The 71730-nt window shown below is 36.8% G+C and overlaps 1 long non-coding RNA gene and 1 other non-coding gene across 2 annotated transcripts; one reads left to right on the top strand and one right to left on the bottom strand.

Annotated features, from left to right (window-relative positions):
- Positions 1-32866: 32866 nt before the first annotated feature.
- Positions 32867-35317, top strand: LOC113470465. The gene is made up of 2 exons (XR_003393510.1): positions 32867-32936; positions 35153-35317. It is a non-coding gene; the product is annotated as an uncharacterized LOC113470465 (long non-coding RNA).
- A 3235-nt stretch (positions 35318-38552) lies between these two features.
- Trnak-uuu lies at positions 38553-38625 on the bottom strand. Its single transcript has one exon. It is a non-coding gene; the product is annotated as a tRNA-Lys (tRNA).
- Positions 38626-71730: the final 33105 nt, after the last annotated feature.

The following is a 71730-nucleotide window of genomic DNA, read 5'->3' on the forward strand; positions in this document are numbered from 1 at the left end:
CAAAGGAGAAATTCTGTTTGCTTAGCGAGCATTTCGTTCAGGTTGATGTATGGTAATAATGTGTAGGTAAGTAGGTATGTGTGTGGCTTTTATGTATGCGTACAGGGTGTTTGGAGCCTGTGTAAGATTATGTTACTTATAGTAGGTAGTTACATAGGTCGGTAGAGATTCTTATAAGCATAACCCAAACTTTAGGCTGTTTTCCCTTACATCTAAGCCTCAGGGTGGGCTTTACCTGTACTTGAAGGTGAAAACATTGCGAAATATTTTCTCGTTTAATACATAAAGGAACAATGGTATTATATTGATCCCTAAATAGATAGGTACCTACCTACTGAAATAATGTTTTTGGTAAAAATTAACTTAGTAGGTACCTACCTACCTTGGTGGTGGATGTGCCAAATTTTCCATGTGAATCGAGCACGCACATACTTACATTGCACATTGCATAACTAGAAAGTTTCCAGGCGACTATAGGAATCTTGGTGTGATCGTAAGGAAAATCTTTGAATTAATTTGGAATGAATCCTGACCAAAAAACGAAATTTGCCTTCAGTAACGCCTTAACCATTAAAGCCTTTGAGTTTGTGGCCATACTGAGGTCCGTGTGACTAAGTAGGAATCTTGGTGTGATCGTAGGGAAAATCTTTGAATTTGGAATGAATCCACCTGACCAAAAAACGAAATTTGCCTTCAGTAACGCCTTAACCATTAAAGCCTTTGAGTTTGTGGCCATACTGAGGTCCGTGTGACTAACAAAAACAAAGGTCCCATCAGCGCATGCATCCAGCTATACGTATGTACCTATTATTTATTTAGCCGTCAGAATTTTGGTCCTGAGTCCATCCTGATTCTTACACGAGGAATTCACATTTATAGGAAAAAAGATAGGATTCCTATACAGGAAACAACAAACTCTAGATTCTGATACTCTTTATGTGTACAAAAAGACAGCTAGATCCTGTTTCTTTCTACGTATAGTAAATAAATAGTTAGATCTATATAAATAGATACTCGGATAGATTCCACATCTCCTCCCTATAGCATATCTTTGTTTATCTTTGCTCAACCTCCTTGCGGAAGTTTGCATTAGAACTTTTTCAATTTATACTTTTGTTATTATTTTTAATGTAAACCTTATGCGAGTTTATTTCATTATTTGCTTTAGCGTTCTGTATATCAAGCGTGCCGGGAGGCGCGTGAACGTCAAGAGGTCGAATTGGAAGTCTTTAGATAAAGAACCGCTAAGTTGCGCATTCGATTCCCGCTTGGGGCGAACTTTGACGGAAATGGATAAGGTTCGTTCTCTAAACTGCTGGCTTTCTTTTCGATTTCAGGACGATAATACTAACTTCTTCTCTTCTTTATAAAAGACTCTTCATAAAAAAGTCGTTGTCTGAAATACATAATAGAAATAAGAGTATCTACATTTATACAGCTGTACTGATACGTATTATGTGACTGTTTATGCTTATATGTACGAGTACATACCGATAAAAGAATACCTTCTCCAAAAGCTTTTGTTAGACAGATATATCTAGGTAGTAAAAAATCTCTTTACATTTTAAACTTCAAGCTCCACTGTTTCTTCGTCATTTGGAAAAATATCTCCGAGCTTCAGTTCTGTTATTATTCCAGCTTTTTTTTTCAGGGACCTACTCCCGTTTTTTCGACATTTTTTGCTCCAGACAGAGCAAGAAGCTTTTATAGTTGTAAATAATTTAGCTGATAAGAGAAACTTTATGGGCTTGAACGTGACCGCTTACGTGAATTGAAACAGATAAACATTGGACAGATAATCGAGTAAAAGTTACAGAGTGTTGGAGATGGTTCTGTTTCACCAACTTCAGTGGTGCAGTTATTAGCGTAGTGGACTTCGGACCTGGAGGTTGGTGGTTCAAGTCCAAGTCAAGACATAATATATAGTTTAGCGTAGTGCATTAAGCAGGGAACGACATTTGTGATAAGCATTTATGCTCAACCCAATTAAAATTCCTTACTGTTGGAATTTCAGTTAAAAGCTTTTATTTACTCATACCTATATGTACTTACCAACAAATTTTTGATGATAATAATATAATCATTGACGAGTGTGCTCCTTGGGTTACGTATGTAGAAAAAGAGATCTAGGTATCTCCGGTGACTTATTCTTTTGACACGTCAAAAAATTACCATGATGTACTTGAAAATGACCGTTGTGGTTTGCTGACACACATGCCACATTTTGCTGAAACATTACTGTAAGAATAACTGCAATGTTTCAAGTACAACCCACCATTATTATTGTGTTGGAAGTGCACTTTTGCAAATTGAAACAAGAAATGATACCAGTTTGTCACAGTTAATACAAAGTCATCTTTTATTTTCATTTTTTATTACTCGATGGAGCATTGACTAATACAAAGAACAAGACAATAAATTTCACTATGGAGATATGAATTGCGAAATAAACTAAGCATGAACAAACTATAACTTTACTTACATGGTTTTACTTAAATTGAGATCTCCGTTGTTTGTTGTTTTTTCTTATGAAGTAGGTATCCGTTGTGCAGTTGCTAAGGTAGTAGATTCATAGCGGAGGGGACTACAGTTCGAATCCCATGAACGACATAAAAAATCTAGTCAAATTTTTTAAAAAAGTTCATTTTGTAGAAGATAAAATTCAAATTAAATTCTTATAGGCACCTACATTACATAAATTGTGAAGGTAATATTTGGGTAATACACCCTAACTTTTATGAGATAAGGGTGAAATATAATTATTTTCCTGGTGATAAAGACGTTTCTTCATTAGAGTTTGGTTGAGGTTAACAAAACAATGACAACAAAAAAGACTCCGTGAACTTTGTACTAAAAAAACTTTGCAAAATAACAATAGGAGCCGAGTTTGAAATTTTAATACCTGTTGAAACCACATTGGGAAGAGTGGTGGGTGAAAATTTCGCAGGGGTTTTTTAGACGAATCGAAGGGGCTATTTAACTCATTTATTACTTCCTTGGCTTAGGGTTTCTGTTGCGGTTACTAGGAACAATGGAACTAGGTAGGTACAAATTTGTTACTTTGAAGGGATCAATTTTGTAGTTATGTTAGGTATGAAATTTATTGCCTTCTATAAAAACTAAAAAGTCCTCATCAGCTGACCACGGAAACTTTTAGTACTTTTCCCTCAAAGCTTTAATTTCTTCAATGTACATTTCTGAAACAAGTTACCTATCAGAGGTACTTAATACTCGTACTTGAAAGTTGGCACAAATGTTTACGGAACTTCTACGAGTTACTCATAATTATTTATGATTCTTTGTTCATGTGTCTTCTTACACGTTCTTTTCTTCTTCTGTTTCAGGTATTGACGGTGGAGATTCTCACCAACAATAGCGTTCAGGTTTATTTCAAGCAATGTTTTCGACCTCTGCACTAGACATTTGTTAGAACGGTAGTGATTTTTTTATTTGCTTTTTACAAAGTTATCATGCCAAATGTAGAATCCCGTATCCGTTTAATGTTCATCACGATTTTAGATAATAAAACCAACAAACAATGTCCTCAAGGTCAAATTGTAATGGAAACAACTAATTTATATGCTAAAAAAATCTTTAATATCAACAATTACGAGGTAGTTTGGACCAGGTAGAAAACAGAATTTAATTAAGCATTCTATTTTATTACCTCAGTAAAGTTTTTATTGAATCCATAAAACCTGGAGTGCAACAGTTAAATTTTTAGCATAACTTGAAGCAATCAGAAATGAAATAAAAAGTGTCCCTACCGTTATTTTGACAATATAGGTAGATTTACTAGAGGGATTTTCTGGTTAACCTTTAGAATAGGTACTCCAAAACAAGACCATGTACTGTGGTGGCTGATAGAGGTGGCTATAAAATAAAACGATTTTTATTCAGGGTAGCTATGCTTCTATGCCAAATATTTTTTATTTCTGTACCTTTCAATATTCATATTTTCAGATGCTTATCGCATTGTAAAAACTTCCACATTGTTTATTTTCCAATAAATCAAAACGTTATTGTGTTGCATACATAGGTTACAGGTAGATATTATTATTACATCTTTTTGTACTTTGATAAAGGAAGAAACTGCTGAACAAAAGATGCACCAGATAACATTGGAAAAGGTTTTATAAAACTGACAAGACATGAAGTCTGCCAAACAAAATGATGGAATGAGAATAGGAAAAACAGGAAAAAAAACTTCGATTTTAAAAGCATACGAAAAATATTTCAGTGAAAATTTGTTGTTTTTTCAACAGCTATTATACCTACTTGAAATATTGAAAGTTTTTATGAACTGTAGGATTGTAACAATACGAGTATGTATATATGTAGCCTATTTACTTTTTCATTAGCAGATTTTATGTAAATGGTATGTATTCAATAATAATAGGTTGACCCAGATCTAAACAAAAAAAAAAAAAAAAAAAAAAAAAAAAAAACGAACGAAGTATCTTGAAGTCTTCGCCTCTTCGCCATTAGAATTGAATTACTATGCCCATCTGATGGCGTCCCCAACTCCCAAGTGTTGGGATTTGAGATTGTTGAAAACAATAACTTTGAGAGCGTGAAATTTGAAAAGTTCTCCCCCTTTCTTGTTTGCGTGTTGTAGAACTTGGAAAAACTTACGTTAATATTGTTGTCACAAGATATTAAATGTGAAGCTACACATTGTCCAAAGAGTTTTGGCAAACTTTTCACCGGTCATAAATCATACGAGATATAAATTTTGTTTGTTTGAAAGTGAAAGTACAAAATATAGTACACTGTATGCAATGGAAGGTGAATATTGTTCAGTGCTGAGGTTTCTGCAGTAGGTAGCTTCAAAAGTTAGTAAACAATTATTGTCCAAGAGGAAAAATAATATGAAAAGATTGTTAGTATAGGTAGGAAGGTAGGAACCTACCACAGTTAATGGACTTCAATAGCTTCAATAATAGAATATTATGATAGGTACGTAAAAACAAACCCAGTAATCATACTGATTAGATAAATATTAAATAGGGGAAGATTTTATCCTGAACAGATAATGTTTGTTCTGAGAACAGCTGGCTTTTTCCTATGCTGTCTTCCTTCTCTCTTCAATTACGGGACGATAAGACCTTAGTAGTTACAGTTCTCTCTATCAAACCTCTAAAAAAATATGTACCTACATAAAAATAAATATAAAATCCTGCGGCACAGAAGAGTGTTTCTTACGTGTACAACAACGATTATCAGTTTCATGCTCCCATGAGGAAATACAAATACCTACCTACACAGTACCAAGCTAAAGTTCTGGCAAACTTCCAAAGCTTTCAAATAGGAGGAGATTTCAATTAGATCTTGCATCATAATTATGCAGTTGGTGTAATTAGGTATCTACCTGGTCAAATAATGTGGTGCTTCATGCAAAGTTTATTCGCCTAGCATGGATCATGCGTTGCATTAGGTAAATCAGACACCTCCACTATTCCTTTTTTCATTGCACATTGCATACTTAGATTGTTACACGGCGTTCATACAAAATGTACGATCATAAAACCTGATTTTATTCGAATAGAACCTACTACCACAGTAACGGTTATCTTTTTAAAAGATCATTGATGTTAAGCAACGTTGTGAGTGGATGCCATCTGGACGAGTGACCTTCTAACATTGCCAAATTATTACCTCCTTTGTTAGTTAGTTACCTAATCTAGGTATTTTATTATAGGTTTTCTTGTTTGCGTGTTGTAGAACTTGGAAAAACTTACGTTAATATTGTTGTCACAAGATATTAAATGTGAAGCTACACATTGTGAACGAAGTAAACTCCAAGATTTATCATGAAGTCTTCGCCTCTTCGCCATTAGAATTTAATTACTATGCCCATCTGATGGCGTCCCCAACTCCCAAGTGTTGGGATTTGAGATTGTTGAAAACAATAACTTTGAGAGCGTGAAATTTGAAAAGTTCTCCCCCTTTCTTGTTTGCGTGTTGTAGAACTTGGAAAAACTTACGTTAATATTGTTGTCACAAGATATTAAATGTGAAGCTACACATTGTACGACACAGTGTTGTGTTAGTACTAGAAATGGAGTTTCTAATAGTAATCTGGAAACTAACAAGCCCCTTAGACCTCTCCTTTATAAAGAAAGTAAGCGTTGTACTAGAAACAGTGCTTCAATGATTATACTAAAACTCGCAAGACAACTTAAATGTAGCAAACTTGATCAAATTGAAATGTTTTCCAAGTTTCATTTCATGACATTCCTTTAGTTTATCCAGTTTGTCTGTATATCTTTTTGTTTTCCAAACTTCTGTACAGTATATCAGATTTTGATGAGATGTGGTTGGTACATATACTCATCTTCAGCTGATTAGTTTTTGTATCCCTTTCAGCAATCACCACGATAATAGTGAATATATGTCAGAAACGAATAAGAAATCCACAATTTTATGCTTTCAATAAATATTTCATGCTCTTTCGAAGAAAACAGCATGAAAATTTCATGCTCTACTGGTAAAAACCAGCATAAAATCTCATGCTCTACCAACAATAACCAGCATAAACCTCACGTGCCAGCTACATTGACGAACGTCCTATTTATACACTAACATAATTATGTCAACTGTCCTGGAGACTGGACAAGTAATGAAGTGACCCGAAAACTCAATAATTAATTTATACTATGTATCCCTTTCAGCAATCACCATGATAATAGTGAATATGTCAAAAACGAATAAGAAATCCTCAATTTTATGCTTTCAATATATTCCATGCTCTTTTGAATAAAACAGCATAAAAAGTTTCATACTCTACTGATAATAACCAGCATAAAACCACACGTGCCAGCCACATTGACGGACGTTCTATTTATACACTAACATAATTATGTCAACTGTCCTGGAGACTGGACAAGTAATGAAGTGACCCGAAAACTCAATAATTAATTTTGGGCATACTCATCTTCAGCTATTAGTTTTTGTATCCCTTTCAGCAATCACCACGATAATAGTGAATATGTCAGAAACGAATAAGAAATCCACAATTTTATGCTTTCAATATATTCCATGCTCTTTCGAAGAAAACAGCATAAAAATTTCATGCTCTACTGATAATAACCAGCATAAAACCACACGTGCCAGCTACATTGACGGACGTCCTATTTATACACTAACATAATTATGTCAACTGTCCTGGAGACTGGACAAGTAATGAAGTGACCCGAAAACTCAATAATTAATTTTGGGTTTCGGTACCTCGACAGGAATAATTTATTCAGCTAACCAAACTATGGGTAAAGTATCCATTGTCTCTCGTAATTTATTTTTGAAAATAACTATAAATAAAGTAGGTACGAGGTGTGGGAGCGAGGGAGACATTTGAAAGGGTGAAGGTATATTTTTAGGACCTTTGGATGAGAAATTTGTAAGTGAATGGAGGAGTTGCTATTGGGAAAATATTATTAATAAAAGGTCGATTCCTACGTAAAAAGTTGTGAAAAATCCAAATCTGAGGTTAAAACTTCGAAATAGTAACTTTAAAAGGTCGAAAATTCAATTTTTAATTGCCGTTCTAATGAAAAAGTTCAAAGAGTTGTGACGTCAGATTTCACGTCAAATTTTATGTCCAGATATTATACAGGAGCATTGTGATTTTTCAACTTTTTCGACAAGCCTAGTGTGGGAAAAAAAGGAATTTTGATGGTGAGGTCTAATAATATTCTTCAATTTTGGTTTGATCATTTGGACAAGATTTTTATTGAGAACCGATTGTATCCATTGTCTCTCGTAATTTATTTTTGAAAACAACTATAAATAAAGTATGGATGTGGGGGTGAAGGAGACAATTGGAGGGGTGAGAGTATATTTTTGGGAGCATTGGATGAGAAATTTGGAGGTGTATTCAGGAAGGAGGGTGAAATATGTCGAAGGGATGTGGTAGAGATATAAAGGGATGATTAAGGGTGGAAAAATCTATGGAGAAGTAGAATGACAGAGTGTTTCAAGGAATGAAATCTTAGCTGATGAGGGTTAGTAGGGATTAGATCATTTCTTTTTGTTATGTAAGTAGGTACATAGGTATCCTATATTAACCTTATACGGTAAGCGCTTTAGAACTGCATTACGGGAGATAATCGGATAAATGCTTAACTCTTTGGTCTGTATGAATAAATTAAAAAGCACCTATAAACTTTGTTAAAGTAAAAACAAAGTAATCACCTGTGAACTTTGATAAAGTAAATTCAAAGTAAGCACCTCTGAACTTTGGTAAAGTAAATTCAAAGTGAGCACCTCTGAACTTTGGTAAAGTAAATTCAAAGTGAGAAGAGCACTTTTTATTTCGCATTAGCCACACATGACTTTTATAATCTTCAAAAACTAATTAAAAACTAGTCTGAATTTTTAAAATCCATTCCAGTTGCCTTTCCCACCTTGTGGGCTCACAGCTGAATTAATTGAAGTACACTAGCTACTTCACAGTTATTTTGAAGTGGATCCACTTCAGACAGTGGAAGTGTGACAATGAAGTGCACAGAGAAAAAAACAGCATAATTCTGTCGCTATTTTCATAAATAATGTTTTCAATGTCATGTTTCGTTGTTTATAGGTATTGAGGTTCGTGCAAGTATGGTTTAATTAAAATAAATTAATTTCCTACTGATGGAGGTTCTGATAGTGCACTTTTTAATAATAAAGTTGTTCGTTTATTAAAGGTACACGCTTTATTTTATTGTTGTGGTTTGTGCAAGTTTGATTAAGATCAAAGAAACAATAAGTACTGTGCAATTTTCCTGTGCAATTTTCTAGTTATTATAAATAATAATATTCAGTCAGAACACCATTATTAAATAATTAATTAGATTGAGTTTTATACATTATATGTAGGTTTTTTATCGATGTTGATACAAAAGGATTGAATGTTACAGATAAAGTGTAAGATTGGAGTAGAATATTAGAAATGATACTAAGGAGATATTAGTTGACCTGGAAAAAAGGAGTCCAGAATTTCTAGATGGCAAATCACAGGAGATTCTGGGCACAAGCTGTTGAGCGGGTCGTTAAACGCCGAAGTCAAGGATAGGTAAAAGTAAGATACAAGAGAGAAACCCGGAAAACTTATAGACGTTCAGGTTTCGAACTATCCTATAGAGCGCAGGGGTTTTCTGTTACTGATGCCAATGTCAAGAAGACGTCCCAGCTCAACACAAAGACACAATATTTGCATTTCCATTACAGATTCATCATTTTCATCAGACAAAAGGGTTGCGTTCCATTTTGTGCGATACCCTGAGGCCCATTTCTCCCCGCTTCCACCCAGCGCTTCCTTTGTCAAAATATTCTCCAACATCTCCTATTTCTGAATCCAGCAAAAGCTTTTCTTCTCGTTTTTCTCTCTTTTCTCAGAGCTTGCCTCGTCTAGTGTATTTTCAATTTGTGTTCCCACATTACACACAACATACCAGTGGGGAAAAAACTCAAAATAAATACAAGTTTCATGTCTTCACTTTTCTTTTTTTCAAAGGAAATAACCGTTGAGTATGATGGCGGAAGAATATGGGAAATAAGGGGGTGCAGAGGGGAGGAAGGAAGTATAGAAGGGAGGGTAAGGATAGGAGATATAGAGGGAGAAAAAAGGGAAGAGTAGTATAGGTGAAGTACTTTTGATGTGTTTTCCCTTTCATACTCACATGTTCTAGAATAGATTATTAAAATCATATCTCTTACATACTTAGGTATACATATTTATGTCTGTAGAACCATTGGAATTCTATTCACTTTCCATTTTCACCTTTTGTTTATAGTGAAAATACTTGGAGATCAGTCTCAAAGTCTGAAGTAAACCAAAACCCTGCAGATACCTACGTATAAAGAGGAGGAAAACGAAATTTCGGGTTTTGTAGTTATACCTATGGTGTTTTTTCTTCACTGTGCGTACATGTACATATTGTACATTATATTAGGTTCATGATGGAAGTTATACCTGTTATACATACCTGGCCGAATTTCATTGAAAAAAAAAAGAATTGAAGTTAATAATTGGCTCCAAAATTAGGTAAGTAGGTATAGGTAGGTACTTATAGTCTTATACTTACCTACTTATCCTTACAATGGAAATCCTCTGGAAGCTCAAAGTTCAGATCTTACCCAGATAATTGTGGGGCTAATACAAAAATCCTGTAAAACTTTTGAAAAGACCTACCCAGGCATACGTAAAAAGGCCGAAGAAGAAACACATTTACAACTTACTTTATACCTACACGGATATAAAAAAAGTAATCAAACTCTCTCCAATTAAAAAGTTTCCTGGTCTGCTTCGAATTTCTACATGAGGGGAATTCAAAATTAATTGTACACTTCGGAAGAAAAAGTTTTTGTATCGTATTAAATTTTCTCCCTAGGTAAGATGTAAAAAAAAAATAATAATAATAATGTGTAGCAAAAAGCCTACTACATTATGTAGAGTTCAATGGCGGAAGAATATGGGAAATAAGGGGGTGCAGAGGGGAGGAAGGAAGTATAGAAGGGAGGAAACAAGGTAAGGATAGGAGATATAGAGGGAGAAAAAAGGGAAGAGTAGTATAGGTGAAGTACTTTTGATGTGTTTTCCCTTTCATACTCACATATAGGAAATATAGAGGGGAGGAAGGAAGTATAGAAGGGAGGAAACAAGGTAAGGATAGGAGGTATAGAGGAGGAATAAGGGAAGAGTAGAATAGGTGAAGTACTTTTGATGTGTTTTCCCTTTCATACTCACATGTTCTAGCATATATTATTAAAATTATATCTCTTACTTACATACTATAAATGTCTGTAGAAACATTGGAATTCTTTTCACTTTCCATTTTTACATTTTGTTTATGGTGAAAATACTTGGAGATCAGTCTTGAAGTCTGAGGTAAATCAAAACCCTTACAGACTACAGATTTCGAGTTTTGTGGTTGCATGTGTTTTTTCTTCAATGTACATACATGTACATTATATTATTATTGTTCATGAAGGTTATACCTACCTGTTATACATACCTGGCCGAATTTCATTGAAAAAAAAAAGAATTAAAGTTAATAATTGGCTCCAAAATTAGGTAAATAGGTATAGATAGGTACCTACTTATAGTCTTATACTTACCTACTTATCCTTACAATGGAAATCCTCTGGAAGCTCAAAGTTCAGATCTTACCCAGATAATTGTGGGGCTAATCCAAAAATCCTGTAAAACTTTTGAAAAGACCTACCCAGGCATACGTAAAAAGGCCGAAGAAGAAACAGATTTAAACTTACTTTATACCTACACGGATATAAAAAAAGTAATCAAACTCTCTCGAATTAAAAAGTTTCCTGGTCTGCTTCGAATTTCAACATGAGGGGAATTCAAAATTAATTGTACACTTCGGAAGAAAAAGTTTTTGTATGTACACGGATATAAAAAAAGTAATCAAACTCTCTCCAATTAAAAAGTTTCCTGGTCTGCTTCGAATTTCAACATGAGGGGAATTCAAAATTAATTGTACACTTCGGAAGAAAAAGTTTTTGTATCGACTTGAATTTTCTCCCTAGGTAAGATGTAAAAAAATAATGTATAGCAAAAAGCCTACTACATTATGTAGAGTTCCATTATTTCTTTTTTATGTCTACTGGAAAATACGTGACCGGCCTGAATGAAATATCGGTCAAGGAATGAAGTTTTCAGACTTTAGTTCTAAGCTTTCTGAAATTGGCGAGACTACAACATAATCTGCTTCATCAAAGGCAGTTCATTAGCCAGCCCTGTCACCTTGGAAATTATCTGCCTTGTAAACTCCAGGCCGCGGGTTCGATTCCAGCTCACGACGAACTTTATCCTGAAAAGATAAAGTTTGTTCTAGGAACAGGAATATTAGACCTTAGTTGTTACAGTTTCCTCTATTGAACCTGTTAGAAAAGAAAAAAAAAATATATTGGGAATTTTTTCGTAAATACCTACCTACAAACCTTTATTTTACACATCATTCCTTCCTGTAACATTTTATTTTTCTCACCCTACCCGAACCTCTTAGAAAAGAAAAAAAAATAACATTGGGAATTTTTTCGTAAATACCTACCTACAAACCTTTATTTTACACATCATTCCTTCCTGTAACATTTTATTTTTCTCACCCTACCTTTTTCTTTCTACTTTTGAGGATCGTAATATCCGATACCCTTTTACAAAGAGTTTTGGCAAACTTTTCACCGGTCATAAATCATAGGAGATATAAATTTTGTTTGTTTGAAAGTGAAAGTACAAATATAGTACACTGTATGCAATGGAAGGTGAATATTGTTCAGTGCTGAGGTTTCTGCAGTAGGTAGCTTCAAAAGTTAGTAAACAATTAATGTCCAAGAGAAAAAATAATATGAAAAGATTGTTATTGGTTAGGTACCACATTTAATGGACTTAGATACCTTCTTTATACCTTCAATAATAAATAAATTATAATAGGACGGTACCTATTTAAATAAAAACAAACCTAGTAATCACACTGATTGGATAATAAATAGGGGCGGATTTTATCCTGAACAGGTAATGTTCTTTCTCGGAACGGCTGCCTCTCTAAACATCCTGTCTTCCTTCTCTCTTCGATTTCGGGACGATAAGACCTTAGCAGTTACAGTTCCCTCTATGCAAAAAAACCTCTTGCAAAAAAGTCTGGGAACCAAAAAAAAATATTTAACGACGTAAATTTTGGTTTCCATAAGATTTGCTCTCAACTTGTGCTACTGTCCGCAAGCTGCGAGTTACCAGAAAACCTGTGCGATCGAGGGGTTTGCGATCTCTGCTGTAGATAATCATGGTCCCTATTTTCGCACACTACAAGTACTTAACCTCTGTCTTATGCGTTGCCAGCCTAGTTAGCTTAGTTGGTAGTGCGTCTGCCTTGTAAGCGCTAGGCCGCGGGCTCGATTCCCGCCCGGGGCGGATTTTATCCTGCTGGGATAATGTTCGTTCTCGGAACGGCTGGCTTTCTCCTATCCTGTATTCCTTCTCTCTTGATTTTGGGACGATAAGACCATAGCAGTTACAGTTCCCTCTGTCAAACCTCTTAACAAAAAAATACATGTGTTTTTTTTTTTTATCCTGATGGGATAATGTTCGTTCTCGGAACGGCTGGCTTTCTCCTATCCTGTCTTCCTTCTCTCTTCGATTTCTCTAGCAGTCACAGTTCCCTCTGTCAAACCTCTTTAAAAAAAAACTTGATATTTGCATTCGCTTAAAAAAGTACAGTTACGGAACGGCTGGCTTTCTCCTATCCTGTCTTCCTTCTCTCTTCGATTTCGGGACGATAAGACCATAGCAGTTACAGTTCCCCCTGGCTTTCTCCTATCCTGTCTTCCTTCTCTCTTCGATTTCGGGACGATAAGACCATAGCAGTTACAGTTCCCTCTGTGTTCCTATCCTGTCTTCCTTCTCTCTTCGATTTCGGGACGATAAGACCATAGCAGTTACAGTTCCCTCTGTCGGCAGGCTTTCTCCTATCCTGTCTTCCTTCTCTCTTCGATTTCGGGACGATAATCGCTTTCTCCTATCCTGTCTTCCTTCTCTCTTCGATTTCGGGACGATAAGACCATAGCAGTTACAGTTCCCTCTGTCAACTTTCTTCCACCTGGCTTCCTTCTCTCTTCGATTTCGGGACGATAAGACCATAGCAGTTACAGTTCCCTCTGTCAAACCTCTTTAAAATGGTTCGATTCCCGCCCGGGGCGGATTTTATCCTGATGGGATAATGTTCGTTCTCGGAACGGCTGGCTTTCTCCTATCCCTCTCTTCCTTCTCTCTTCGATTTCGGGACGATAAGACCATAGCAGTTACAGTTCCCTCTGTTAAACCTCTTTAAAAAAATTCCTTCTCTCTTGATTTTGGGACGATAAGACCATAGCAGTTACAGTTCCCTCTGTCAAACCTCTTAACAAAAAAATACATGTGTTTTTTTTTTTTATCCTGATGGGATAATGTTCGTTCTCGGAACGGCTGGCTTTCTCCTATCCTGTCTTCCTTCTCTCTTCGATTTCTCTAGCAGTCACAGTTCCCTCTGTCAAACCTCTTTAAAAAAAAACTTGATATTTGCATTCGCTTAAAAAAGTACAGTTACGGAACGGCTGGCTTTCTCCTATCCTGTCTTCCTTCTCTCTTCGATTTCGGGACGATAAGACCATAGCAGTTACAGTTCCCCCTGGCTTTCTCCTATCCTGTCTTCCTTCTCTCTTCGATTTCGGGACGATAAGACCATAGCAGTTACAGTTCCCTCTGTGTTCCTATCCTGTCTTCCTTCTCTCTTCGATTTCGGGACGATAAGACCATAGCAGTTACAGTTCCCTCTGTCGGCAGGCTTTCTCCTATCCTGTCTTCCTTCTCTCTTCGATTTCGGGACGATAATCGCTTTCTCCTATCCTGTCTTCCTTCTCTCTTCGATTTCGGGACGATAAGACCATAGCAGTTACAGTTCCCTCTGTCAACTTTCTTCCATCCTGTCTTCCTTCTCTCTTCGATTTCGGGACGATAAGACCATAGCAGTTACAGTTCCCTCTGTCAACTTAAAAAAAAAAAAAATCTGTCTTGTGCCGGCCACTCGGGGTCAGACCGTCTGAGCGTGATTGGTCGGTATTACACACTGAAAAATAACGTTGTTTCTATCTTCCACACAGTACAAATCTTTTTTTTTTAATTAAGCAAGGTCTATAGTAATAACTAAGCATTGTACAATATTAAACCCATAAAATAAACGAGACCTTGTTTAGACTGCTAGGGTAAAGGGACTTTTTAGTCTCATTCGAGCAGGATAAACAAGGTATATTCTATTAACTCTCGAGCTCATGGTCCCTGTTTTCGCACACTACAAGTACTTAACCTCTGTCTTTTGCCGGCCACTCGGGGTCAGACCGTCTGAGCGTGATTGGTCGGTATTACACACTGAAAAATAACGTTGTTTCTATCTTCCACACACTACAAATAACGTGTTGCTAGCTTTTCACACACCAACAACACTTCGCAAAGTAGAAATAATTTGAATTTTCTGTATGTTCACACAGGTTTGGTTCCTGTGGTTTCTACAAATAACGTGTTTGCTAGCTTTTCACACACCAACAACACTTCGCAAAGTAGAAATAATTTGAATTTTCTGTATGTTCACACAGGTTTGGTTCCTGTGGTTTATTTTAGGAATGACCTGTGCCCTTATGATATAAATAGGAAAACTTTCAGAGTAGTAGAATAGGATAGGAAAGGAGAGAAGGGGAAGATATATAAAAGGAGAAGAGGAGGGAGCATGGGGAAGGAATATCGAATAAAGGAATAGGAGAGTAGGGTAAGAAGGAGAAAAGGGGAAGATATAAAGGAGAAGAGGAGGGAGTTTGGACTTTCGGAGTAGGAGAATAAGAAGAAGAGATAGAGGAGGGAGTTTGGGGAGGGAAGAAGTTGGGAATTATCATCCTAATGGACCCTATCTCCTACGTACCTTTACACGTGTGTGAGACTAGCTTTGATTTCGCCTCTCTCCCAATCTTTACTCCTATTATTCCCCTCTTTCTTAGCCTCTTTTCCCTTTTCTTCAAGTTTATCTTATTCCCTCTTCTTTCTCTTGATCCCTATTCCCCTCTTATATTTATCTCCCAATCTTTACTCCTGTTACTCCCCTCTTTCTTAGCCTCTTTTCCCTTTTCTTCAAGTTTATCTTATTCCCTCTTCTTTCTCTTGATCCCTATTCCCCTCTTATATTTTCTTCCGATTTCTTTTCTGTCCTCTCCCACTCTCCTCTTCTCTTGCCCTCCTGATCTTCTTCCTCTCCTTACTTTTTCTTTCCTATTATTTCCTTTTCTTTTCTCCTTTTACTTTTTCAATTCAACTGTGTTTCTTTTTCCAACCTTTCTTTCTTTATTATTTTTCCTTCCTTCTTAGCTCTTCATTCCTCCTACTTCCCTGGTCTCTTCCACTTTTTCTTTTCTTCCTTCGTCTCCTTTCTTCATCTCCCCTCTAATAATGAGCCTTCCAAGTAACACTGAGTGCCCTATTTTAATTTCTCACTCTCCATCTCCCCCTTTTCTATGTTTCTTAGAGCCTTGTATAATATGCACACGTCAGGGCTTGCTTCAACGACAGCCATAGAGGGAACAGTAACTGCTAAGGTCTTATCGTCTAGAAAGCGAAGGGAGAAGAAAGACAGGGTATGAGAAAGTCAGCCGTTCCGTGAACGAACCTTATCAAGATGAAATCCGCCCCGGGCGAGAAGTAACCAGATTGGTGACCATTTGGGCACTACATTCTCCTGGCCTTTCTCGGCCTCCCACACACACAGAGTAAGGTGTAATGAGACGGGCACACTACGTTAAATTTTATTTCTTGACTTGGACTCGAACCACCAACCTTCAGAAGTCCACCGTGCTAACCACTACACCACTGAGGTTTATAGGGACAGGAACGTAATAACTCGGATTATTTTGGGTTTGAAACCAACCTCAATGGTGTAGTGGTTAGCACGGTGGACTTTGAAACTGGAGGTTGGTGGTTCGAGCTCAAGTCAAGTCGTAATATTCAGCGTGTATTAGACGGGAAACGACATTTGTGACAAGCCGTTATACACACAATCAAAATCCCTCATATTTAGAGATTGAGATTAATCCTGCATTTCCCTGTCCATTATTAAAGATACCTAAATTATTCAGGATTGCACTCAATCCTAGGATAATCCTCACTGGTAATCGCCATCCTTAATTTCTCCCCTGAGGGAAGCCGTGAACATATTCAAATGCTAATAGGTCTGACTTAACACGGTTTCGTGGCTTAGGTATTTACGCTGTGTTGTGGAATGATATACATAAATTATCTCTCCCTCCCTTATCATTATCACTCCTTTCTCTAACCCTACGATCCCTAACTCTCTAACCCTCCCCTACAATCCCTAGCACTCTCTCCCTTACCATTGGCTCTCCCCTTCCTTGTCATCATCCCCCCTCCTTAAATCCCTAACCCTCCCTCTCTTATCAACTTCCCTCCCTTTTCGTTATCACTCCTTTCCCTAACAACCATACTGCTCCCTCCCTTATTGTTACCTCCCCTATATCCCTAGCACTTTCTCCCTTATCTCCCCTTCCTTGAAGTTAACCCCCCCTTAAATCCCTAACCCTCCCTTAGGTACTTCTCCCTCCCTTATCGTTAACATTCCCTCCTTTATTTTCCCCTCTCCCCCTACAATCCCTGGAACTCTCTCCCATTTCACTATCGTTAACACCCCTCTCTCTCTCCCCTAAATCCCTCCCTTATCGTTATTTCCCCTCCCTTATCCTTACATCCCCTCCCTTATCGTTAACACTCCCTCCTTTATTACTTTCTATTACTACAGTATAGCGGAGCTATACTAGTAATGAAAGTATTGCAATCGGTCCAAATTTTCAAAATCGGGAAATGGTTGGAAATATCCGTTTTGGGATCCCCTGATGTCAAAAAAGTGATTTTTAGCCCATGGTCTGTACGTAACGTACGTACGTACGTAACGTACGTACGTACGTAACGTACGTACGTACGTAACGTACGTACGTACGTAACGTACGTACGTACGTAACGTACGTACGTACGTAACGTACGTACGTACGTAACGTACGTACGTACGTAACGTACGTACGTACGTAACGTACGTACGTACGTAACGTACGTACGTACGTAACGTACGTACGTACGTAACGTACGTACGTACGTAACGTACGTACGTACGTAACGTACGTACGTACGTAACGTACGTACGTACGTACGTACGTACGTACGTGCGTACATACATACGTACAGACCATGGGCTAAAAATCACTTTTTTGACATCAGGGGATCCCAAAACGGATATTTCCAACCATTTCCCGATTTTGAAAATTTGGACCGATTGCAATACTTTCATTACTAGTATAGCTCCGCTAAACTGTAGTAATAGAAAGTAAAAAATCTGGTGTGAACATCACACGACTTTCCTTATCCTATTGAATGATGCTTATTTGAGTGTTCTTTTACCCTAACTTTTACAATATCTCTAACCGTTTTGTCGCTATAGCTGAAAACCGCCAAAAAACGGTCGAAATCTGTCAAAAGCGGTCAAAATACCGCCAAGCGCAGCAAACATCTCAACCAAACGTTTTGTGTTGCATCCTTATCACATTTGTGAACTACATACCAAATTTCAAGTCTCAAGCTTATACCATTCCCAAGATATTGTTAAATTACACCGAAAACCGTCAAAAAGCGGTAAAATGCCGCCAACCGTTGCACCAGTCTTAACCAAAATTTCGTGTCGCATCCTTGTCACATTTGACATCTACATACCAAATTTCAACTCTCTAGCTCTTACCGTTCTCGAGATATTTTGTTTACAGACAGACAGACACACAGACACACACACGGACCAATGGCTGAAACTTCGGATTTAGGCTCTAGGGACCTCAAAACGTGTTTTGGCACTAAAAACTGAACATCGAAAATTTGACCCGATTACATTACTTTCCTTCCTATAGGATAAGGAAAGTAAAAAAAACTGGTGTTTGGGGGATTTTTTTCACATTTTCTCACACAAATGAGCTCTGATCTTGAAATTTGTCACGACAACCTAAGAACTCAAAGCGAGAAAGTTTTAGATAACACTTCAGTCGTTATTTTAAGACCGGTTTTAGCGTCACCTATGTTAGGCTACGCCGAGCAAGGCCAATAAATGGATGGGTGACTTAAAAGGAATAAAGGGAGAATGGGCTCTAGTCTTGATTTTAAATCATTACATGACAGTAAAATCAGATCAATAATAATAAAACGAATATTAAACAAATTAGGTAGGTGCATAGGTACTGATTTTCTTTAACCACGATTGAATAAACTACGGGCTAAAAAATTCCCGGAGGGACGGGCCCAGCTTGTTCTTTTCTATGCCTATGGGCACAGACAGACAGACGACACCGAATCGAATACAATAGTCCGTCCCTTATACCTTTTTATTACTATTGTAATAATAAAGGAAGGACGGACTAAAAAGGTATAAGGGACGGACTATTGTATTCGCTTCGGTGTCGTCTGAGAAAGTTTTAGATAACCCTTCAGTCGATCATTTAAGACCGGTTTTAGCGTCACCTATGTTAAGCTACGCCGAGCAAGGCCAATAAATGGATGGGTGACTTAAAGTTAATTGAGTAATTGTGGGATTTTTTTTTCACATTTTCTCACACAATTGAGCTCTGATCTTGAAATTTGTCGCGACGACCTATGAACTCAAAGCGAGAAAGTTTTAGATAACACTTCAGTCGTTATTTTTAAGTCCGGTTTTAGCCTACGCCGAGCAAGGCCAATAAATGGATGGGTGACTTGAACCCTATATTGGGAATAAAGGGAGAACGGGCTCTAGTCTTGATTTCAAATCATTACATGAAAGTAAAATTGAAAAATCAAATCAAGAATGATAATAAACTGAATATGAAACAAACTAGATAGGTTTTAGATTATGATTTTCTTTAATCAGGATCGAATAAACTACGGGCTGAAAAATTTCCGAAGGGACGGACCCAGCTTGTTTTTTACTGAGGACGAACATATTATAGTAGGTACTGCAAGTATGTGGGTTATAAACTAGTACAAACAATTCAAAAATAAGCTCGAGTAAAAAAAAAAGGGAGATTGAGAGATGAAATAAAGAGACATACATTTCAACACATGAATGAATTCATTTTTAAGCTCTTGCATTTTGCATTTTAAAGTATACCCGGATAAGTTAATACTGATGCTCAATCCCACATGGGCGAAGTCAAGTTTAAACCCCTACATTAGTTTTCACATACAAATTTCCTAGGAAAAAAACCCCTACATTAGTTTTCACATACAAGTTTCCCAAGAAAAAAAAAAACATCATAATTGTTGTTAGCATTTTATATCATAACTCTAATACCGTGTGTGTAGCTAGCTACGGTACCATTTGGAAACCTTCGTTTTAAACTTGGTCAGATGTTCAGAGTTCTTGTTTTTCTGATCAAAAGAAACAACAAACGGGGTTAAATATGGAGAAAAATTAATAAAGAAAGATAAAGTGAAGGGTGTGCTAAACGAAAAGTATTTACATCAATATACCTAACCAATAATGAATATACTAAATTCATTGTTCCATTTCTCCAATCTCCCTCAAAGAGAATCAGCACATCCACCACACTGTTTTGGTAGGTACCCAAACAACGTGTAAGTACCCATAAGTAATATTGTTTCTTACCACACAGCCGTTTGTATTTATTAGAAAAACCTTTTTACCCACATTTTCTTACAAGAGAAACATAACTACCTATTAGAGGGGAAGGGGGATAAATAAATAAAAATATTACACACAATCTTGCCATTGCATTGGTTGAAGGTATGAAATTTTTACTTTCTATTACTACAGTATAGCGGAGCTATACTAGTAATGAAAGTATTGCAATCGGTCCAAATTTTCAAAATCGGGAAATGGTTGGAAATATCCGTTTTGGGATCCCCTGATGTCAAAAAAGTGATTTTTAGCCCATGGTCTGTACGTAACGTACGTACGTACGTAACGTACGTACGTACGTAACGTACGTACGTACGTAACGTACGTACGTACGTAACGTACGTACGTACGTAACGTACGTACGTACGTAACGTACGTACGTACGTAACGTACGTACGTACGTAACGTACGTACGTACGTAACGTACGTACGTACGTAACGTACGTACGTACGTAACGTACGTACGTACGTAACGTACGTACGTACGTAACGTACGTACGTACGTAACGTACGTACGTACGTAACGTACGTACGTACGTACGTACGTACGTACGTGCGTACATACATACGTACAGACCATGGGCTAAAAATCACTTTTTTGACATCAGGGGATCCCAAAACGGATATTTCCAACCATTTCCCGATTTTGAAAATTTGGACCGATTGCAATACTTTCATTACTAGTATAGCTCCGCTAAACTGTAGTAATAGAAAGTAAAAAATCTGGTGTGAACATCACACGACTTTCCTTATCCTATTGAATGATGCTTATTTGAGTGTTCTTTTACCCTAACTTTTACAATATCTCTAACCGTTTTGTCGCTATAGCTGAAAACCGCCAAAAAACGGTCGAAATCTGTCAAAAGCGGTCAAAATACCGCCAAGCGCAGCAAACATCTCAACCAAACGTTTTGTGTTGCATCCTTATCACATTTTATCCAATTCCCTCTTCTTTTCCCCTTCCTTCGATTCTTTTTCTTTCTCTTGGTGACGGTGTTTTTTTTTCCTCTTTGTCGTAATAATAATGGCACGAAGACAAAGATATAATAAAGATAGTCAGAGGATCGTAAAATTGTGTTTTTATGTATGTGCCTCTACTTTTGGTCATTGTTCTTCCTCCTTATTGCCATATTCTTCATCTTTGTTGTCCTCGTCTTCGTCTTCTTTCCTCGTCTTCTTCTTGAGCCCTTTTCATTCTACTTCTTCCCTTCTTCTTCTTCTTCTTCTTCTTCTTCTTCTTCTTCTTCTTCTTCTTGGTAGCCTTTTTCTTATTCATCTTATTCTATTCCTCATTTACGTCCTTTTCCTCTCCTACTGTTTATTATTTTCTACTGTCTTTTCTTCTTCTTCGAGTTCCTTTACTATTAAAATTCCCTCTCAGTGGGATTATTTGTGGCCCTTTATGAAATGCCTTGGCTATGTCATGGGCCATTAAGCCCCAGCATAGTACCCCCCTGAGATAACCCTGTGGGATTTTTTTCCCTCAATTTCTCTCCCCTCTGTGAGGGTTTTAATAAAAGAGGATAAGGTACAGAAATGGTACGTAACTTGGTACCCTCACCTAACTATTAATGATAAATTTATTAATATGAGCTCTGTTCCTGTTGGCGATTGTAAAATTATTACAATTTATTAGGTCTGGTCTCAGGCTTTTTCCCCCATTGGTTAGGGATGTATAGGTAATTTATTGAGAAAATTATAGCCAATTTTTAAAAGCAGTGTCTGGGTCAACAACATAAAAGTGAGATTTTTATAATAACATGTGTATTTTTATACAAGTTGGGTTATACCTTAATAAAATTACCTAGAACTCCTAGAATCTTCTAGGTCCTAGAAGATCAAGAACCATAAGGGGACAATATTGAACAGCCATGACACTAGTGCAAGGTCATTGGAAAATCACTTCCAAAATCGGAACAAAGAAAATTGGTAAACTCAAATTTAAGTGGTTCAAAACTCAATATTTATTTTATCCGTGTAGGTAGAGAGGTACATTTTATACGGGTACTAAAATTCGAAAAAATGTACAGTCCCGTATGTTCGTGACACAAACCATCTTTATGGTGGTAACACAAAAGGCGAAATGGGAAAATACAAAGCATAGGAATACGCCTAAGTACACATCCTAAAAATTTACAACCCTCGTTGGTAGGTTAGTAAAACCATTTCCATGATGTGTTGGGATTTTCCAGCTTGTTTTTGTTGGTCATTTTACGATTCTCTCTAGTATCGCTCTCAACATAATCCATTGTACTCCGTTCCTAATCCGCAATGATTGTTTTCTATCCGTATCATGCCTCACGAACCTTCTTTCTTGTCTTCTTTAAACGTTCTCTCCCAACTCCTTTTCTTCCTTTCTTTATAGGTCTTTTTTTTTCTTCCTTCTCCCTAAGTTCTTTCTTCGTTCCGTCTTTCCATCTAATTTCTATCCAATTCCTTTTTTCCTCCTTCTCCTTTCTCCCCAACTCCTTTTCTGTCCTTCTATGTCAAGTCTTTTTTCCCTTTTCTTCCCTCTGATTCCTTTACCCATTTCGTCTTTCCAACTTTTTTCGCCTTTCTATCCAATTCCCTCTTCTTTTCCCCTTCCTTCGATTCTTTTTCTTTCTCTTGTTGACGGTGTTTTTTTTTTTTCCTCTTTGTCGTAATAATAATGGCACGGAGACAAAGATATAATAAAGATAGTCAGAGGATCGTAAAATTGTGTTTTTATGTATGTGCCTCTACTTTTGGTCATTGTTCTTCCTCCTTATTGCCATATTCTTCATCTTTGTTGTCCTCGTCTTCGTCTTCTTTCCTCGTCTTCTTCTTGAGCCCTTTTCATTCTACTTCTTCCCTTCTTCTTCTTCTTCTTCTTCTTCTTCTTCTTCTTCTTCTTCTTCTTGGTAGCCTTTTTCTTATTCATCTTATTCTATTCCTCATTTACGTCCTTTTCCTCTCCTACTGTTTATTATTTTCTACTGTCTTTTCTTCTTCTTCGAGTTCCTTTACTTCTTCTTCTTTTTCTCGTCCCCATTCATCTTTTGCTTCTCCATAAAATCTGTCAGAATCCAGGCACGGGAGGAGCAGTTTGCTCGAGAAGATTCTGCACAGCAGTCTTCCAGGTTATGTTCACACTGAAATACCATGCCTGGTACCTTGCTTCGCCTTGGCTATGGCTTTTGTATTTTTGATATAGGTAAAACTGGTTTCCATTTTTAAGGCTGAGTGCGCTAACTGTCTTAAATTCCAGTATTTATTTTCATCCATATCTATTTGAATTTCTGTTTCTAGTACATATTTGTTGTGAATATTGAGTATTTGTCTCAATATCTCTCAGGGAAACAGTGCCTGTTGTTATTACTATTATGACCATCTTTCTTCTTCATAATTATTGTGAGTTCTCCTTCTTGCTTGTGTTCTTTATTTGTCTTCTCCGTTCTTTTTATGAGATGTTTATTTGCTTTTATTAGGTACGAGTATGGTTTCGTTTCTTTTTTATTGACTTTAAGTCGTTCTATTTCTTCACGATGAGCACTTGAGTCAATTTTTCCTTTGACTATGTTCTTGTATACCCAGGTCGTTGTATGGAGCTAGAAGTTTTTCCTTATTTCTTACTGTTTTTTTTTTTTTTTTTTTTTTTTTTTTTAAAGTTAGAATTTTTTTCTTTTTTTTTTTTTTTTTTTTTTTTTTTTTTTTTTTTTTTTTCAAACTCTCTTTCTATCCGTCTTATTATTTTTCTCTATAATAGCACTCACTTCTTCTTTCTCTCTTCTTGTTTTCGAACATATCTCACCCACCTTTTCGAATAGTCTGTCTATCACATCAATATCCCATTATTTATTCTCTGAACAATTTCTTCTTCTTCTTCTTCTTCTTCTTCTTCTTCTTCTTCTCCTTCTCCTTCTTCTTCTCCTCCTCTTCTCCTGTTTATATTTTTGTCCCGTATTCTCCACCTTCTTGTTTTGCTCTTCTTCCTTTTTTTCCAGAGTATCATGTATCATTTACTTGAGGTCCCTGACACTTCGTTTATTGAACTGTATCCACCCACCTTACTCTCTCCTCTGTTTCCGTGAGTGTACTTACGAGTATTTTATCATATTTTCTGTTGTCTATCTCCAGGGACTCACTGTTACTACTCAGGCATAAAATAGCTTTCTATTATCTTGAAGCCTAAATGGCTTGAAACAATCCATCTCATTTCCAGCTTGAATGTCTAACCATGCGTTTGACATTGATACTATTTGATACCTATTATTCCAAAGATTTTTTTTTGCTTGATGGGCAGACACCTACTTGTATGTAAGTAAAAATGACATGTTAATAAATACGAGTATGTACCTAAAAGTTCATTCTGACAAATAAAATTAGTCTTTTTTTTTACCCTATTGTTAATCAAATGCCATCCAATTCAATTACAGCTATCCGTTACACTCGTATGATTCCAGTTTCTGCTAAATATGTACAATAGTAAATACATAATAATGTATATGTAGTTACTAATATACCTAACTCGGTTTTTTTCTCCCTCTCTCATTTTTTTCCTCTTTTTTTTAGTATTTGTTACTTTTTCTCCCGGTTGGGTCCTAAATAACAGGAAAAAAGGTGAAAATTCTCAAAATTCTGTGCATAAATTTATATTCGTAATGAAATGGTGGAAAAAATCATCATGCAAACAAAATGTTGATAACATACAAAACCAGCTTCCAGCCATGATGAGATGTTTAACAGTGGGAAATGAAAAAATATTTAATATGCTAGTGTTTTTTTTTTCTGTTGGAATTCAAATGCTCTAGTCCAACCAACCGAGTTAACATAAGCTTTCACTTTTTTTGTGTTATCATCATGATGAGGGTAAAAGGGGGGGATGGGGGTAGAATAGGTGGAAATCTAAAACGTGTATTATACGACTGTGGTCAGACAGACAGACGGAGGTTGCTGAAAAACATTGTGATAAGAATTTTCCTAGCTAAATTCTTGTTTGTTGTGTCTGCAGAATGGAAAACATTGTGATAAGAATTTTCCTAGCTAAATTCTTGTTCGTTGTGTCTGCAGAATGCTACAAGAATTTAATTTTGGATGACGAGTTTCCCTTATGACACCAGGGATTCTCTTCGGTTAGTGTGAAAACAGCTGTTCGTTCAGGTTTGCCTCTTGTCTTTAAGTGAATTCATCACTTTTACCTAATATACATGATGCTTGAAATGATAGCGATTAGTCATCAAGTAACCAGATCAAAAGAGCACAGTTTTGTCCAGTACACACAGTAAGACAGTACATAGACTGTAGATCCATAGGTCACTGGTTCAAATCTGGTCCGAAGGACCAACATAAATTTTTCATAACAGATTCATGTACGCACGTGTGATGTATCATATAATCTGATCGTGCGATAAAATCGTAAGAACAATCTAATCGTGCGATCAAATCGTAAGAGAAAATCCTAGCGTGTGTACCAGAGTTAAAACTGGTGGGTATGCGTGAATACATGTTATCAAGTATGAAAGCCCCTTTGTGCTCCATGTCCCATTAGTACTAATTTATGTATATCATTCCACAACACAGCGTAAATACCTAAGCCACGAAACCGTGTTAAGTCAGACCTATTAGCATTTGAATATGTTCTCGGCTTCCCTCAGGGGAGAAATTAAGGATGGGGATTACCAGTGAGGATTATCCTAGGATTGAGTGCAATCCTGAATAATTTAGGTACCTTTAATAATGGACAGGGAAATGCAGGATTAATCTCAATCTCTAAATATGAGGGATTTTGATTGTGCGTATAACGGCTTGTCACAAATGTCGTTTCCCGTCTAATACACGTTGAATATCATGACTTGACTTGGGCTCGAACCACCAACCTCCAGTTTCAAAGTCCACCGTGCTAACCACTACACCATTGAGGTTGGTTTCAAACCCAAAATAATCCGAGTTATTAAGTTCCTGTTCCTGTAAACCTCAGTGGTGTAGTGGTTAGCACGATGGACTTCTGAAGGTTGGTGGTTCGAGTCCAAGTCAAGTAATAAAATTTAACGTAGTGTGCCCGTCTCATTACACCTTACTCTGTGTGTGTGGGTGGCCGAGAAAGGCCAGGAGAATGTGAGTGCCCAAATGGTCACCAATCTGGTTACTTCTCGCCCGGGGCAAACAACAATCCGATAAGGTTCGTTCACGGAACGGCTGACTTTCTCATACCCTGTCTTTCTTCTCCCTTCGCTTTCTAGACGATAAGACCTTAGCAGTTACTGTTCCCTCTATGGCTGTCGTTGAAGCAAGCCCTGACGTGTGCATATTATACAAGGCTCTAAGAAACATAGAAAAGGGGGAGATGGAGAGTGAGAAATTAAAATAGGGCACTCAGTGTTACTTGGAAGGCTCATTATTAGAGGGGAGATGAAGAAAGGAGACGAAGGAAGAAAAGAAAAAGTGGAAGAGACCAGGGAAGTAGGAGGAATGAAGAGCTAAGAAGGAAGGAAAAATAATAAAGAAAGAAAGGAATTGGAAAAAGAAACACAGTTGAATTGAAAAAGTAAAAGGAGAAAAGAAAAGGAAATAATAGGAAAGAAAAAGTAAGGAGAGGAAGAAGATCAGGAGGGCAAGAGAAGAGGAGAGTGGGAGAGGACAGAAAAGAAATCGGAAGAAAATATAAGAGGGGAATAGGGATCAAGAGAAAGAAGAGGGAATAAGATAAACTTGAAGAAAAGGGAAAAGAGGCTAAGAAAGAGGGGAGTAACAGGAGTAAAGATTGGGAGATCTTCTTCCCTCCCCAAACTCCCTCCTCTATCTCTTCTTCTTATTCTCCTACTCCGAAAGTCCAAACTCCCTCCTCTTCTCCTTTATATCTTCCTCTTTTTTCCTTCTTACCCTACTCTCCTATTCCTTTATTCGATATTCTTTCCCCAAGCTCCCTCCTCTACTCCTTTATATGTTCCCCTTCTCTCCTTTCCTATCCTATTGTACTACTCCGAAAGTTTTCCTATTTATATCATAAGGGCACAGGTCATTCCTAAAATAAACCACAGGAACCAAACCTGTGTGAACATACAGAAAATTCAAATTATTTCTACTTTGCGAAGTGTTGTTGGTGTGTGAAAAGCTAGCAAACACGTTATTTGTAGAATAGAATAGAATAGAATATACCTTGTTTATCCTGCTCGAATGAGACTAAAAAGTCCCTTTACCCTAGCAGTCTAAACAAGGTCTCGTTTATTTTATGGGTTTAATATTGTACAATGCTTAGTTATTACTATAGACCTTGCTTAATTAAAAAAAAAAAGATTTGTACTGTGTGGAAGATAGAAACAACGTTATTTTTCAGTGTGTAATACCGACCAATCACGCTCAGACGGTCTGACCCCGAGTGGCCGGCACAAGACAGATTTTTTTTTTTTTAATAGGTTTGACAGAGGGAACTGTAACTGCTATGGTCTTATCGTCCCGAAATCGAAGAGAGAAGGAAGACAGGATAGGAAAAAGCCAGCCGTTCCGAGAACGAACATTATCCCATCAGGATAAAATCCACCCCGGGCGGGAATCGAACCCGCGGCCTAGCGCTCACAAGGCAGACGCACTACCAACTAAGCTAACCAGGCTGGCAAGTAGATAATTTGATTAGTTAGTTTGCTTTCTATTTGAATAGATAGCCAAGGACCTAGTACTGATCTAGTAGTAATGGAGCAGTTGCAAATGGGTAAAAATTATAAATAAATGGTCGATTCCTAGCTTTCAGAAACGGAACCAATTCCGATGGAGCATGATCTTTGATTTCCTATGGTTTATAGTGAATATAGTGCAGTTTCCAAAAGAGATTTTTTTCTTTAAGAGGTTTGACAGAGGGAACTGTAACTGCAATGGTCTTATCGTCCCGAAATCGAAGAGAGAAGGAAGACAGGATAGGAGAAACCCAGCCGTTCCGAGAACGAACATTATCCCATCAGGATAAAATCCGCCCCGGGCGGAATTTTTTGAAATCAACCCCAATCAGATTGCTTGATCCGAAGTTAATCCAAATACGCTCACTTGTGGCCTCGGCCATCAATGATCTACTAGTGTGGTTGCTTGTCCAAAGATAGTCTATTCGTACTCAATCTACAAGCATCCCCCTATTTGGGTTCTGGGGCACTCTATTCGGGTTTTGGGGCACTCTATTCGGGTTCTGGGCCGATTTCTATTTCACTTCGGGGGGGCGGCTTTTGTACTACAGGGTTGGGGTCGTTCCAGGGTTGTATTTCGGCCGAGCCGAACACGAGATAGAATAGATTGGTGACCGCCAGAATTATGAACGTGAGCCAAAACACGAGCCTCCATTCCGACATTGTACTCTGAAATGAAAATTGGAGTTAAATATAATGGAGCAACCTCCGTGGCCGAGTGGGTATCACACTAGGCTTGCACGTAGGAGGCCCGGGTTCGATTCCCGGCGGGGCCGCAGTTTTTTTTCGGCTCTGTGCTTGGCGTTCAGGGTGCACTTGGCCTCGTGAAGACAATTGAGTGGCTACTTTTATTGAGTACCTTTTATTATTAGTAATAATAAAGGAAGGACGGGCTAAAAAGTAGCTCGCCAAGGGTCTCCTAGACCTTTGAGTAGCTCGGGACCCATAAAAGTTGGCGACCCCTGATCTAAAGTTAGACAAAGTTTCAAGTACCTCCGCGAGTACGCGATGCTTCAACGAGTGTTGAAGTGACAAAGTTGAGTCAATAATGGAATTATTTATTGTTATCATGTTTGTAGAGTAGTACTTGTGTGTGATGTAGATATTATTGACGGAGAACAGTGTACTTTTGCATTAGAAAAAAAAGGTAAATACCTACCTATAGAATATAGGATTAGAACAACATTATTCAAAGTAAGACAGAAGTCCGATGTTCTTTCTCAAAGTGTTATTTATAGTCTTCTCCGTGGCAACACCACGTTGAATGTACAAAAGTTCCCCATTATGGTTCACTGAAGTTAAAAAAAGTTGACCGTGGTTAGTATCCTGATGGCCATCTGGGCAATCGCTTAGTGATGAGTCGATTTCCCAGTTCCCATCCCCAACTCAGACTAGGCATAGGCAGAAAGCTTGTCACCGAATATAGGGCGAAAGCCCCGTCACTTAAGACTTTAGCAATTATACAACGACGCGACGGACGGTAAACCTCTATCAAACAAATAATAGTACATAGTATATAATGATCTTGGATGTACAAAGGTATTATTTTAATAGTACCTACTAATTTCTAATAGAGGTACCTATTCAAAAAATGAAATATAACCTCGTGACATCTATTGATCTCAGAAATAACTTCTTGTTCAATTTACCCTCATACTCGTATCAGCTAGCTCAAGAAACACCACTTTAATATCAATATAATCTTATATTATAAGAACAAGAACTCATTCACAGTTCACATTTCATAGTTCACACACTGATCGCTCTATCTCGAGAACCACAACACCTAGAAAGCTGAAATTTGGTAGGAATATTCCTTTTATGGTCTAGGTGTGCAATAAGAAAGGATTTTGCGAAAATCTAAACCGATCCTGAGATAGGTATGATCAATTTTTCATCGCTAAAATCTCCATAAGAAATACACAGAAAGCAGAGTCTGCGGGAGAGAAAACTTTTCCTCGCTCGCCTAAATTTGAGTTTCGTTTATGTTTTTAGTTTGATAAAAATACAAGTTCGGCCATGCCTTTTCCACAAGCTTGGCCATGCCTCGGGATGAACTAGCGGGATTCCGGAGCGAAGCGACGGAATTCAGCTAGTAATATAATATGAGTGGGAATCTTCTTATATTGAAATCTCCATAAGAAATACACAGAGTGCAGAGACTGCGGGATAGAAAACTTTTCCTCGCTCGCCTAATATTTGAGTTTCGTTTATGTTTTTAGTTTGATAACTACAAGTTCGGCCATGCCTTTTCCACAAGTTTGGCCATGCCTCGGGATGAACTAGCGGGATTCCGGAGCGGAGCGACGGAATTCAGCTAGTATAATATATACCTATATATATATATATCTCTTTCAAAGTTACTCGTACGTTTGACAGAGGAACTGACACAAATAAGTTGAAACTTTCATGCATTTGAGCTCTGGTGGTTGATGTATGAAATTGGGGGCGGGGTATTGAAAAGACATTTGGGAGAGAAGCAAAAAGTTGTTTTGTCCCTCAGGTCTTATTTTCCTTTTGATATTATGGTTGAAAAGTTGCATGTTATTTTCGGGTTTTGTTTCCTGTCAGAACTTTTTTCCGGGAGTTTCTTTTAGTTTGAAATTGGAGGGTTTCATTGAAGAGGGTCCTGAAAATCGAGTTCACTGTTTTTGATCTCCATTGAAAAGTATGATTGAGATATGTAGGTGTCTCGTGTCTTGATAAATGATTGAGATATGTAGGTGTAATACCTATGATATTTTTTGACTAATTTATAACATTATCCAACTTTTGAAAAGTCTTTTTAACCATAAAGGGTCTAACTGTTAGGCCATTCTTGTCCTAAACCCTTCAATTATACTTTTTGTTCGAAGAATTGAGGCATGCTCTCTTGGGCATTTCAATGTGGGGGATGTGTGTTTGCTAGAGAGTTTAACTCTAAAGTTAACAGAGAGATTTTAAAGGGGCCATTTTATGTGATTGGTAGAAAAGGAAAGTTTACAATTACACGTAGTTATAGAGCGATTTTGTATTAAATTATTTTTATTTTTGGGTGAAAAATTAAACTGTAAAACGATGGTGTACCTATTATCTACGTATAATATAGCTCTCTCGTTCTTACTTGGCGGAGTGGAGCACTATAAGGCCTTTTTGACCTAGTGCCAAAAATAAAAAGATAGAAAAGGTCAGGGAAAATCTCAAGAGATACTAAAGGTTGTCTCCTCGTTAGGCTAGATACAAGTATGCACCAAAATATATCAATGTGATGCACTTTTGCTGCAATACAAATACCCAATTGAATAAAAATCTCTACCTATGAATGGAAAATAATGATAGTTAGAGTACAAGGTGTCATTTTGACACTATTGTGTGTTATAGTGTGACAAACATAATAAAAATTAAACAAAAGGAAATTAGGTATTTATGTATTTATTTTATTGTCGTGTTGTCCACACAATCAAGATAAACATTAATAAATAATTAATTATTAAATAATTAAATTAGTAAGTAATAATATCCAATACAACAAAAGTATGTTATTGTTATTAAATTTAAATCAGATAAATTTGCATGATTGATGAGGGTTGTATTTTGGGTTAATTATTTTCTCGAGCTTTTATTGAAATCATGCTTATCAAGTAGGGAACTTTTGTGCTAAAATAGTAATTATTTGTTTATCAGAGACTTACAAGTAGAAAGTCCATAACTTTTTATGTCACCATCGACAAAATGAAAATGAAAATCGAAGGACATGGTTTAGAAATCTTCTGCAATAGATTTCTAATAGATATGTCGGTACCCATTAATTGTAATGCCCGTGAAAAAATATTTCTATGTGGACAAAAATCCCTGATTAAATTTCTTATTCCACGAGTCTTTATAAAACAGTTTGAAATCTTTGGTCTCCGAGTAAGTACCTACATAAATGGTCTGGTTTTGAAGCTATGAAAAGCTTAAATTGTGAGAAAATGTGGGTAGAAAAGAGAGAGAGAGTGAGAGAGAGAGAGAGAGAGAAGGGAGTAATTTATACAGGATATTCCACAGGGATAAAATAAAAAATGTATCATAGAAAATCATATTGTGCAATTAATGGTTTTACTTTCCCAAAGTACCAAAGTTAAAGTAGGTACCTACTCTAGGTATCATCGGGGTTAGGTATCTAACTACGTAGGTAGATTACAATAGAAAGTGTAAACAATGGGTAAATACTGCACAAGTATAACATTCCTCAGAAGATAATAATCCTTGCTTTGGCTTTGTTTAAAAAACTTGGTATGTGTAAAACAGTGTAATTCACATTGTAGCAGGTCAAATATAGCAAACATCAGAATTGGATAGGATAAGTAAGGAAGTTTTATATATAGTTCCCTTATTTAGAGAGAAAGAAAAAAAAGGGAGTAATTTATACAGGATTTCTCCACAGGGATAAAATAAAAAATGTATCATAGAAAATCATATTGTGCAATTAATGGTTTTACTTTCCCAAAGTAAATAAAAGAAATGCCTATAGAGGTACCTTCTATGAAGAAGAAAGAAGACAACAACAAGAAGAAGAAGACACAAAAGGGGAAAGGAGAATAATATAGTAAATAGAATGCCATCCCTTCAAGGACTCTTTTTTTTTTAAGAGGTTTGACAGAGGGAACTGTAACTGCTATGGTCTTATCGTCCCGAAATCGAAGAGAGAAGGAAGACAGTTATTATCCCACTACTTCGTGTTAATCCCAGTTCTGGACAAGAGTTTCAGTGACGTAGGTCAACCATGTACTTACTGCATTAATTTCGCAATGGACTACTTGGATGAGATTGGTGACAGTCTAGAAGTCCCAATAAGTAACATTTTTTTTTTTTTTAAGAGGTTTGACAGAGGGAACTGTAACTGCTATGGTCTTATCGTCCCGAAATCGAAGAGAGAAGGAAGACTCGAGTGTGAAGTTTTCGGTCTATTTATTTTCGTTTTATATCGTAATTATTTTAAAAATCGTAAATAATTATCCATACAGTTTTTAATTTTTATAAAGAAAATTTTCGGCCTATCCTGCGTAAGTTTTCGTCTTTTTTACTGCCATAGGCGAAGACGATAGTATTACGAGTAGGTACCCCCATTTTATCGGAAAAAGATCGCGTGATGAAAAACTTCCCTTTCGTAATTTTCGTATCGCGACATTTGATCTAGTTTTCGTGTTACCTGTTACCTGTAACGTCAAATTAATTGAATTTTTGCAAAATTACCTTTAAAATAAATTCTACAAATTACAATTTTTTTTTTTTTTTTTTTTTTTTTTTAATGAGGGGGTTTGACACTCTTTTTAAATTATTAAAATTTCTCGTTACTGAAATCTCCAGGTCATTTGATGAACAACCTTACCTATAGGTCCCATGATTTGGTTAGTGTTAGTGGTTACCCTGTAAAGTACAAAGGCGCGGGAGGAGTGGGGGTAAGTAAGTATAATGATAATTAATGAGATTCCCAGCACAAAAACATCACATTCATATAACTGGGGCATTTTTCATCGGCTTAAAAAAGCATAAGCAACAGAAAGCTTGTCGCTTCACAATCTAACTCGCTAGCAGAATAATAATACTGAAACGTTACTTGTATTTTAGCCTTATGATTCGCTTAACTAAACTCCGTCCTCCCGTTGTTAAGAACAGTAATTTCAAAACTAGGTATCTGTCTAAAATAAATGACGGAAACCTTGTATAAAATTGGTTCAGATAATTAATTACCTATAATAAAATACCTAGATTAGGTAACTAACAAAGGAGGTAATAATTTGGCAATGTCAGAAGGTCACTCGTCCAAATGGCATCCACTCACAACGTTGCTTAACATCAATGATCTTTTAAAAAGATAACTGTGGTAGTACCTAGGTTCTATTCGAATAAAATCAGGTTCTATGATCGTACATTTTGTATGAACGCCGTGTAACAATCTAAGTATGCAATGTGCAATGAAAAAAGGAATAGTGGAGATGTCTGCTTTACCTCTAGGTATATTGCATCTTATGATCCAAGCTAGGCGAATCAACTTTGCATGAAGCATCATATTATTTGACCAGGTAGGTATCTAATTACACTTAGGTACCTACTGCATAATTATGATGCAGGATCTAATTGAAATATCCTCCTATTTGAAAGCTTTTGAAGTTTGCCAGAACTTTAGCTTGGTACTATGTAGGTAGGTATTTGTATTTCCTCATGGGAGCATGAAACTGATAATCGTTGTTGTACACGTAAGAATTACTCTTCTGTCCTTCAGGATTTTTTTTTTTTTTTTTTTTTTTTTTTTTGTTTTTTTAATTTGTGAAACAGGTTTTCTAGGTGTATAGCAACAGCAACAGGTGGTGTTGGATTTTAGATTTGTGAGCAAAATTTGAGTGATCGATTCTTGTGCTGTCAAAATAGCAATTGAAAATTGAAATGTTTCGTTTGAAATCAATTCAATCAATTGAACAAATCGATTTTTAATTGATCAATCAAAGTAGTCAACTCTAAATTGACTCCGATTTAGGCGGAATCGGTTTTAACCGGTTTCAATTACACAAACGGATTTGCGATTTTCGTGATAACGATTTTGCAAACGATTCTTTAACGTCAGTGTATCAAACGATTGATTTTTGAAGGACAGTGTTTCACGTTTCAGAACGGATAAATAGTTAAATACAAATACCTACCTATAATAATACATTGTGCTGATTTTATTATTATAATTTTTTCTACGTCCGTTTAGATTTGGCAAGCTTCAGTGTAGTTTCTGTCCTAAGATTTTCACATTTTGCATGTCGAGAGTTTTGTGTCTCGCAAACTCATTTGCATACTGTTAATCTTATCTTTACAATCTTGCAATTTTTTTTTCCTCGTTCGTGTATTGATGCACATTTTGCATTAGGGACTTCCATGTTTTAATGTCTGTCGTGCCTTCGACCCACTCGAGTAAATTTTCTTAATCCGTGAAAAAAGAGACTTGTCTACGCCATCAATAGTTTTTGCTTTTTGATCCTATCTTTCTCGTGTTAAGACAATATCAACCTTTAATTTAAACACAGTTTACATCATAATTTTATTATCTGCCTTGATTTAACATCTAAGTATACTTACTTGTTTTCAAACCTAGTCTCACTTGATCAAATTGTAATTTTTAGGGCAGTTTTAGGAACCTATCAATTGACCTATTCACCTAGATTTAGTATATACCTAACCTAGTTTATTTACCTACATTTTTTGTTTATTTTTGTATTCGTGAATCATTTTGTTTTTTCTCACTTCAAATCGTGCAATAATTTCATCCTTTACCTATTTCCCTAGATATAATTACCTTCGACTTGCCAAATTTCAATAAAATTTCCATGATAATAAAAATCATAGTTAACCCATTGTGAATCTAAAAGTCAACATGTACAAGTCCCCTGTGCTAGTGTTCATAATAATTTCCTCGTTGGTGTCTTTAACCCCTTGTGCTCACGTGGGGCCTGTGGATAACAGCTGTATAGTCCGCCCGGAAGTGCAGAAGCAATTCCCGGACTTGACATTACCGGATAACCCTGTTGATGGTAAGTTTACCTTTCAATTTTTTAACAAAAAGTTCAAAAAAAAAAAAAACTCGATTAAAGTCGAACCTTTCTAAGTGGACCTGTCTAAATGAGAAATATAAACGGGGTTAAAAATCGTGGCCCCATGGATTCCCAAATTAACAGGTTTAACTGTCTGCCTTGTAAGCGCTAGGCCGCGGATTCGATTCCTGCCCGGGGCGGATTTTATCCTGGTGGGATAATGTTCGTTCTCGGAACGGCTGGCTTCCTCCTATCCTGTCTTCCTTCTCTCGTCGATTTCGGGACGATAAGACCTTAGCAGTTACGGTTCCCTCTCTCAAACCTATTCAAAAAAGAAGAAAAAAATGATAATGTTGACCCATCCTGTATGCAACAGGAAAAAAAGCAGGAGAGGCAGAGAGAACTATTTTTACCTGTGCTAACTGTGGAGGTGTAAATTTTTAACTAGCTCTCTACCTCTACCTACTCTTTTTAATGTGTTTTTTATTGCTTTTGTTTCTATCCTCCCAAAACCTTGTGATTTATTTACGATTTCGTTGCAATTTTGGAAACTTCGGTGTAGTTTTTTGTCTATTCAAATGAGTTTGTATTGGTTTTGTTGTTATCTTAATTGTAGAACTCTTGTGTTTCATCCACCTACTACCTTATATTGCCGTTAAAATTTATTGTTTTCAATACGTTTTGAAGAAAATTTCAATATGTTTTGAAGAAGTGCACTTTCCAAACATCTTTACCAAAAGTAGGGCTACTCATTAGGCCAGCCACTCACTATCAGGTAGACCTGACAGGTATATCTCATCAGGTCTATCTTATTCGGCTAAAAAGGTCCATATGTCAGGTCTTCCTGATACCTAGGTAGTGAATGGCTGGCCTTGGGAGAGAGCGATAGTAAGTCAAAGAGGGAGAGAGACAGGGATAGAGCAGAAAAGGTTGAAGTTCTCTCTCTCTCTCTCCCTCCCTCCCTTCCCCTCTATCTCCCTCTCTATCTCCCTCCTTCCCCCCACTCTCCCTCCCTTTCCCCTCCTCTGATGAGAGAGTTTTAACATGCGATTTTTCCATCTCGCATGAACTTTTCAACTTTCTAATGTTGTGTTAACGATGTGTGTAGGGGAAGAGAGAGAGAGAGAGAGAGAGAGAGAAAGAGAGAAGCACGAGTATTGATAAGGTACTTACATAATGTAACTAATTGCATATATTACATTACTGCTATGTATAGGTGGTTACATATTACATTCTGCTATGTCGCTAAGTCGCTATGTATACATAAGTTTAAACAGGGAATAGCTTAGGGCCCATAGTTCACATGTAAATCCTCTTACATAGGTACCTACTGTGTACCTGTGTATAGCTATAGGTACATACTTATCTACATACCTATGTACGTAATTACTAGCGGGATACCCGCGAGCTTTGCATCGCTCAGTTATTTCGAATTTCTTGAATAACTCGCGAACGGCTGGCTTTAGGAAACCTGTGTATAGCTATAGGTACATACCTACTTATCTACATACCTATGTACGTAATTACTAGCGGGATACCCGCGACCCGCGAGCTTTGCATCGCTCAGTTATTTCGAATTTCTTGAATAGTTAACTCGCGAACGGCTGGCTTTAGGAAATTTTAACCTAGCCTAGGTATAACCACCGCCATAAAAATATGACCCTGTGTACAAAATTTCAAGTTTCTACGACTTACCGTTTAGACGGCAACCTCTTACAGACAAACAATATTAATAAGATGTACTTAACAGGGCTCCGGTAGCATGAAACTCTGTGTCAGCATTTTTTTTTTTTTTTTTTTTTTTTTTTTTTTTTAAGCTTTCCCCCCCTCCCTGGGCTACCTACCTGAGGCAGAGAGAGAATATATAGACTCACGTGCGGAAGAGAGAGAGAGGAGAAATGTCTTTCATGTCGTCATGTGATCAAGTCACGGCAAAGAGAGAAGAAGAGAGAGGAAGAGAGGAAGACAGAGAGAAGAAGAGAGGAGGGAGGAGAGACAATCACGTAATTAAGAGCGGATAGTTCAGGCAGTAAGTAGGTACATACTTGGTACCCTTACATGAGCGTAGTAGTTACTTTTTTTTTTTTTTTTTTTTTTTTTTTTTTTTACGATCCACTCAAAAAATCTCGAGAATTGATTTGAAATTTGAATTTCTTTAAACGCTGAAACATAAAATCTTACCTGTGCAATTACTGGCACGGCCTAAAGCTGTGCCCTTCCTAAGGCACGGCACAATACCTTGCCCGGCACAATCCTTTGTTAACGCCTACTTAAAAAAGAGGGAAAGAAAGGCCCAACCCATCCTTTAGGGCTGTTTGCCCCTACACCTAAGCCTTAAGGTGGTCTTGTTTATAAAGGGCGTACTTACTCGGAGTTTCGGCTGGGCATATCTGTTTCCCGTTAAGCCAAATGGTCTTCACCTTGGGACTGCCTCCATTCGGTTCAAATCGGACCATTATCCGAGTTGTCATAGGTCGACTGGGATCCAGAACTTGCTCCAGGTTGAGGATGGTGAACTCCTTGTTATTTGAAGTGGTCACTTCTCCTAGCCATGACTGAAAATCAATAGAACAGTTGCGCTGACTTAGGCGAGGTTTTAAAGTCAAAGAGCTGCCAGCCTAGTTAGCTTAGTTGGTAGTGCGTCTGCCTTGTAAGCGCTAGGCCGCGGGTTCGATTCCCGCCCGGGGCGGATTTTATCCTGATGGGATAATGTTCGTTCTCGGAACGGCTGACTTTTTGCTATCCTGTCCTCCTTTTCTCTTCAATTTCGGGACGATAAAACAATTCCCTATAACCCTATAAGAACATGTTCACAGTAGATTTTGGGCGCGATCGGTACCTAATGAGTTCCCGTGGTGGTATTTTTTTTTTTTTTTTTTTTTTTTCATCCCTAAGTGAGTTTTTCGCTTTCTCTTCCATTTCGGGACGATAAGACCATAGCAGTTACAGTTCCCTCTGTCAAAACCTCTTCAAAAAAAAGGAGTGTTCCTTGGTTAAATATTCCTTGGAACTCCATAAAGCCCGTTCCCACTTCGGAAAAAAATCGTGTCGTGGGTAGTGGGAACACTCTCATTTAAATTACATTGCCTACAGGACATTCGAAAAAAAAAAAAAAAAAAAAAAAAAAAAAAAAGTCAAACGGATACAAAAAGTTACGCCCGAACTGGGACTCGAACCCAGGACCCTTAGGTTAAAAGCCTAATGCTCTACCGACTGAGCTATCCGGGCTTGTGATATTTATCGGTCATATTAGTTGTATATTATTGTGTCTACCTGAATGAGTTTTATTACAATTATTACATAATAATATGAAATAGCATAAAATGTTATTCAATGTTCATGTGGTTACTTCTGACGTAGGGACTGATGTTATTGTTTATGATTATTGTGTCTACCTGAATGAGTTTTATTACATAATAATATGAAATAGCATAAAATGTTATTCAATGTTCATGTGGTTACTTCTGACGTAGGGACTGATGTTATTGTTTATGTTACCTCTTGTATCCTTAAGGGCCTAGTAGTGTAGGGTGTTGAAATGGCAAATACTGTGTTTCTTTAATGGCCGGTTCAATCTGAGTTTAAACCAGGCAAGGATAACCATTGGTTAAAAAAAAGTTTAAAATCGTCCAATCAGATTACTTATTCCAAGAGTTAAACTTAAACTAGGTAAGTTGAAACTCAGTTTGCGGTCCTGAGCTGGTTGGAAGGAAGTTTTACTCACCCTTAATAACAATCCAGAATCTTAACTCAGCCATTTAACCATTCATCTACCTACATAAGTACATAGGTATGCACCTCGTACCTGGGTGTCCAAAGTCTATTATCCTAAACACCGAGTTATACCCTCAACACCCAGTTAAGTAGTTAACTGACAAGTTGTTTAACATTCATCTCAATATTCTCAATCAAGCTGCTTCGAAGTAATGGAGTGATAAAATTCGATAAGTAAGTAATAAATAAAATTCAAAGCGGTTGAGATGACCACCATTAAAAAAATCAATAAAACCCAATAATGTTCCGGTCAATATCACCCACCTCAAAAAGGAAAAGGCGCGAACATCACACGACTTTGTATTACATAACTAGTGTAGCTTCGCTATAACTGTAGTAATAGAAAGTAAAAATGGTCTGGCTGGGGACTTTAAACAGGGAGGATACCAGCCTGAAATTTCCCTCGCTAAAGAAATAGGAAAGGTTGAGTGCGAAGGGCATGCACTCGTAAAAAATTTTGTACTTAGGACTTTTACAAAACGATTGATAAACGCAGACTTACTTAAGTACTTACTTAACTAAACTTACTTAACTGTAACTTCTCAATAGATGTACCTACATATTAACCTTAATTTAGGCATTTGACACAAACCAACTGCGACCCAATATACCTTGAAGCTCCCTAATTCCCTAAACATGATGTAACAGAAAGTAAAAAAAAAAAACCTGACAGATACCTAAAAGAAAAGTTAACATAACCCTTTTGTCATTTGCCCATGTACTACCCTACCTGACAGATACCTGTTAAATCCAGTTTCCATTTATCTTCTGGTTCTCATGGTAGTCTTATCTAGCTACTTAAAAACTAACATGGATTGGTACTAGCTCAGGAGGTAGGAGGGTAGGTGGTTCGACTTCCGAGGTCACAACCGTGTAGTGGGATCCATTCAATGTTTTATTGAATACATAATTGATTACTCAATATCAACCAGCTAAAAAGAAAAAGAAGAAGAAGAAGAAAAAAAAAAACACCTCGTGGGAAACAGAAATAGTCAGCAGAGAAAGCCCGTTGCACCAGTAACACCAGTTCCATTGGTTCACTGAAGACTGAAGTTAAGCGTTTTTTTTTTTTTTTTTAAGTTAAGCGGTTTTTTTTAAAAGTTAAGCGGTTCACAATAGGTACATTACTTTTTTTTAGGCTTTAATGGCAGGATTCTCACACTGTGAGCTCTTCCACCCAACCAACGATCGCCAACAGGATAAACCTGTCGGCGGGATAGAAAAATAGGGGAAAGAAGAGAGGGGAAAGGAGAAGATGAAGGAATAAGTAATAATGGAATAGAATACTTTTCTTCCTAAGGGAAATAAAAAAAAAATCGCCTAATAAGGATTGGACCATCAACACCAGGCAAACTGACCTGAATGTAACAGCTGTCAGCTGCAAAAATACACACACAGAAACGTAAAATAAATATTTATAAAAATTCTGCCTAGATTCTGCCTGTCTCACATCACTTGGCCTGTACAAAGCTCTGAAACGTGAAGGCAAATTGACCCTTTCACCCCGACTTATTTTAGGAAGAATCTTTCGAGTTTTCTGATCAGGCATTATTATTTGGGCTATAAATGAGGACTCTACAAATTTTTATGTCCTCCTAGGACTACTGAACAAAAATCGATCTGGAGACAGAACCAGACAAGTTAGCCAAGTGAATTTTACTGACAGACGTCTTAGATCACAAGAGAAACATTTGAAAAACACTGATAATGGATTTTTTTCGATAGATTTGGGATGATGTAAGTATGTATCATGTTTCTGTGGGACGTATTGTCCCTTTGGGGGTGAAAGGGTTAAAACTCTTTTTACCCACACCATATGAGAGGAAATGACGATTATATTTTATTATTTTAAAGTTGAAACCATCACATGAATATTGTAGAACTCTTGTGTTTCATCTACACCCACTATCTTATGGGTATTTATTGCCGTTATATTAGATTGTTTTCAATACGTTTTGAAGAAAATTTCAATACGTTTCGAAGAAGTGCACTTTTTAAACATCTTTACCAAAAGTAGGGCTACTCATTAGGCCAGGGTAGACCTGACAGGTATATCTTATCAGGTCTACCTGATACGGCTAAAAAAAGGTCCATCTGTCAGGTCTACCTGATACCTAGGTAGTGAATGGCTGGCCTTAGGAGAGAGCGATAGTAAGTCAAAGAGGGAGAGAGACAGGGATAGAGCAGAAAAGGTTGAATTTCTCTCTCTCTCTCTCCCTCCCTCCCTCCCCTCTCTCTCCCTCTCTATCTCCCTCCTTCCCCCCACTCTCCCTCCCTTTCCCCTCCTCTGATGAGAGAGTTTTAACATGCGATTTTTCCATCTCGCATGAACTTTTCAACTTTCTAATGTTGTGTTAACGATGTGTGTAGGGGAAGAGAGAGAGAGAGAGAGAGAGAGAGAAAGAGAGAAGCACGAGTATTGATAAGGTACTTACATAATGTAACTAATTGCATATATTACAGGCTATAGTTGGAGGAAAGAAAGATTGCATGCTGCTGAAGTTTTTGCTTCATTTATAGCCCAAATAATAATACCCGGTAAAGGGACCTTCATTTGTGGAATGTTTGAAGGAGGTACCTACCTACCTAAGTACTTACTGTACCCATGATTTTTGCTATAAATAACTTGAAATCATTTCTTCTGTAGGTAATAAAATGAGTTTTTAAAATGTTTTTGTTGGTGACAATATTATTGAAGATGTAATATAGTTGATTATGTATTTTACTAAATAAGTACCTATCACTTCTTTAATTGAAAGTAATAAATACCTACCTAAGTACTAAGTATTGAAAAGTACTGCTTATTTATACTGCTTGGATAGGACTGAACTGTTCCTTTACTCCAGCAGTAGGCTATTGTGGTCAAATTCTCTAACATTGTTGAGGCTAAAATTCCGTACCTCGGCCGGGATTGAACCCATGCCCTCCTGAATACCGGGCGACCTTCTTGGCAGATAAGTTAAGCACTCGTATCTTTAAAATCTTCTTGGAAGCTTGGAACAAAACAACAAATGTTCTTTACATGGATTTCGATCATGTGAAAAAGTGAAAATTTATCAAATTCCTCATTCTTGGTTTCGTCGCACTATATTTCTCTTTTCTTTCATATCTTTGAAGCGGAAAAATTAATGGTTCCCCGCAAATATGAAATAATACACCTCTAGGTGCGCGAATTAATATCATTAAATTAAAATGTATTCATTTCTATTAAAATTTCTTCTTTTTTTTTATGTATTTTCTGCACACTTTTTCTCTCTCATAAAGAAGAGGAAGATGTAAAGGTGGGAGGATATGATAAGTAATTCATATTAGTACATAAAACATTTTTTCATTGTTATAATATGTAGCTACCTAGCCACCTACAGGATCATCCCCCAGGGTTTTATAGAGGGAGAGTCAGGTCTCATCAACTCACTAAAGCAATGGCTGCAACAACTTTTTGAACTTGGATTTAAGGCAGAACTCAGTCAGCCTATGCCGCAGGTTTGATTTCTGCCCGGCGCGGATTTTATCCTGAAGGATAATGTTCGTTCTCGGAACGGCTGGCTTTCTCCTATCCTGTCTTCCTTCTCTCTTCGATTTCGGGACGATAAGACTCTAGCAGTCACAGTTCCCTCTGTCAAACCTCTTTAAAAAAAAACTTGATATTTGCATTCGCTTAAAAAAGTACAGTTATTAGCAGATATAGATCCCTCTGTCAAACCTCTTCAAAAGAAAAAAAAAGCAGAACTCAAGAAAATGATGAACTTGGATTTAAGGCAGAACTCTGAAAGTGGATATTCCCGCACTGAGATATATATCTGCTGACACGGCGTGCACAGATCAATCACACCAGACGATAAATTAATGCGATTTGTCCTTGATTCGCTATTAGACGGTCTGAGAGGAGAGAGATGCTATTGACCGTCAAACTCGCTCGGGATCGTTTGGTGAACTGATACAATATACCGGGTTGTACTTGGGACAGAATTCAGAAAAGAAAAGAACATCTAACATTTTTCCCGGACGTAAATTTCGCCCGTTACAGATATCCATTGATGATGCCTTAACTATTCACTGTAGGTACCTACTTAAATACGTTTACGTCTAGTTTCACCAGTAAAACAAAAGGAACCTGTGTGCCAAATTTCAACAAAATTGGACAAAACGTTCAGAAGTAAAGATGACACACAGACTTTCTCAAGGCCTGATCAGGCTAAAATCTAAGGAAATTCCTTTATGGCACGCTGATTACTCTTCTGTCAATTTTCATCAAAATCCGACTGACTAACAAGTTGTAGAGTTAAACATAGAAAGCTTATCGTTCATTCGATGCTAACCAGGCGATTGTCACACCCTGTACGTTGGCTCCCTCTCTTTCCTTCCTTCGTTTCTCCCTCCTCCCTTTTTCCCTCTATCTTTTTTTTTCTCTTTCTCTCCCCCCTTTCTCGCACTTTGTTTTCCTCTCTTCCTCTCCCCCCTCTCTCTTTTTCGCTCACCCTTCTCTCCCCCCCCCTCAATATGTCCCTTGGAAATACCTAAACAACCAAACATAAGGTAGGTAAGTAAAGGATATGAGGTAGATTTCCATTTCATCTCAAATGGATGTGAAAGTTGGACAGTTTTCAGATGGAGGTGACTGTGAATTATAAATTCGACCAAAGTGGTTTCTCATGTCCATTAGGGAGGACATGTCAGGAAGCTACCCAACTAACCTACCCATTCCCCAAATTCCGACTTGGTGGAATTTATAGTAGGTACCTTATTCGAGGGGGAATTTTTCCTTTTCGATACCTTACTTACCTACTGTAAGCTCAACTTTATTCCCAACATATAGCGTTCGTTCTCGGAACGGCTGGCTTGTGATCCTGTGACATGTCCTTCTGTCTTCAATTTTGGGACGATAAGAACTTAGTCTAGGTACAGTTCACTCTATCAGATCTCTTGAAGAAGAAGAAGAGGAAGAAGAAGAAGAAGAAGACGACGATAAAAAAAAAAAAAAACCTAACCTACCCATTCCCCAAATTCCCAAATGTTTAGGTAAATAGGGTATACTTATCCATACCTACCCACTTGGTGGAATTTACAGCTAAGTAAGTATTAGGTATACTGGTATTTATTTATTTTGGTATACATACCTAATTCGAGGGGGAATTTTTCCTATTCGGTACCTACATTATCTACTCACCTACCCGTATAACCAAGTAAAGACAAGAAAGGAGAGAGAGAGAGAGAGAGAGAGAGAGAGAGAGAAGGGAAAGGAAAAAACCAGCCGTTCTAAGTACAAACCTTGTCTGTTTAGTAGCTGGCAGATATATCATATTTACAGTCTACCCTGTATGAGCTTGTTCCATTGAAAGTCATTAAAAACCTGAAGACAGCAGATACCTTCTGACAGGGTGGTCCTCCCCCACAGTCCCCCCGCCCCCCTCTCTGCTGTACGGTATTTATAAAACAGGTATTCCCCTCTATTGTTCCAGTACTTAGAATAATAACATAATCATTTCTAATTACCTCTCGAAAACGAATCTCATAACATTCCTTTCATCGAGTTAGAAATAAAGACCTTCTTGCAGTTAAGGAGCCTCTTGGGTACCCTGTTGGGCGGAAGTCTGAAGGGTAGTACCACTCTGTAGGAGTGGCAAAACGAGTGCCCGGATTTCCCAAGAGAACATACGAGCTACGAGTTATATTAGGTTTGCCAAGTTTACAGTCAATTGTTTTTGTAGAAGTTGCCCAAAAGTTGTTCACATATAAGATAGGTACCAGATTTGGCCCAAACTTAATACGCACAGATTTGAGATCGGTATAAAAATGCAATAGAAAAAAAAAAAAAAAAAAAATCCCCCTCTGTCACAAGTTTTGCACTTTTATCTACAGGGTGGGACGGCACAAATGTATTTTCAAAGTTTTTGAGACGAATAGTAATTACTCCCAAATTTCCTGTCTGGCTGGGGGACCACAGGGAGGATATCAGCTTGCAATAAACAGTTTTATAAAAGATATTCTATGGGGCTGTATACTGGGCTGATGAACATTTTTAGAACCCCCTGTATGCCTGTTTGCCTATACATCTATAGGTAAGGACTGCCCTGTGAAGATTTTTGGAACCCCCTGTATATCTCTACTGCCCTATGAACTTTTTCTGAAAAGAAAAACACTCGTTTTCCCCTTGTTTTCACACCACAGGCCACTCAACAGGGGGGCTTTTAATCATTTCCCTTGACTTGTTGGTTAATGAGAAAGTTTCCTTCTCCTCAAGTCTGACCCGAAAAAATCCGCCTTAAATGCATTTCAAGGAGTGTTCCTGCCACCCTAGTTAGCTTAGTTGGTAGCGCGTCTGCCTTGTAAGCGCTAGGCCGCGGGTTCGATTCCCGCCCGGGGCGGATTTTATCCTGAAGAAGAAGAAGAAAGACGGATAAGCAGAAGAAGAAGACTGAGGGAGAAGAGGAAGACACAACGGAATAAAAAGAAGAAGAATCACACAAAGAGGAAGAAGTAAAAGATGCAGAAGAAAAGGAGGAATAAGAAGAAGAAGAAGAAGAAAAAGGAGGAGAAGAAGAAGAAGAATCAAACAAAGAAGAAGAAGATGAAGAAGAAACAGACGCAGCAGCAACAGAAGAAGAAGAAGAAGAAGAAGAAGAAAGGGAAAGGGAGAGCGATAACTAAAGGGAGGTAGCAGGAAGAGAGGGTAGTATAAAATATAAAGTGGGGGTACAAGAGAGAGAGAAAGAGAGGTACCTATAGTTAGAAAGAAAGAGGAGAGAGAAAGAGAGAAAGAAAGAAAGGTATAGTTAGAAAGAAAGAGGAGAGAGAAAGAAAGAAAGGTATAGTTAGAAAGAAAGAGAAAGATAAAGAAAGGTATAGTTAGAAAGAAAGAGGAGAGAGAAAGAAAGAAAGGTATAGTTAGAAAGAAAGAGAAAGATAAAGAAAGGTATAGTTGGAAAGAAAGAGGAGAGAGAAAGAAAGAAAGGTATAGTTAGAAAGAAAGAGGAGAGAGAAAGAAAGGTATAGTTAGAAAGGAAGAGGAGAGAGATAGAGAAAAAGGAGAAAGAAAGAGGGAGGGGGGAGGGAGGGGTAGTATAAAATATAAAGTGGGGGAAATGGAATTTTAAGTGTTTGTAGAGAACCTGAACGTGATCTCGTCATATACAGGGTGTTACATACATTATCGAACACTCGGTACTCAGTAGATTTGTAAAGCTCCTCATTATAAGTAGCAGGTTGCCAGCTCTTCGCCACTGAAAATTGATCATAACGGGTGTTCTCATGTTGACTCGTCATCTAAATGAGACGTATGACGTATTGTGTCTCAGTGTCTCGTAGCGCCCATCTGATGACGGACATACTACGGGATGGGCATGCTACGACACACACCACATGCTTATACCTCCCTCCTCCTCTCTCTCTCTCTCTCTGTCCCTTTCTTCCTCTATCTCCTTTTTTCCCTTTCTCTCCTTCCCTTCCCTCACTCTTCTATCTCTTTTTACTTATCCAGTCATCCCCCTCTCTTTCTCTCCCTTCCCTTATCCTCTCTCCCCCTTCCCTTATCCTCTCTCCCCCTTCCCTCTGTCTCTTGGGTCCTTCTTAGTACACTGTGTGTATTGTTTGTTGAGTTGTATTATCTCATTTCGAATTCCCTTCAAAATAAATTCTTCTTCTCTTCAACATACATAGAAAGTGAAATCCTTGTTTACTAGCAAACGCACGTGCCACATGCCCCGTTAGCCCATTGATTTTATTTCACTGACCGATAGAAGTGAGTTTTTAATTTTTCCCTCTCCAAGATTCTCATTATTAATACTATTATTATTATTATTTGGTATCATTTCGTGTGTCTGGCTGGGGGACGTTAAACAGGGAGTATGCCAGCTTAGTCTGGCTGGGGGACTTTAAACAGGGAGAATATACCAGCCTGAATTTCCCTTGCTAAAGAATAGCAAATATTTTTATACAATATCATATTTCTATTTCTCTATCTTTTAATAGTTGATTGGTTTTCTCTTATGAAAACAACTAGACTATTTGCTTTAGATATGGCAGTTTCAGGAGTTTCCTTTGAACCATTTTCTCATTATCTCCCTTAATCCCATTTCTTTTCTCCTTGTCCTCTATTTCTCATTTATTTTTCTTCTTTTTTATTTCTGGTTCAATATCAACTTGTATTCTACTTGATTAGAAAAGTAATTGCTTCTCTTTTTTTTCTTTCTCTCACTCACACTCTCTCTCTCTCTCTCTCTCTCTCTCTCTCCTCTCTCTCTCTCTCTCCTCTCTCTCCTCTCTCTCTCCTCTCTCTCTCTCCTCTCTCTCTCCTCTCTCTCTCCTCTCTCTCCTCTCTAAACGTGTGAATATGTAAGTAGGTACCTACTAACCTACTTGCTGCTTCTTTCACCTTCCATCCTTCCCTTCTCCGGCCTTTCTCTCCCTCTGTTTCTCTTACAAGATCGGAATTTGATATTCTGATTGAGAATTTGAGAATTGACAATACTCCAGATATAGGATATAGACAGCAATACAGTCCTTCCCTAAAAGTATGTAGTCGAAAATTCCAGTGCCCGGTGTCAAATCCCTCCGAAATGATGAACATTTTCTGCATCAAACGAGATATGTTTGTTCCCCGGAATGGCTCTTTTTCCTATTCTCCTTCTCCGAGTGTTCAACTCATCCTTTTTGGAGCCCTACTTTGGATGTTTAACTTGTTTACCAAATTTCATCAAACTCTTACAAACTGTTATGACGAAAGAAACAAACTAACAGACAAAAAATGTTTCAATTTAGAACAACTCACTTTCTAAACTGAAGCAGCATTTTGTCTGAAAATTTATTCTTTACACAAACTTGTCATACTGATGACGGAAAAGGCCACTGAAATTATAAATTCGACCAAAGTGGTTTCTCATGTCCATTAGGGATACGTCAGAAAGCTACCCACCTAACCTACCCATTCCACAAATTCCGACTTGGTGGAATTTATAGTAGGTACCTACCTTATTCGAGGGGGAATTTCTCTTTTTCGATACCTTACTTACCTAACTGTAAGCTCAACTTTATTTCCAACATATAGGGTTCGTTCTCGGAACGGCTGGCTTGTGATCCTGTGACATGTGCTTCTGTCTTCAATTTTGGGACGATAAGAACTTAGCCTAGGTACAGTTCACTCTCTTGAAGAAGAAGAAGAAGAAGAAGAAGAAGAAGAAGAACAAGACGACGATGAATAAAACTAAGAAAAATAAAGACGAAGAAAAGGACATAGAAGTAGAAGAAGAAGAAGACGAAGAAGAAGAAGAAGACGAAGAAAGAAGATGGAGAGAAAAAACCGTCCACCTTGTATAAACTCGTTCCATTGAAAGTCATTAAAAACCTGAAGACAGCAGATACCTTCTGACAGGGTGGTCCTCCCCCACTGTCCCCCCGCCCCCTCTCTGCTGTACGGTATTTATAAAACAGGTATTCCCCTCTATTGTTCCAGTACTTAGAATAATAACATAATCATTTCTAATTAAGACGAAGAAAGAAGATGGAGAGAAAAAACCGTCCACCTTGTATAAACTCGTTCCATTGAAAGTCATTAAAAACCTGAAGACAGCAGATACCTTCTGACAGGGTGGTCCTCCCCCACTGTCCCCCCGCCCCCTCTCTGCTGTACGGTATTTATAAAACAGGTATTCCCCTCTATTGTTCCAGTACTTAGAATAATAACATAATCATTTCTAATTACCTCTCGAAAACGAATCTCATAACATTCCTTTCATCGAGTTAGAAATAAAGACCTTCTTGGAGTTAAGGAGCCTCTTGGGTACCCTGTTGGCGTAAGTCTGAAGAGTACTGTACTACCTTTATTTATTTATTTATTTTGACAGAAAATTCGTCTGAAATGCCCACCCCGGTACTACAGTGCATTTCTTCAGGGTTGAAGGGTACTACCACTCTGTAGGAATGGTAAAACGAGTGCCCGGATTTCCCAAGAGAACATACTAGCTACGAGTCATGTTAGGTTTGCCAAGTTCACAGTCAATTGTGTTTGTAGAAGTTGCCCAAAAGTTGTTCTCATATAAGATACGAGATTTGGCCCAAACTTAATACATACATATTTGAGATCGGTATTAAAATGCAATAGAAAAAAAACCAACACCACCACCCCCTGAATTTTGATTTACTCCAGAAATTGTATCTATTCTATGTAAGTTGTCAGGGTGTGACCAAGTTATTCACAATTTTAAATTGAATAAATACTCTATGTTGGTCCCCCGACTACGGTGTCTACAATAGAGGACCGAAGGACCCAATAGGAAGAAGATGGACTTTTAGTAGTTGTATGCTTGTAACTTGAAACAAAACATGATAATCCCTCGTATCTTGTATACCCTCGACCCGTCATCATGAGATAAGTATACATATATGAGAATCTTTAGCTCCCCCAATGACAAATACCACTGTCCAAAATCTTTCTCGATTGATGAAATGAACGAAGCGAATTTTCACGATTTTATTTTTACATATTTTATTTTTTCGTCTTGCCTACGCGACGTACGACTAAAAAGTTATAATATAAGTTTTAACATTTTTTTTATTAAATTAATCCGGATTAAAAATTAAATGAATCCGTATTAAAAATTAAATGAATCCGGATTCGATGGATGCACTGATTACCAGGCGCCTTGACCACTACGACACCGGAGTTAGCACCTCATTCTATTCTATTCTATTCAATGAGACGTTTGTTTCCCCCTGTATACAAAGATCATATACCCCCTGTATATAATGATCAACACAATGGCAACTAGATGAAAATTATACGAGTTGCCCACACAGTGTATTCAACTGTGTGTTTTTGTAGTGTCTGTTTAGAGTTTAGAGAAAGAAATGCATAATATTATTATTTCTGATAATGAAGCTACCATCTCATACGGCAAACGACCGCATGAACGACCCACGAAAGTAAAACCACTTCGAAAAATCTTGAGAGTGGATTATGCCCTAAAAAGATATTCCCGCACTGAGACATATAATGAAAAAAAAAATCTATTGAATTCAATTTGTTGATATTAAATTTATTACCAAATTTCATCTACATCCAAATCGACCAGTCAAAATCGGAAAGTCAATTTGAAACAAACGGACAAACTACATAGTTGCCAAATCATCCAGTTCAAACTTGAAAATCCTCATTTTCACATTCCACCCTGCAGAAATTGAATCCAAGGGGTACCTACCCTGTAACTTTTGTTTACCGCACAACAAAGTTTTGAGTTTGACACTTTTCACTATATACTGGTACCCCATTACTTTTTACCCAGTTTTACACCCCCCAAAAGAGTGAAAATTACCCATAGGGGAGGAGGGAGGGTAGAGAAGAGGTACCTACCCCATAGGAGGAGAAGTTAAATGAATCCGGATTCGATGGATGCACTGATTACCAGGCGCCTTGACCACTACGCCACCGGAGTTAGCACCTCATTCTATTCTATTCAATGAGACGTTTGTTTCCCCCTGTATACAAAGATCATATACCCCCTGTATATAATGATCAACACAATGGCAACTGAAAACAAGGTAGAAATTATAAAGAGACCACCTCCCCAGTGGGTCCTCCTGGTAGTTTTGTAGTTCGGAGACCGCAGGATCATTAGTCATCAAAAACCATTGGGGATAAAAAATTTCATTAATGAAATTCCGAGTCCCCCCCCCGGGTAGTTCCCTTCTGTTTCGGATGGGGATTCCAATAAGACATTCCGCTCCTCTATTGTGTAAACATTCTTTCATTTTCGAGTGGTCGCTGCGGGGGCGAAACATCTGTCGTATTTTGGAGTATGCCAACGAAAGTTTGTAAAAAAGTGTTGATTTTTTGCTTGCTTGACATAACACAGTCAAGATAAGGGTAACTTTGACACTTTTTAAACAAATGAAAAACAAGGACATTTTTGCCCCAGAATGTTTACTTTTTTCTCTCAAAGAAGGGTAAGTAGACAGAGACGGTATTACCATAAAGGAACGATTCATAATGCCCTAAGTTGCTGCAATTTGGTGTGCAAAGTCGTCCTGCTAATTTGGCAGAAAATCTGAAATATTTACTTCTTACTTTACGTTAGCAGAATTTTTTCTTCCCAACATCGGCCTTGATTTACGACACTTCGCCTCAGAAAGGACCACCTCCAAAAGATGCATTCCAATCCGAATTCAATAATTACCCTTGGTTCTTTCGGTGAAACATTAGAAGAAGATTAAATCATTATCTTGCAAAGATAAAGAATTAAGAATCTTGATTATCTTGGGCTTGAGAAATTATTATTATTTCCTCTACTCACGGGTCCTAATCTCCTAATGAGTTGACCAGCTTAGTCCGGCTGGGGAACTGACCTGCCTCGGTGGCATAGTGCTCAAAACACTCGCCTGGAGGGCGTGGGTTCGATCCCAGCCGAGACGTGGAATTTTATTCCTTATTTATTTGAGAACTTAACCATATAATAATGAAGCTCTAAGGGCTAGGTGTTAGCGAAAGCCTGTGGCGTTAACCCTCGCCTTCGCCTAGTGAGTCTATTATCAATATATATAAACAGGGAGGATACTAGCTTTTTTTTTATGAGGTTTGACAGAGGGAACTGTAACTGCTATGGTCTTATCGTCCCGAAATCGAAGAGAGAAGGAAGACAGAATAGGAGAAAGCCAGCCGTTCCGAGAACGAACATTATCCCATCAGGATAAAATCCGCCCCGGGCGGGAATCGAACCCGCGGCCTAGCGCTTACAAGGCAGACGCACTACCAACTAAGCTAACTAGGCTGACTGGGGGACCTTAAACAGCCTGAAATTTCCCTTGCTACAGAAATGGTTTCAGGCCCCCTTGATGAACCTAGGCCTGATTCGCCAGCCTAGCTACCAACTAGGCTGGCGATACTAGCTTTAAATTTCCGTTGCTAAAGAAACAGCGAAGGTTGAGTGCGAAAGCATCCACTCTTGTAATTTTGTAACCAAAACTAAATGTTAGCCCAAAAGTCATGGAATTTTATAATTCCGGGAAAAGCGTATACACCCTGTATATTAGTACCCTTGTGTAAGCATCTTTCCCTGTGCGCAAAGAGCCCAACGTGGCTGAGGTGTAAAGGCAACCTTAACCTTGAGGGAAAGTGCTGTTCGAATACGAATACCCGTGTGGAGGCGGCCTTTATGCAAATAAATATCTACACTATTAAATAGGTGTTCGCTCTCTCCTCTCTCTCTCTCGCTTTCCTCCCTTCCTCTCTCTCCTCCCTTCCTCTCTCCCCTCCCTTTCTTTCTCTCTCTCCTTCCTTTCTTTTTTACTCTCTCTAAATCCTATCTCTCTCCCTCTTCCCTTTATTATTCTATCTCTCTCCCTTTTCCCTTTAGGTAGGTATGTAGTTCTTCAAATAGATCAGTTGCGCTTACTTGGGTGATGTTTCAAAGTCTTGGACCCCCTCTCTCTCTCTCTCTCTCTTTCTTTCTCTCTCCCTCTCTCTCCTCCCTCCCTTTCTTTCTCTCTCCTTCCTTTCTCTCTCTCCTCCCTTCCTCTCTCTCTCTCTCTCTTTCTCTCCTCCCTCTCCCTCTCTTTCTCTCCTCCCTCTCTCTCTCTCCTCCCTTTCTTTCTCTCTCTCCTTCCTTTCTTTTTTACTCTCTCTACATCCTATCTCTCTCCCTCTTCCCTTTATTATTTTATCTCTCTCCCTTTTCCCTTTAGGTAGGTATGTAGTTCTTCAAATAGATCAGTTGCGCTTACTTGGGTGATGTTTCAAAGTCCTATAGCAGGAAAAATGAGGACCAACGGAATTTTTCTTTTTCTTCTACGACTTCTAGATCCCGAGATAAATCCATTAAAAAAACACCGGTAAATCGTGAACTTTGACGTCACGGCATACGCTCCCGTAGGCGATGACGTCACATCAAATGTCCCGAGCAAAGCTCCTTCGCAGGCAACACATTAATGTGTTTCTGCGCATACGTTTTTGCGCATTTCTTTCTGCTCCTCCACAAGCGTGCTTGCATACTGTGCTACCTATTCGTAGGCAACACATTAATGTGTTTCTGCGCATACGTTTTTGCGCATTTCTTTCTGCTCCTCCACAAGCGTGCTTGCATACTGGCGCTACCTAGCGGAAAAAAAAACAACTGCGTAAAGTCTGACGTCACACATCTTTGAACTCTTCATTAGAAAGAAAAATAAAAATTGAATTTTAGACCTTTTACATTTATTTCCCAACTTTTTACATAGGAATCGACCATTTATTTATAATTTTTACCCATTTGCAACTGCTCCATTCTTCTATGTATGCCTACTTTTATTTACTTTTTCTGGTACTTTTTGTGTGTGGATATTTTCGTCATTACAAACTTTTAAATTTCTCCCTCCCTCTCTCTTCCTACCTCCCTCATTATAGTCTGCAATATTTTTCTTTGATGTTTTTCTTTTTTAGGTATGTATGCCTACTTTTATTTACTTTTTCTGGTACTTTTTGTGTGTGGATATTTTCGTCACTACAAACTTTTAAATTTCTCCCTCCCTCTCTCTTCCTACCTCCCTCATTATAGTTCTGCAATATTTTTCTTTGATGTTTTCTTTTTTATTTTTTTCTGGTACTTTTTGTGTGTGGATAGTTTCGTCATTACAAACTTTTAAATTTCTCCCTCCCTCTCTCTTCCTGCCTCCCTCATTATAGTTCTGCAATATTTTTCTTTGATGTTTTCTTTTTTATATCTTCTCCTTTTTAAATGTCAGAAGTTTGTCGTTACTTTCATAACTATTCTGCTTCTATCAGGTCGATAGTTGGATACCTCAAGTTTTAAAGGTAATGTTACACCAAGCGCGCATTGTTTGCAAACGTTTGCAACGTTACCTTTAGCTTTTGTAGAAAAACCGACAGCACCCGGATCAACTCCGCGCACACACGAACGCTGTTTGCAAGCCAATGTTTGTGGAAAAATGATTGCAAACACTGTTTGCAAACGATGCGCGCTTGGTGTAACATTACCTTAATATTGCGAAACCTCTTCGATTTTTCCCCTCTTGAATTTTCTACCAAGATTTCAAATTCAAACTAAACCACAATCTTCTCAACATTTAAGTTATTACTTTTGTTTTCATAAATTTTCTACTTTTCATAAATTTTCTAATTAAAATATTTATGAAACAGACTTTCGGTGAGCGTCTTGCATCCTAATTTCTGCTTAATCTAACTTGTCTTCCGAGAAATCCTTCGTCAAAGTCAAGCATGGATTAAAGCTATCCTGGGAAAATTCTAGGTAATCTTTCAGAGAAGCTAACACATTTTGAGTTTGAGGGATTCTCTGCCACCTAGCCCCCAAAGCTCTTTGAAATGGGGTGTATTTTTCAGTCATTAGTTTTTTTTTTAATTTAAATGGAATGTGTTATTTATTTTTTAATTAATTAACCTATCTGTAATCTGCATATCTGATATTGCTATTTTGGATCTAATGAAATACATTGCCATTTTGTTTTTGTTTCAGGTATGTACAATACTGATCCATTTAGGATTGAGATGTCCAAAAACTTGAAGATTTAGTGGTTGGGTGGAAGAGCTCCTTCAGAACCCTGCCACTTAACAGAAAGTCAGAAAAAAAGGAAACTAAAAAAACATTTGTGATGGTGTAGAGGTGTAGTGATGGGTAAGTAAGTTTAGATGAAAATACATACTTGATCTAATTATGTTCATTTGTATTTTTTATGTAAAAAATTGTATATTGTGTTGGGAAATTTCCCCCGAGGACAGTTATAGGAGTAAGGGGGGCCTGGCGGTTAAGAGTCAACGTACTTTCGCTCTTATCCGTCCGCACCTATTGTAAAAAAATATCTGTGATGGTGTAGTGATGGGTAAGTAAGTTTAGATGAAAATACATACTTGATCTAATTATGTTCATTTGTATATTTTATGTAAAAAATCGTATGTAAAAAATTTCCCCCGAGGACAGTTATAGGAGTAAGGGGGGCCTGGCGGTTAAGAGTCAACGTACTTTCGCTCTTATTCGTCCGCACCTATTGAGCGCTGGGTGGAAGCGGGGAGAAATGGGCCTCGGGGTATCGCACAAAATGGAACGCAACCCTTTTGTCTGATGAAAATGATGAATCTGTAATGGAAATGCAAATATTGTGTCTTTGTGTTGGGCTGGGACGTCTTCTTGACATTGGCATCAGTAACAGAAAACCCCTGCGCTCTGTAGGATAGATCGAAACCTAAACGTCTGTAAGTTTTCCAGGTTTCTCTCTTGTATCTTACTTTTACCTATCCTTGACTTCGGCGGTTAACGACCCGCTCAACAGCTTGTGCCCAGAATCTTCTGTGATTTGCCATCTAGACATTCTGGATTCCTTTTTTCCAGGTCAACTATAATATCTCCTTAGCATCATTTCTAATATTCTTCTCCAATCTTACACTTCTCTATCTGTAACATTCAATCCTTTTGTATCAACATCGATAAAAAACCTACATAATTATAATGTATAAAACTCAATCTAATTATTTATTTAATAATAGTGTTCTGACTGAATATTATTTATAATAACTAGAAAATTGCACAGGAAAATTGCACAATACCTACTTAATGTTTCTTTGATCTTAATCAAACTTGCATAAACCACAACAATAAAATAAAGCGTGTACCTTTAATAAACGAACAACTTTATTATTAAAAAGTGCACTATCAGAACCTCCATCAGTAGGAAATTAATTTATTTTAATTAAACCACACTTGCACGAACCTCAATACCTACAACAACGAAACATGACATTGAAAACATTATTTATTTTATGAAAATAGCGACAGAATTATGCTGTTTTTTTTCTCTGTGCACTTCATTGTCACACTTCCACTGTCTGAAGAAGATCCACTTCAAAATAACTGTGAAGTAGCTAGTGTACTTCAATTAATTCAGCTGTGATCCCACAAGGTGGGAAAGGCAACTGGAATGGATTTTAAAAATTCAGACTAGTTTTTAATTAGTTTTTGAAGATTATAAAAGTCATGTGTGGCTAATGCGAAATAAAAAGTGCTCTTTTCACTTTGAATTTACTTTACCAAAGTTCAGAGGTGCTTACTTTGAATTTACTTTACCAAAGTTCAGAGGTGATTACTTTGTTTTTACTTTACCAAAGTTTATAGGTGCTTTTTAATTTATTCATACAGACCAAAGAGTTAAGCATCTATCCGATTATCTCCAGTAATGCAGTTCTAAAGCGCTTACCGTATAAGGTTAATACATATTTATGAACCTATAAATTACGAATAACTGCAGAATACCGCAGGTATCAGACCAATGACCCAGAACTTTTTCTGAAAAGTATAGGTAATTAGGTACTAGGTCTGTACTAAGTGCCTACCTATCGGTTCTCAACAAAATCTTGTCCAAATGATCAAACCAAAATTGAAGAATATTATTAGACCTCACCATCAAAATTCCTTTTTTTCCCCACACTAGGCTAGTCGAAAAAGTTGAAAAACCACTATGCTCCTGTATAATATCTGGACATAAAAAGAGTGGGGAAGCAAAAAGGAAACAAATTAGATTCAAAAAGAAAACCCTCACATCCTAAAAGCTTACACTGTGGGGAAGACAGGAGAAAAGGAAGGAAAAGAGAAAGAGGGAGAAAGAGAAAGTGAAAGGAGAAAGTAAGTCTTACCATAACCTTTTCAAAATGCATGAATGGATTTCCTAATCTTTCCTCTTCATATCCATTTTCCTCTCTCTCTCGCTCTCGCTCTCTCTCTCTCTCTCTCTCTCTCTCTCTCTCTCTCTCCCTTTTAGTTTTGGACATCGTCCATTATTTTCTGACTTTTGACAAAATTGGGTTGGAGGAGGAAGAGAGGAGAATGTTTGTAAGATGAGAGGAAAAGGCCTAAGTGTACGACTGAGATAAGGGCCTGAATGATAATGTGGTCCTGCTAATGTTACATCAGTGCCTTCTTGACGTAGGCCTTTGATGGAAATATGGACCTTTGTTTTTCAAGGTTTACGCGTAAGTAGCCGTCAGTTGCCTTGGTGGATTCCGTTACAGAGAAACGCATATTTCAATTAATTTTACTACTGCAACTCTAAATTTTGAAACACCTGCATGAAAGTGACGCATATTTCAATTAATTTTACTACTGCAACTCTAAATTTGAAACACCTGCATGAAAGTGATATTATTTTAAAATATTAAAGTACAAGTAGATGTCTAAAATATTAATGTTAATTATTTATTTCTTATCCTAGAAATAAATCAGAGAAATAAAGGTTTTATCCATTTATTAGAGGTTCTTAGTTCTGTTGTGAGGTTCTTTTTTAAGGGTTTTTAATTTTATATCCCAAAAATAAATCAGACTGATTCAGATTCCCGTGAACTACTTGTTCATACACCACTGAAACCTGGAAGAAAATGGGCCCACTACATCATGCATAAATCAAAATCTGAATTTTTTCATCCCCCCCACAATCCCTTCATTATTTCAAGAGGCTCATCCTTTTTCATTTTCAGAAGGAAGGACATTTCTGATGGAAAGGAAGAATCTCGAGATTTTTTGAAAGAAAAACGAAAAGCGGGGAAATGTAGATAATTGTTCCTTTCTTTGCAGGAGATATATGCCAGCCTAGTTAGCTTAGTTGGTAGTGCGTCTGCCTTGTAAGCGCTAGGCCGCGGGTTCGATTCCCACCCAGGAAGGAAGGACATTTCTGATGGAAAGGAAGAATCTCGAGATTTTTTGAAAGAAAAACGAAAAGCGGGGAAATGAAGATAATTGTTCCTTTCTTTGCAGGAGATGTATGCCAGCCTAGTTAGCTTAGTTGGTAGTGCGTCTGCCTTGTAAGCGCTAGGCCGCGGGTTCGATTCCCACCCGGGGCGGATTTTATCCTGATGGGATAATGTTCGTTCTCGGAACGGCTGGCTTTCTCCTATCCTGTCTTCCTTCTCTCTTCGATTTCAGGACGATAAGACCATAGCAGTTACAGTTCCCTCTGTCAAACCTCTTAAAAAAAAAAAAACCTACGTCAATAGTTTGAAGAGACGCCCGGCATAAATCAACACGGAACAGAGTTTTGATGTCCTTTGGATATTCTTAGTGGAGACGCCAAAATCACAAAAGAGTGAAACACTTTTTCCGATAAAAGCTGCTGATAAAATCTGATAAAAGCTACTAATATACAATCAACTGGAGAGAACGTGCACCCAATGAGATCTTCTTGAGGCGAATGAAAAAGTGATCAACGTCTCCATCTTTTGGAGGAGAAAGATTTAATGAGAGAGAAGAGGACACGGAAAGTAAGTCCGATAAAATAAGGAATTAGAAGTAAAAATGTCCACTCACCTTTAATAAAGTCCAGGGCCATCTCCAGTCCATACGTGTCCTGATCACAATCATCCAAAATATGCGCCCCTATCCTGATATTGAACCTCTGCTTAGGTAGGTATCTAGATCTGGGTCAACCTATTATTGAATACATACCAATTACATAAAATCTGCTAATGAAAAAGTAAAAAGGCCACATACCTATATACATCCTACAATAAATTTTTTTCAATATATCAAGTATAATAGCTGTTGAAAAACACAACAGTTTTTCACTGAAATATTTTCGTATGCTTTTAAAATCGAAGTTTTTTTCCTGTTTTTCCTATTCTCATTCCATCATTTTGTTTGGCAGACTTCATGTCTTGTCAGTTTTATAAAACCTTTTCCAATTTTATCTGGTGCATCTTTTGTTCTGCACTTTCCTCCTTTATCAAAGTACAAAAAGATGTAATAATAATATCTACCTGTAACCTATGTATGCAACACAATAACATTTTGATTTATTGGAAAATAAACAATGTGGAAGTTTTTACAATGCGATAAGCATCTGAAAATATAAATATTGACAGGTACAGAAATAAAAAATATTTGGCATAGAAGCATAGATAGCTACCCTGAATAAAAATCGTTACCCTGAATAAAAATCGTTTTATTTTATAGCTACCTCTATCAGTCACCACAGTACCTACATGGTCTTGTTTTGGAGTACAGTCTAAAGGTTAACCAGAAAATCCCTCTAGTAAATCTTCCTATATTGTCAAAATAACGGTAGGGACACTTTTTATTTCATTTCTGATTGCTTTAAGTTATGCTAAAAATTTAACTGTTGCACTCCAGGTTTTATGGATTCAATAAAAACTTTACTGAGGTAATAAAATAGAATGCTTAATTAAATTCTGTTTTCTACCTGGTCCAAACTACCTCGTAATTGTTGATATTAAAGATTTTTTTAGCATATAAATTAGTTGTTTCCATTACAATTTGACCTTGAGGACATTGTTTGTTGGTTTTATTATCTAAAATCGTGATGAACATTAAACGGATACGGGATTCTACATTTGGCATGATAACTTTGTAAAAAGCAAATAAAAAATCACTACCGTTCTAACAAATGTCTAGTGCAGAGGTCGAAAACATTGCTTGAAATAAACCTGAACGCTATTGTTGGTGAGAATCTAAACGGATACGGGATTCTACATTTGGCATGATAACTTTGTAAAAAGCAAATAAAAAAATCACTACCGTTCTAACAAATGTCTAGTGCAGAGGTCGAAAACATTGCTTGAAATAAACCTGAACGCTATTGTTGGTGAGAATCTCCACCGTCAATACCTGAAACAGAAGAAGAAAAGAACGTGTAAGAAGACACATGAACAAAGAATCATAAATAATTATGAGTAACTCGTAGAAGTTCCGTAAACATTTGTGCCAACTTTCAAGTACGAGTATTAAGTACCTCTGATAGGTAACTTGTTTCAGAAATGTATATTGAAGAAAGTAAAGCTTTGAGGGAAAAGTACTAAAATTTTCCGTGGTCAGCTGATGAGGACTTTTTAGTTTTTATAGGAGGCAATAAATTTCATACCTAACATAGGTACCCACGAAATTGATCCCTTCAAAGTAACAAATTTGTACCTAGTTCCATTGTTCCTAGTAACCGCAACAGAAACCCTAAGCCAAGGAAGTAATAAATGAGTTAAATAGCCCCTTCGATTCGTCTTAGGCTACATATATACATACTCGTATTGTTACAATCCTACAGTTCATAAAAAACTTTCAATATTTCAAGTAGGTATAATAGCTGTTGAAAAAACAACAATTTTTCACTGAAATATTTTCGTATGCTTTTAAAATCGAAGTTTTTTTTCCTGTTTTTCCTATTCTCATTCCATCATTTTGTTTGGCAGACTTCATGTCTTGTCAGTTTTATAAAACCTTTTCCAATGTTATCTGGTGCATCTTTTGTTCAGCAGTTTCTTCCTTTATCAAAGTACAAAAAGATGTAATAATAATATCTACCTGTAACCTATGTATGCAACACAATAACGTTTTGATTTATTGGAAAATAAACAATGTGGAAGTTTTTACAATGCGATAAGCATCTGAAAATATGAATATTGAAAGGTACAGAAATAAAAAATATTTGGCATAGAAGCATAGCTACCCTGAATAAAAATCGTTTTATTTTATAGCCACCTCTATCAGCCACCACAGTACATGGTCTTGTTTTGGAGTACCTATTCTAAAGGTTAACCAGAAAATCCCTCTAGTAAATCTACCTATATTGTCAAAATAACGGTAGGGACACTTTTTATTTCATTTCTGATTGCTTCAAGTTATGCTAAAAATTTAACTGTTGCACTCCAGGTTTTATGGATTCAATAAAAACTTTACTGAGGTAATAAAATAGAATGCTTAATTGTCTGAACTTCACCAAACAAAATATTAAATATAAAAAAAATACCTAGCTTTTTAATTTCATTCAGAAACAATTTCTTCAGCTGTATCAAATTTAATAACAATATCGAAATCGGTTCCCTGTAGTCAGTAGTCAACCCAATAATTCAGAACATACAAAATAGCGAAATCATGTTAGGTATCCTTTTTTCGCATTTTTTCCCTCATTGAATAACAATAAAAAAGAAAAATCTCATAAAATATGCAATATAAAGTACACCACTTGGACCATTGCATATTGGATTGTGACATGTGCAAGACAAATCATACTGCAACTCTTGCAATAATGTCGCAAAATTATCCAATAATAGATATAAATAACTTTTTTCATTGTGTATAGGTACCCAAATAAAAAAGAGAGTGTGCCAACATATTCTTGATCAAGTAATAAAAAAATGTAGTGCTGGAGCTCGGAGTAATTTATAGTGCAATAAACAATAAAATGTGCTTTTTTGTAATAATTAAAAAAGTAAATGAAAAAAAATCGAGCTTTTAAAAATACTTGAGCTCGTTTCAAGCAGAGCCGAATAAATGAAAAGCTTTGTTGTAAATCATAGATTTTTTTTTATTATTATTGATTATTTTTAAATTTAATTTTGTTATTCAAATCATTGAATAATTTTATTACTGAGCCTCGGTTCTAATTATGTATTTAAATCAATTCTAGGATCTCATTTATTTAAATCTGGAGGATATATTTTTTTTCTTCATAATTAAGATCCTCAGAGATATCAAGAAATTTATTCAACTCCAAACCATTTTGTGTGTCACACCACTGAAATGCAATTTTATTCAAAACAATTTCAAATGATGTACCAGCAATAATTTCTAAACTTTAATCATAATTTTTCTCTTCTCGATTGTTTTTTTTTTTTTAAATATTTTTACTATTTCCCTTTATTTTATTTCCCTATTTGAAAGAATCACCATAAAAGATATGACATAAAAATAGATAGCATAAAACTAGCATAGCTTTGAAATAATTTACTGAAATCGTAATACATCCCTAGGTACTAATGCAGTTATATTCTTTGATATAATTATTATATTATTCTCAACGGCCCAATTTTCCAATAACCTCCCAAGGTAGATACCTACATAATATTATATAATTAATTTAACCAATAAATACATAAAATATTACATAAAAAATGTACCTGCCTACATTTTTCTTTATAATATCAAAAAAAATTAATAATAATAATAAAAATAAATATGTACTTACATAACAAAAAGAAATGGTCTAATCCTGCTAACCCTCATCAGCTAAGATTTCAATTATTTTGTCCGGAAATTCATTGTCATCCTACTTCTCCATAGATTCCCCCTCCCTAACCATCCCTTTATCTATATCTCTATCACATCCCTTCAACAAACTTCACCCTCCTTCCTGAATAGATCAGTTGCACCTACTTAGGTGATGTTTCAAAATCATAGAGCAGGAAAAATGAGGACCAACGGAATTTTTCTTTTTTTTTTCTACGACTTCTAGATCCCGAGATAAATCGATTTAAAAAATCCCGGTAAATCGTGAAGTTTGACGTCACGGCATACGCTCCCGTAGGCCATGACGTCATAATTCATGACTCCCTCTTCGTTTGTTTGTGCACAAGCGTTTCTGCGCAATTTTGACGTGAAATCTGACGTCACAACTCTTTGAACTTTTTCATTAGAACGGCAATTAAAAATTGAATTTTCGACCTTTTAAAGTTTGTCGAAAAAACGGGAGTAGGTCCCTGAAAAAAAAAGCTGGAATAATAACAGAACTGAAGCTCGGAGATATTTTTCCAAATGACGAAGAAACAGTGGAGCTTGAAGTTTAAAATGTAAAGAGATTTTTTACTACCTAGATATATCTGTCTAACAAAAGCTTTTGGAGAAGGTATTCTTTTATCGGTATGTACTCGTACATATAAGCATAAACAGTCACATAATACGTATCAGTACAGCTGTATAAATGTAGATACTCTTATTTCTATTATGTATTTCAGACAACGACTTTTTTATGAAGAGTCTTTTATAAAGAAGAGAAGAAGTTAGTATTATCGTCCTGAAATCGAAAAGAAAGCCAGCAGTTTAGAGAACGAACCTTATCCATTTCCGTCAAAGTTCGCCCCAAGCGGGAATCGAATGCGCAACTTAGCGGTTCTTTATCTAAAGACTTCCAATTCGACCTCTTGACGTTCACGCGCCTCCCGGCACGCTTGATATACAGAACGCTACCTTATTTCAGACAACGACTTTTTTATGAGGAGTCTCTTATAAAGAAGAGAAGAAGTTATTATTATCGTCCTGAAATCGAAAAGAAAGCCAGCAGTTTAGAGAACGAACCTTATCCATTTTCGTTAAAGTTCGCCCCAAGCGGGAATCGAATTCGCAACTTCGCGGTTCTTTATCTAAAGACTTCACTTCGACCTCTTGACGTTCACGCGCCTCCCGGCACGCTTGATATACAGAACGCTAAAGCAAATAATGAAATAAACTCGCATAAGGTTTACATTAAAAATAATAACAAAAGTATAAATTGAAAAAGTTCTAATGCAAACTTCCGCAAGGAGGTTGAGCAAAGATAAACAAAGATACAAAGATATGCTATAAGGAGGAGATGTGGAATCTATCTGAGTAGGTATCTATTTATATAGATCTAACTATTTACTTACTATAGGTACGTAGAAAGAAACAGGATCTAGCTATCTTTTTGTACACATAAAGAGTATCAGAATCTAGAGTTTGTTGTTTCCTGTATACTGTATAGGAATCTATACTTGGTTCCTATAGATGTGAGTTCCTCGTGTAAGAATCAGGATGGACTCAGGACCAAAATTCTGACGGCTAAATAAATAATAGGTACATACGTATAGCTGGATGCATGCGCTGATGGGACCTTTGTTTTTGTTAGTCACACGGACCTCAGTATGGCCACAAACTCAAAGGCTTTAATGGTTAAGGCGTTACTGAAGGCAAATTTCGTTTTTTGGTCAGGTGGATTCATTCCAAATTCAAAGATTTTCCCTACGATCACACCAAGATTCCTACAGTCGCCTGGAAACTTTCTAGTTATGCAATGTGCAATGTACAGTATGTGCGTACCCGATTCACATGGAAAATTTGGCACATCCACTACCAAGGTAGGTAGCTACTAAGTTAATTTTTACCTGTATGTATGTACGTACGTACGTACTACAGGTTTAAATGGGAAAAAGTAGAAAGTTGTGAACAAAATATCTCAAGCGTTACTGAAAGCAAATTTCGTTTTTTGGTCAGGTGGATTCATTCCAAATTCAAAGATTTTCCCTACGATCACACCAAGATTCCTATAGTCGCCTGGAAACTTTCTAGTTATGCAATGTGCAATGTACAGTATGTGCGTACCCGATTCACATGGAAAATTTGGCACATCCACCACCAAGGTACTATGTTAGTTTTTCCCAAAAACATTATTTCAGTTGTGTTATTTCAGTAGGTATCTATTTAGGGATCAATATAATACCATTGTACCTTTATGTATTACACGAGGAAATATTTCGCAATGTTTTCACCTTCAAGTACGGGTAAAGCCCACCCTGAGGCTTAGCTCTAAGGGGAAACAGCCTAAAGTTTGGGTTATGCTTATAGGAATCTCTACCGACCTATGTAACTACCTACTATAAGTAACAAAATCTTACACAGGCTCCAAAACACCCTGTACGCATACATAAAAGCCACACACATATACCTACTTACCTACACATTATTACCATACATCAACCTGAACGAAATGCTCGCTAAGCAAACAGAATTTCTCCTTTGATATACAAAAGCAAACTCAACAGCGTTCATAACAATAAACCAAAGAAAAACAATTAAACACACCGCATGGGTAGATAAACAGAAATATTACCATGTACCTACCTTCCTACCTAACATACAGGATTTGCACGGTTCCACCCTGCCCGGCTTTTCTCAAAATCCGTCTTTCCCATTCTACAGGGTTGGAAGAAACAAGCAGGGTCCGTCCCTCCGGGAATTTTTCAGCCCGTAGTGATTAGAGAAAATCAGTACCTATGTACCTACCTAATTTGTTTTACAGGATTGCAAGAAAAAAGTAGGACGCCCACCAATGGTTAACTCCTACACCTAAGCAGCTCTGAGATTTAGGTGTAGGGGCAAATGGCCCAGAGGATAGGTTAAGCTTACATAGAAATCTATTACGAGGAAGCCCGCCTAAAAGAGTTACTTCGTGGGTTCGAATCTTCGATTCCTGCCTGAAGTTAAATTTATCCGAAAACTAAACAGATAAGCTTCCTCCTAATCTGTGTTCCTTTTCTCTTCGATTTCGGGACGATAAGACGTCCGTTTTGTTACAGTCCTCTCTATGAGTCTCTATCAAACATCTTCCAATAATAAAACTTTATGATTTTAATTTTTGTGGTGTTTCATAATTCAAATCTTACTTATGTACCGACAAAACCGGTCCACTATGTTTTCAAGGAGATGAAAAAATAACGAGGTAAGTAGATTAAAAGAAAGTAGGTATGTAGTAAGTTACAAACATGTTTTATCCATTACTTCATACTACCCTAGGTAAGTGTATTTTTAATTTTGCTTTATGAAATTAAAATATTTATTTTGGGGTTTCCTATTGTTTAGGTACATTATTTTACATTAAGTACACTAGGTACCTACTTTTGTAGTACCTATGTACGTACCTAGCTACTTGTGTAAAATAAGTTTATAGGCACAACCTATTAGATCTATTGAAATTTTTACGTAAAGAGGATTTTCAGAACTTTAAAAAAGGGCTATTACCTATACTTCGCTAACAAGTATTGTTTTACTCTTCATTTTTTTTCTTTCATTCTTTGCTCTCTTTTCCAGACTTTTGCCTCTACAAAGGGCTTTCCATTGTGCTTTTTTTACTTACAAAGAAGCCTTTGTAAACTCTTTGTACATTCAAGGGGGAAAAGTACGGAAGACTTTTTTTTATTGTCAGTGACAGTCGATAAATTAAATATTACAGTGTTCACACTATTCAGGCGATTCCTTCATGAGAGAAAAAAAAAGAACTTTTTACCGTTATGAAATAGGAGCTTTTCAGGAATAGATCCCATAAAATAGGAAGTTCTTTTCGCCCATAAAAGCTGTATAAATGAGTATCAACTAAGAGTATCTCTACCTAGATACTAAATTTATACGGGAAGAAAAAGTCACTAAAAGATTGATACAATGATGCTGCGGTGCAAACGACATACATGAACATAGTTATAGCGCAGGCTTGTCCAACCCGCGGCCCGCGAAGGCCCGCCCAAAAAAATTGTACGAAAATAGGAAATAACAGTAAATATACTAAATAAAATAATTAATGCATGAAAATTTTCAAATTTATAAAAATTATCCCAGTTTAATACCTTACAAATTTCATAGTTAGTTTCTAATTCTAGGTACCATCAATTATAATTACATTACACCAGGCCATCCCCCCCGTAACCACTAGGCGAGATTATTAATATTTAAAAAAAGAAGAAAAAACAAATCTGAATTATCACCATCTTTTTAATTTCGTAGAAATGAAACAACTGCTACATTGACTACTGTGGTCTGTGTCGTAGCATGCCCCTCCCGCAGTATGTCCCTCATTGGCGATAAGGGACAATGTACACCCATAATTTCCTATTGAAGGTGTTGTCCTTTTTGACTTCCTGCTGCTCTAGCTTTTATAAAACTACCTAGAAGTTGACAATAGGTTAGATTGATTACAAAACTTATTATATCAAATGAAGAGAGACAAGGATTGATTCTTTTATTTATTTTTCCAGGACTTGGTTTTGATTTTGACCTACATACATAATGCTCTCGTCAAACTTTTCTCGATAGAAAATTTCTAGTGCATAAATAATATTTATAATGTATCATATAGGTACCTGTGTAGATATAACTTCAAAACTGTTGTTTAAGAAAAAGAAAAATGAAATAAGAAACAAATACATCACGGTACAATTCTTTTTAGATTTATCTTCGTTGGCATTTGTTGCATTGTTCTTTCCTATCACACCTCAGTCTTTAAACTTCAACTCTTCTTAATCTTTTTTCGCTCTTGTTTACATTTTCTTCTTTTCCTTCTTTAAGCTCTCACATTTCCATCAAGGTACAATTGAACAGTTGTATTCAAAAAGGGAATAAGAACAAAAATCGAGTTGGGACGAGTTGGTTTTGATTTTTACTGAAACTTATTGAGAGAATTTAACAAAAACTCGTATATCTTCGTGATTAATTGAGATATAAATAAAATTATTTTTGGTACCTACTGATTTTTGACAAAATTCCGGATTAGAAAAGGCGTTTTACCAAAAATAGCGGCCTCAGCAAGTTTAAGGGCTTCGTGCATAAAGAGCCTTCAATTTATCTCGCGTCAACCCCATCCTTTACATCACTTATGTATGTGTTAATCTCGTATGTAAAGGCATCTCCATCAACAGCGAATAAAGAAAGTAGGAGGAGGGGAAAGCGTCAAAAATTCATGATAGACTTTGCCAGCACTTTTTCCTCCTCTTTCCTTTTCTCCTTAATTTGTTTTAAATTACTTTTTAAATTTTTCATTTTTCTTTCCCTTTTCTCTATTCAATTTATTACTCTTTATTTTTTTCAGGTTTCGGGGTGTTATCTTCTTAGGAGCCAATATAGCTCATTGCTTAAACTCTCCCTCCCATACTTTTCTCTCCCATCTTCATACCCAATCTATTAGCCTCCCCTCCATCTTTTTTGTGCTCAATCTATTATCAGCCTTCCCCCCACCAACACCAATCTTATCCCTCCTCCTCTTCTTCTTCCTTCGTCACTAAAGAATGATGTCAAATCATTTATTCCTGAAAAAGATCATGATAATGGGTTTATAGCTCATTGCTTAAACTCTCCCTCCCATACCTTTCTCTCCCATCTTCATACCCAATCTATTAGCCTCCCCTCCATCCTTTTTGTGCTCAATCTATTATCAGCCTTCCCCCCCAACACCAACCTTATCCCTCCTCCTCTTCTTCTTCCTTCGTCACTAAAGAATGATGTCAAATCATTTATTCCTGAAAAAGATCATGATAATGGGTTTAAGAAATATTGAAGCTTCAATACCCTATTACCGCTTTTTTCTTGAAACTCTCTCACTGGCTTGAGATCTTTTTCTCAAGTTAGTTATTTTTTCTTGTCTGTAAAAAATTCAGAAGCCCTGGCAGACTTGAATCTAGTACCACCTACTTATTTTGGTAACTATTTATCTACTTACCTCCTTTTTAGCCCGTCCTTCCTTTTTTATTATTATTTCATTAACTTTCATGGGAATCGAACTAAAATTCTTTGTTAAGATCAAGTTTGCAAGGGAATCAAACAGAGTAAGTACATAAGCACTTTCCTACCTATAACGTAACCAGGTAAGCAATGACCTGTTTTTTTTTTTTTCAGTACTGCTTTTTTCTATTGTCTTGACAATGTTTTTCAACGTTTTCTGGTATTTTCTTCTTCTTCGTCTTTGTCTTCTTCTTCTTCTTCTCCTCCTTCTTCTTCTTCTTCCACAGGTCCACACTTGGATAAGTTTTTCTAGTTAGCTCTGTTTTCAAAGGCAACATTTGTTGAGTTTGAAAAGTTCCAAATTCAATGTGTGCTAAATTTTTCGCACGTCAGTGTAGGACATAAATCACTCCCAGTAGTGCATACAAAATGAGGCTAGTGCATATTTCAATGTCAGCACTGGTGTATTGGTGACCATTATACCTATTATTTTATATCCAACATTTTAATCAGCGTTTTTAATCAATCTTTTTTATTACCTTGCAGGTAATCGAATGAACAAAGTGATTTCCAAGTTTTCAACACTTTTTCACTCGACAATTTTGCATGAATTACAAAGTGAATTTTCCCCATATGCACGTGACAGCTTTACATAAAGGTCAGCACGTGTAGGGAAAAATGAAGTTAACCTTTGTTATTTGTCTATTCAGCAATGCGAAATATTTCAATTTTTTCATTTAAAAAAAAGGGAAAAAATCCTCCAAAATACCGGAAAAAGAAAAGGCATGCGAATCCCTAATCCGTAACAGCTGACAAGAAGGCAAGGATGCTGGAGTAATGTTTTTGATATGGGTAAGAAAAGGAAACGGACTGACCAGCAGTAGGTCTGTCAGAGTGTCAGACATTCATGAGATAAATCATAAGACTACAAGTCATAATGTACCTATATTATTTGATAGTGACGTAATACCGTTTAATAATAATTTATTATTATTTGAAATACTAGTAGCCATAGCTACAAACCATTTTCATGGGCATTCCAAGCACTAACTACTAATACTAAGTCAAACAGTGCTCCAATATCCCAAGTACAAATAAGCTGAGCTTCCAGGATTTCTTTAAAGGGGCATCCTGATATCCCCCAACCGAAATATTAAAATCGTGAAAAACACCATTCCAAAAAAAAAAAAAAAAAAAAAAAAAAAAATTTCCTCCCTTTTTTTTAAAAAAAAAAGGAGAAATAGGAAAGAGTCTTTGTCATCAGACTTGAGTTAAATGAAGAGCTGTCTTGAAAAGGATCTAGTTAGTTTACCTATATATATAGATACTCGTATACAAACATAGATCTCATAATTATGGTATTTCAAACTTCAATTCAAAGTAATTGAGAGAGAGAGAGAGAGAGATAGTTTTAGATAATTATTTATCTATCTATCTATCGACGTAGGTACCTACTAAGTTTGTGAACAGTTCAAGAAAATTCAAGTTTAAAAACCTTGGAAGAAACTTTGATTGAAAATGAAACGACCTTGAATATAACCACCATTCTGGGCCCTGATGGGGATTAAACGGAAGAGAAATTATCAAAAAAAGAAGAGTTAAAGTTTTCAACAATTTCTGCATAAAATTATTTTCTATGCAAACACTTTGTACACATGTTTCATCTAGAAATAGGGTGTTCTCTATAGAGGGAAAAAATCCAAGAGAAATAATTCCAAGAGAACTTCATTTTGTAAATCTAGGTACGAGTATTTCCTAATCAATAAAATATAATTATGTGGCCTAATTATATGTAGGTATCTCCAATACTTCTTCACAAGACAGGATTCCTAAAAGGCAATGTGGCACAGAAAATAACCCAATTATTATTATTATTATTATTATTATTATTATTATTATTATTATTATTATTATTATTATTGGTACGACTAGTTATAACTATGTACCTACTATGTATAATAAACTAAAATATAAATAGTTGAACTCAGGGGACACTAAAAATGGTAATAAATTGTACCTAGGTATTTTATAATTTAATGCAAAAATAAATTATGACCTAGGTTAGGTAGTGTTTTTTCTTTCAAGTGTATCAGGAATCAGGATGTTGCCACACCACTGCAATAAAAATTACAACGATGCCAGTTTTAGTAAACTTTCTTTTAATTATGTCAAGAACTCTCTTGTTACTCAGGACTATAAATTTTACGTTCTTCATAAAGAAAAGGACTACGTAGTATACCGAGGAGAGTAAGGAGGGGAAGAGAATCCCTTTGGAAACAAAGAAAGAGAATCCCTTTTGGAAACAAAGAAAGAGAATCCCTTTGGAAAATAGGAAGGAAAAAAAAAGAGCACGAGGAAAAATAATTCTGAAGGAATAAATATTTCAAAACAAAAATGACGCCTCTTTACTTTAAAATCCTTTAGGTTGGAGAATAATTTGAACGGTTCTGCAGGAAGAGAGAAGAAGAAAAGGAGGAGGAGGAGGAGGAGGAGGAGGAGATATTATACCGAGGAGAGAAAGGAGGGGAAGGGAATCCCTTTTGGAAACAAAGAAAGAGAATCCCTTTGGAAACAAAGAAAGAGAATCCCTTTCGAAAATAGGAAGGAAAAAAAGAGCACGAGGAAAAATAATTCTGAAGGAATAAATATTTCAAAACAAAAATGACGCCTCTTTACTTTACAATCCTTTAGGTTGGAGAATAATTTGAACGGTTCTGCAGGAAGAGAGAAGAAGAAAAGGAGGAGGAGGAGGAGGAGGAGGAGGAGATAAGGAAGAAGAAGACAAAATACTGACAGGAAAAAAGAATAGGTAGTACCTATGTACCTACCTTCTTACTTCTTAGGAACAGAGGGCATTCATTACCTTGAAATAAATAAAAAGCCTTGAATTTTTAAAATTCATAACTCTGCTGAATTCATTTTTAATCATTTCCATCCTAAATATTATTTACCTGCCTATATCTGCTTTTTTTTTAAGTATAGGTGCTTTTTCTTTGAAGAAGCTTACTAAATTAATTAATTATTTATCCATCTATAGGTACCATTTTTTACTATCCTTATCCTATAACAAATAAAGTGGTGGATTCGGTCTTTTTTTTTTAATTTTTCATGTTCAAATCGAGATGCATGGCAGTACTGCCTTAGGTAAGTCCATTCAACCTAGGCTGAAAAAACAGTAGTTCTCTCTTTTTTTACTTTTAATTTATCCTATTACTCTGGCATATTTCCCACAATCCACATGTTGTTAAGCTCAATTTATCCTCTGAAAACACAGAACACAAGCTCAAAAAAAAAAAAAAAATATTTATCTGAAACTCAAACATAAAAAAAACTCATAATAATTATCCCCCTGTTCTTCCACGTTGTAATTACCTGGGTTGACTCTTCCCCTATAATTAGGCAGCCAGAGAGAGCATGCAGCTTGAATTTTTTACAGTCTTTGGGGATTTCAGCCCTTTGTTTGCATTTTAGCTTTGAAAAATTAGGTTCCACTCTTGTTTTGTTGTAATGATGCACTTTAATTTTTTTGTTTGTCTGATAATTTGTGTTGTAGGTACGGGTAGTTTGATAATTATGT

The sequence above is a fragment of the Diaphorina citri genome, unplaced genomic scaffold, assembly GCF_000475195.1.
Source record: "Diaphorina citri unplaced genomic scaffold, Diaci psyllid genome assembly version 1.1 scaffold1605, whole genome shotgun sequence".
In the NCBI taxonomy this organism is placed as follows: Eukaryota; Metazoa; Arthropoda; class Insecta; order Hemiptera; family Psyllidae; genus Diaphorina; species Diaphorina citri.